Genomic DNA, 72,089 nt, shown 5'->3' with positions numbered 1-72,089 from the left:
CATACATACATACATGTCCTTTAACTCGCAAGAACAGGAAACATACATGTTGATACATACATACATACATACATGTCCTTTAACTGGCAAGAACAGGACACATACATGTTGATACATACATACATACATACATGTCCTTTAACTGGCAAGAACAGGAAACATACATGTTGATACATACATACATACATACATACATGTCCTTTAACTGGCAAGAACAGGAAATATACATACATACATGTCCTTTAACTGGCATGAACAGGAAACATATATGTTGATACATACATACATACATGTCCTTTAACTGGCAAGGACAGGAAACATACATGTTGATACATACATACATACATACATGTCCTTTAACTGGTAAGAACAGGAAACATACATACATACATACATACATGTCCTTTAACTGGCAAGAACAGGAAACATACATGTTGATACATACATACATACATACATGTCCTTTAACTGGCAAGAACAGGAAACATACATGTTGATACATACATACATACATGTCCTTTAACTGGCAAGAACAGCAAACATACATGTTGATACATACATACATACATGTTCTTTAACTGGCAAGAACAGGACACATACATGTTGATACATACATACATACATACATACATGTCCTTTAGCTGGCAAGAACAGGAAACATACATGTTGATACATACATACATACATACATGTCCTTTAACTGGCAAGAACAGGACACATACATGTTGATACATACATACATACATGTCCTTTAACTCGCAAGAACAGGAAACATACATGTTGATACATACATACATACATACATGTCCTTTAACTGGCAAGAACAGGACACATACATGTTGATACATACATACATACATGTCCTTTAACTGGCAAGAACAGGAAACATACATGTTGATACATACATACATACATACATACATGTCCTTTAACTGGCAAGAACAGGAAATATACATACATACATGTCCTTTAACTGCCATGAACAGGAAACATATATGTTGATACATACATACATACATGTCCTTTAACTGGCAAGAACAGGAAACATACATGTTGATACATACATACATACATGTCCTTTAACTGGCAAGAACAGGAAACATACATGTTGATACATACATACATACATACATGTCCTTTAACTGGCAAGAACAGGACACATACATGTTGATACATACATACATACATATACATACATACATGTCCTTTAACTGGCAAGAACAGGAAACATACATGTTGATACTGTCAGGACTTGGACTTTGGCTTGGTTTGTTCTCCCGTGGTGCAAATGAACTGGACTGGTCAAGGCTTGAAGGTGGGTACATGATTTATTTTAAACTATCAAAAAAGGAATAAACAAAAAGCGCGCACAGTGGCGGAGAATAAAACTAGACTTTAAACACAAAACTTGCACATTGGCAGAAACTATGAACAATTAAACAAAACACTAACTGTGGCTTAACAAACAAAAACTTACTTGGCATGGAACCGGCATGAAAAAAAGAGTAGCAAGGGTCATCAGGGTGTGGAGAGTGTGCAGGAGCATAAATGTGGTGATGTCGTCAGGACGAACAACAGAAAATGAATGAACTTAAATACTATGGACATGATTAGTGAAAGCAGGTGCGTGACTCGAAACGTGAAACAGGTGCGTGACGTGACAGGTGAAAACTAATGGTTGCTATGGTGACAAGAGTGCACAATGAGTCCAAACGTGGAACAGGTGCGTGACGTGACAGGTGAAACTAATGGTTGCTATGGTGACAAAACAAAACAAAAGTGCACAAAAAGTCCAAAATTTAAACCTAACATTACTAAAACAAAACATGATCACACAGACATGACAGATACATACATACATACATACATGTCCTTTAACTGGCAAGAACAGGAAACATACATGTTGATACATACATACATACATACATACATGTCCTTTAACTGGCAAGAACAGGAAACATACATACATGTCCTTTAACTGGTAAGAACAGTAAACATACATACATGTCCTTTAACTGGCAAGAACAGCAAACATACATGTTGATACATACATACATACATGTCCTTTAACTGGTAAGAACAGTAAACATACATACATGTCCTTTAACTGGCAAGAACAGGAAACATACATGTTGATACATACATACATACATACATGTCCTTTAACTGGCAAGAACAGGAAACATACATGTTGATACATACATACATACATGTCCTTTAACTGGCAAGAACAGGAAACATACATGTTGATACATACATACATACATACATGTCCTTTAACTGGCAAGAACAGGAAACATACATGTTGATACATACATACATACATACATACATGTCCTTTAACTGGCAAGAACAGGAAACATACATACATGTCCTTTAACTGGTAAGAACAGTAAACATACATACATGTCCTTTAACTGGCAAGAACAGCAAACATACATGTTGATACATACATACATACATGTCCTTTAACTGGTAAGAACAGTAAACATACATACATGTCCTTTAACTGGCAAGAACAGGAAACATACATGTTGATACATACATACATACATACATGTCCTTTAACTGGCAAGAACAGGAAACATACATGTTGATACTGTCAGGACTTGGACTTTGGCTTGGTTTGTTCTCCCGTGGTGCAAATGAACTGGACTGGTCAAGGCTTGAAGGTGGGTACATGATTTATTTTAAACTATCAAAAAAGGAATAAACAAAAAGCGCGCACAGTGGCGGAGAATAAAACTAGACTTTAAACACAAAACTTGCACATTGGCAGAAACTATGAACAATTAAACAAAACACTAACTGTGGCTTAACAAACAAAAACTTACTTGGCATGGAACCGGCATGAAAAAAAGAGTAGCAAGGGTCATCAGGGTGTGGAGAGTGTGCAGGAGCATAAATGTGGTGATGTCGTCAGGACGAACAACAGAAAATGAATGAACTTAAATACTATGGACATGATTAGTGAAAGCAGGTGCGTGACTCGAAACGTGAAACAGGTGCGTGACGTGACAGGTGAAACTAATGGTTGCTATGGTGACAAAACAAAACAAAAGTGCACAAAAAGTCCAAAATTTAAACCTAACATTACTAAAACAAAACATGATCACACAGACATGACAGATAGATACATACATACATGTCCTTTAACTGGCAAGAACAGGAAACATACATGTTGATACATACATACATACATGTCCTTTAACTGGCAAGAACAGGAAACATACATGTTGATACATACATACATACATACATGTCCTTTAACTGGCAAGAACAGGAAACATACATGTTGATACATACATACATACATACATACATGTCCTTTAACTGGCAAGAACAGGAAACATACATACATACATACATGTCCTTTAAAAGTGACTTGAAAACTACCTTGCAAAATATTGTATTTGTAAAATGAGACAACGTTGATAAGTTTAACGTTGGATCCATGTTGTTGTTGGTTGGGAAATGAGCACATTTCAATGTCAAATCAAGGTCACAACATTGATGACATTGAATAAACGTTGTCAACAAGCATGTTGTTCTGCCCTCACTTTATGTATGTAATGATGTTATAACTTTATGTATGTAATAACTTTATGTATGTAATGATGTTATAACTTTATGTATGTAATGATGTTATAACTTTATGTATGTAATGATGTTATCACTTTATGTATGTAATAACTTTATGTATGTAATGATGTTATCACTTTATGTATGTAATAACTTTATGTATGTAATGATGTTATAACTTTATGTATGTAATAACTTTATGTATGTAATGATGTTATAACTTTATGTATGTAATAACTTTATGTATGTAATGATGTTATAACTTTATGTATGTAATAACTTTATGTATGTAATGATGTTATAACTTTATGTATGTAATGATGTTATACAGTGAACTAACAATCAAACACCTTCTAATAAAGTTACAAAACATTTAGGCTCTTTATTGTTGATCTTGTACTTATCTTTAATTTAGTCTTGTACTTATCTTTACTTTAGTCTTGTACTTATCTTTACTTTAGTCTTGTACTTATCTTTACTTTAGTCTTGTACTTATCGTTACTTTAGTCTTGTACTTATCTTTACTTTAGTCTTGTACTTATCTTTACTTTAGTCTTGTACTTATCGTTACTTTAGTCTTGTACTTATCGTTACTTTAGTCTTGTACTTATCGTTACTTTAGTCTTGTACTTATCTTTACTTTAGTCTTGTACTTATCGTTACTTTAGTCTTGTACTGATCGTTACTTAAGTCTTGTACTTATCGTTACTTTAGTCTTGTACTTATCGTTACTTTAGTCTTGTACTTATCGTTACTTTGGTCTTGTACTTATCGTTACTTTAGTCTTGTACTTATCGTTACTTTAGTCTTGTACTTATCTTTACTTTAGTCTTGTACTTATCGTTACTTTAGTCTTGTACTTATCTTTACTTTAGTCTTGTACTTATCGTTACTTTAGTCTTGTACTTATCGTTACTTTAGTCTTGTACTTATCTTTACTTTAGTCTTGTACTCATCGTTACTTTAGTCTTGTACTTATCTTTACTTTAGTCTTGTACTTATATTTACTTTAGTCTTGAACTTATCGTTACTTTAGTCTTGTACTTATCGTTACTTTAGTCTTGTACTTATCTTTAATTTAGTCTTGTACTTATCGTTACTTTAGTCTTGTACTTATCTTTACTTTAGTCTTGTACTTATCTTTACTTTAGTATTGTACTTATCTTCACTTTAGTCTTGTACTTATCGTTACTTTAGTCTTGTACTTATCGTTACTTTAGTCTTGTACTTATCTTTTTACTTTAGTCTTGTACTTATCTTTTTACTTTAGTCTTGTACTTATCTTTACTTTAGTCTTGTACTTATCGTTACTATAGTCTTGTACTTATCGTTAATTTAGTCTTACACTTATCTTTACTTTAGTCTTGTACTTATTGTTAATTTAGTCTTACACTTATCTTTACTTTAGTCTTGTACTCATTACTTTAGTCTTGTACTTATCTTTAATTTAGTCTTGTACTTATCGTTACTTTAGTCTTGTACTTATCGTTACTTTAGTCTTGCACTTATCTTTACTTTAGTCTTGTACTTATCTTTACTTTAGTCTTGTACTTATCTTCACTTTAGTCTTGTACTTATCGTTACTTTAGTCTTGTATTTATCGTTACTTTAGTCTTGTACTTATCGTTACTTTAGTCTTGTACTTATCGTTACTTTAGTCTTGTACTTATCGTTACTTTAGTCTTGTACTTATCTTTACTTTAGTCTTGTACTTATCTTTACTTTAGTCTTGTACTTATCGTTACTTTAGTCTTGTACTTATCGTTACTTTAGTCTTGTACTTATCTTTACTTTAGTCTTGTACTTATCGTTACTTTAGTCTTGTACTTATCGTTACTTTAGTCTTGTACTTATCTTTACTTTAGTCTTGCACTTATCTTTACTTTAGTCTTGTACTTACCTTCACTTTAGTCTTGTACTTATCTTCACTTTAGTCTTGTACTTATCTTTACTTTAGTCTTGTACTTATATTTACTTTAGACTTGCACTTTACTTGTGAAAGTGAAATCCACACAATGACAAATGTATAAGCTATGTGATTCAAACAACATAGTGAAATGTAATATACTATGTAAATATTAGCACTACACAAATATACGATACTATCATCAAACAAATACTTGTGAGTGTTGAAAGTATTTGGATGATGGAAATATATGACTGGCAGCCATTTGAAGTCCTCAAAACATCCATTAAAACAGTTTATTTTCCAAAAAACATCTTACTATCAAATTGAAGCACTTTCCACCTTAATATTGAAGTATATAAAGAAGTTAAAGAGTTCACTTATCTTTTCCAAGGCTTGTAAGAGCTAACACAACTTCTCATTCCTCTCATAAACGGACTTCCTGAAATCGTCAACCCGGAAGTGTGTAAACAAATCAAGTGTAGTCATTTCCTCTGGCCAGCAGGTGTCAGTAAGAGTCTACAATCAAATGGGCGTAACAAAGCTTGTATTTGTCTTGTAGAATATTGTTTGGGAAATGAGCACATTTCAATGTCAAATCAAGGTCACAACATTGATGACATTGATTAAAGGTTGTCAAAAAGCATGTTTCAACATGCTTTTCTCTCTTTTCTTACCGCCTTCCCGTGGGACTTGGCTGGGCGCGTTTTGGATATTTTGGCCATCCGGGACTTGCGCGGCCGGCAGCGGGACTTGTGGGACTTGAACCCGGGTGTGATTTTTGAACATTTTTCTGACTTTTGCCGACTTTTCGCCCCGCCTTCCCGTGCGACTTGGCTGGGCGCGTTTTAAACATTTTGGGCCTCCCGGCCGGCGGCGGGACTTGTGGAACTCGAACCAGGGTAGGTATTTTGGACAAAATTGAGACTTTTGCCGACTTTTCGCACTTTTCTCTCTGCCTTCCTGTGGGACCTGGCTGGGCGTGTTTTGGACATTTTGGGCATCACGGGGCTTGCGCGGCCGGCGTCAGTACTTGTGGGACTCGAACCCAGGTGTGATTTTTGAACATTTTTCTGACTTTTGCCGACTTTTCTCCCCGCCTTCCCGTGCGACTTGGCTGGGCGCGTATTAAACATTTTGGGCCTCCCGGCCAGCGGCGGGACTTGTGGGACTGGAACCAGGGTAGGTATTTTGGACAAAATTGAGACTTTTGCAGACTTTTCGCACTTTTCTCTCTGCCTTCCTGTGGGACCTGGCTGGGCGTGTTTTGGACATTTTGGGCATCCCGGGGCTTGCGCGGCCGGCGTCAGGACTTGTGGAACTCGAACCCAGGTGTGATTTTTGAACATTTTTCTGACTTTTGCCGACTTTTCTCCCCGCCTTCCCGTGTGACTTGGCTGGGCGCGTATTAAACATTTTGGGCATCCCGGCCGGCGGCGGGACTTGTGGGACTGGAACCAGGGTAGGTATTTTGGACAAAATTGAGACTTTTGCAGACTTTTCGCACTTTTCTCTCTGCCTTCCTGTGGGACCTGGCTGGGCGTGTTTTGGACATTTTGGGCATCCCGGGGCTTGCGCGGCCGGCGTCAGGACTTGTGGAACTCGAACCCAGGTGTGATTTTTGAACATTTTTCTGACTTTTGCCGACTTTTCTCTCCGCCTTCCCGTGGGACCTGGCTGGGTGAGTTTTGGACATTTTGGGCATCCCGGCCGGCGGCGGGACTTGTGGGACTCGAACCTGAGTGTGATTTTTTTTTAACATTTTACCAACTTTTCTCACTTTTCTCCCCACCTTCCCGTGTGACTTGGCTGGGCGCGTTTTAAACATTTTGGGCCTCCCGGCCGGCGGCGGGACTTGTGGGACTGGAACCAGGGTAGGTATTTTGGACAAAATTGAGACTTTTGCCGACTTTTCTCACTTTTCTCTCTGCCTTCCTGTGGGACCTGGCTGGGCGTGTTTTGGACATTTTGGGCATCCCGGTGCTTGCGCGGCCGGCGTCAGTACTTGTGGGACTCGAACCCAGGTGTGATTTTTGAACATTTTTCTGACTTTTGCCGACTTTTCTCTCCGCCTTCCCGTGGGACCTGGCTGGGTGAGTTTTGGACATTTTGGGCATCCCGGCCGGCGGCGGGACTTGTGGGACTCGAACCTGAGTGTGATTTTTTTTTAACATTTTACCAACTTTTCTCACTTTTCTCCCCACCTTCCCGTGCGACTTGGCTGGGCGCGTTTTAAACATTTTGGGCCTCCCGGCCGGCGGCGGAACTTGTGGGACTGGAACCAGGGTAGGTATTTTGGACAAAATTGAGACTTTTGCCGACTTTTCGCACGTTTCTCTCTGCCTTCCTGTGGGACCTGGCTGGGCGTGTTTTGGACATTTTGGGCATCCCGGGACTTGCGCGGCCGGCGTCAGGACTTGTGGGACTCGAACCCAGGTGTGATTTTTGAACATTTTTCTGACTTTTGCCGACTTTTCTCCCCGCCTTCCCGTGGGACCTGGCTGGGTGAGTTTTGGACATTTTGGGCATCCCGGCCGGCGGCGGGACTTGTGGGACTCGAACCTGAGTGTGATTTTTTTTTAACATTTTACCAACTTTTCTCACTTTTCTCCCCACCTTCCCGTGTGACTTGGCTGGGCGCGTTTTAAACATTTTGGGCCTCCCGGCCGGCGGCGGGACTTGTGGGACTGGAACCAGGGTAGGTATTTTGGACAAAATTGAGACTTTTGCCGACTTTTCTCTCTGCCTTCCTGTGGGACCTGGCTGGGCGTGTTTTGGACATTTTGGGCATCCCGGTGCTTGCGCGGCCGGCGTCAGTACTTGTGGGACTCGAACCCAGGTGTGATTTTTGAACATTTTTCTGACTTTTGCCGACTTTTCTCTCCGCCTTCCCGTGGGACCTGGCTGGGTGAGTTTTGGACATTTTGGGCATCCCGGCCGGCGGCGGGACTTGTGGGACTCGAACCTGAGTGTGATTTTTTTTTAACATTTTACCAACTTTTCTCACTTTTCTCCCCACCTTCCCGTGCGACTTGGCTGGGCGCGTATTAAACATTTTGGGCATCCCGGCCGGCGGCGGGACTTGTGGGACTGGAACCAGGGTAGGTATTTTGGACAAAATTGAGACTTTTGCCGACTTTTCGCACTTTTCTCTCTGCCTTCCTGTGGGACCTGGCTGGGCGTGTTTTGGACATTTTGGGCATCCCGGTGCTTGCGCGGCCGGCGTCAGTACTTGTGGGACTCGAACCCAGGTGTGATTTTTGAACATTTTTCTGACTTTTGCCGACTTTTCTCTCCGCCTTCCCGTGGGACCTGGCTGGGTGAGTTTTGGACATTTTGGGCATCCCGGCCGGCGGCGGGACTTGTGGGACTCGAACCTGAGTGTGATTTTTTTTTAACATTTTACCAACTTTTCTCACTTTTCTCCCCACCTTCCCGTGCGACTTGGCTGGGCGCGTATTAAACATTTTGGGCATCCCGGCCGGCGGCGGGACTTGTGGGACTGGAACCAGGGTAGGTATTTTGGACAAAATTGAGACTTTTGCCGACTTTTCGCACTTTTCTCTCTGCCTTCCTGTGGGACCTGGCTGGGCGTGTTTTGGACATTTTGGGCATCCCGGGGCTTGCGCGGCCGGCGTCAGGACTTGTGGGACTCGAACCCAGGTGTGATTTTTGAACATTTTTCTGACTTTTGCCGACTTTTCTCTCCGCCTTCCCGTGGGACCTGGCTGGGCGCGTTTTGGACATTTTGGGCATCCGGGACTTGCACGGCCGGCAGCGGGACTTGTGGGACTTGAACCCGGGTGTGATTTTTGAAAATTTTTCTGACTTTTGCCGACTTTTCTCCCCGCCTTCCCGTGCGACTTGGCTGGGCGCGTTTTAAACATTTTGGGCATCCCGGCCGGCGGCGGGACTTGTGGGACTGGAACCAGGGTAGGTATTTTGGACAAAATTGAGACTTTTGCCGACTTTTCTCACTTTTCTCTCTGCCTTCCTGTGGGACCTGGCTGGGCGTGTTTTGGACATTTTGGGCATCCCGGTGCTTGCGCGGCCGGCGTCAGTACTTGTGGGACTCGAACCCAGGTGTGATTTTTGAACATTTTTCTGACTTTTGCCGACTTTTCTCTCCGCCTTCCCGTGGGACCTGGCTGGGTGAGTTTTGGACATTTTGGGCATCCCGGCCGGCGGCGGGACTTGTGGGACTCGAACCTGAGTGTGATTTTTTTTTAACATTTTACCAACTTTTCTCACTTTTCTCCCCACCTTCCCGTGCGACTTGGCTGGGCGCGTTTTAAACATTTTGGGCCTCCCGGCCGGCGGCGGAACTTGTGGGACTGGAACCAGGGTAGGTATTTTGGACAAAATTGAGACTTTTGCCGACTTTTCGCACTTTTCTCTCTGCCTTCCTGTGGGACCTGGCTGGGCGTGTTTTGGACATTTTGGGCATCCCGGGGCTTGCGCGGCCGGCGTCAGGACTTGTGGGACTCGAACCCAGGTGTGATTTTTGAACATTTTTCTGACTTTTGCCGACTTTTCTCTCCGCCTTCCCGTGGGACCTGGCTGGGTGAGTTTTGGACATTTTGGGCATCCCGGCCGGCGGCGGGACTTGTGGGACTCGAACCCGAGTGTGATTTTTTTTTAACATTTTACCAACTTTTCTCACTTTTCTCCCCGCCTTCCCGTGCGACTTGGCTGGGCGCGTATTAAACATTTTGGGCATCCCGGCCGGCGGCGGGACTTGTGGGACTGGAACCAGGGTAGGTATTTTGGACAAAATTGAGACTTTTGCCGACTTTTCGCACTTTTCTCTCTGCCTTCCTGTGGGACCTGGCTGGGCGTGTTTTGGACATTTTGGGCATCCCGGGGCTTGCGCGGCCGGCGTCAGGACTTGTGGGACTCGAACCCAGGTGTGATTTTTGAACATTTTTCTGACTTTTGCCGACTTTTCTCTCCGCCTTCCCGTGGGACCTGGCTGGGCGCGTTTTGGACATTTTGGGCATCCGGGACTTGCACGGCCGGCAGCGGGACTTGTGGGACTTGAACCCGGGTGTGATTTTTGAACATTTTTCTGACTTTTGCCGACTTTTCTCCCCGCCTTCCCGTGCGACTTGGCTGGGCGCGTTTTAAACATTTTGGGCATCCCGGCCGGCGGCGGGACTTGTGGGACTGGAACCAGGGTAGGTATTTTGGACAAAATTGAGACTTTTGCCGACTTTTCGCACTTTTCTCTCTGCCTTCCTGTGGGACCTGGCTGGGCGTGTTTTGGACATTTTGGGCATCCCGGGGCTTGCGCGGCCGGCGTCAGGACTTGTGGGACTCGAACCCAGGTGTGATTTTTGAAAATTTTTCTGACTTTTGCCGACTTTTCTCTCCGCCTTCCCGTGGGACCTGGCTGGGTGAGTTTTGGACATTTTGGGCATCCCGGCCGGCGGCGGGACTTGTGGGACTCGAACCCGAGTGTGATTTTTTTTTAACATTTTACCAACTTTTCTCACTTTTCTCCCCGCCTTCCCGTGCGACTTGGCTGGGCGCGTTTTAAACATTTTGGGCATCCCGGCCGGCGGCGGGACTTGTGGGACTCGAACCCGGGTAGGTATCTTGGACAAAATTAGGAATTTTGCCGACTTTTCTCACTTTTCTCCCCATACTACACTCCATGCTTTATTTGTGTCGCTGAAGGTCAGGACCTAATTCAACAAGTTGTCAACGTGGTGTGCCTGCTGCGATGTACCAGTCCAGAAAGGTACCAGTCCTGTATCGGGTCACGGTACAGTTGAGACCATGACAGACAGCCATTAAAAATAAAACGTTTTTAAAAAGATTAAAAATGTAAGATTTACACATTCAAAAATATAAAGATTTTTTTTTTTTTTTTTTAAAGAAAAAAGTAAAGATTTTACTATAAGATTAGATTAGATTAGATTTATTGGTCCCCTTGGGGAAATTCATTGTCACTGTCGTACATTTAAACACTAGACATTACACATCACACACACAAAAAAATAACAAAAAGACATCATACATGACTAACACACATTTACAGGCTTGTAACAAAGATATCAGGACAATAAGAGGACTTATGATACGATGAATCCAATAACTACAAATCAAACGGATGTTTTCATAGCGTGCCCCAAAGTGTACAAAATACCGTTAAATCAGGGGTGGGCAATTAATTTTTAGCGGGGGCAGCATGAGCAACCCGAGCACTGCTGGAGGGCCACACCCACAATATTTCAATTCAATTTTGCTCAAATTATTTTTGATATACCGTAAGATAAATAATAATAATAATTTCATTTAACCTAACTTATCTTTATACAAAAGCAGATTGCTTTTGATGGTTTTATTTTTAACACTTTCTCACACAACACTTCCTGATGTATAATACAATGCAAAAATGTCCATTTCTGTCACTTTATCCTGCATCCACATTTTCCCCCGTCAGATTTGGACAAGCATCTGTTGTCACACCTGCCAGCTTGTCCCATTTCAGTCCAAACACGCATTTACCTATGTGAATAAGTCATTACCTGTGGTTGTCTCTTTAATTGACTGCATGGCTGCCAGCTCCTCCGTGATTTGAAAGTCTGCAGTTATCCCACGTAAGAAGATGAGCAGCTGGGCGCTGTCACGTACATCGCAGCTCTCATCCAAAGCCAGCGAAAAACAGTCAAAGTCGGCCGTTCTGTTCTTCAGCTGAAGCTCCAAGTTTCCAGCGATGGTCTCAACCCGCCTCGTTACAGTGCGTCGGGAGAGTGACACGTTGTCAAATGCGCCCCTCTTCTCCGGGCATATCAGCGCAACAGAGTCCAATAAGCACTCCTTAATAAACTCTCCGTCAGAAAACGCCTTACTTTTTCTGGCCATTTTGTGAGAAATGACGAAACTTGTCCTGACGGCTGCATCTCTGGGGGTGTGAAATTTGGCAAAAAGTCCTTGTTGGGTTTGCAGTTTTACCATCAATGCATCAGCCTCCCTTGCGCGCTCTTCATCAGACAGATTCCGCTATTTTTCCTGGTGCTTCGTGGCGTAGTGGCGATTCAAATGATATTCTTTAAACACAGCAACCTGTGTACCACAAATTAAGCACACGGCTTTACCTTTCATTTCTGTAAAGAAATACTTGGCAGTCCATGTCTTGTTGGAAACACGCCATTCCTCATCAACTTTTCTCTTTTTAGCGTCTCGGGGGTAACCGGGCATCACTAGTCGCTGTGCACCTTCACTCACAGGTTACACACGGACATACGCCCATAAATAACACTTTTCAAAATAAAAGCAGCACAGTTGTATTGCACACACGACAGATACTTTTTAAAATGTACTTTGTAATTTATGATTGGCCTCACGCGGGCCGGACAGGGACGCACAAAGGGCCAGAGAATGCCCAGGTCTGCGTTAAATAATCAAAATAGATGTTAATAAGATATCGGTGTCGGTCTTGAGAAGTAGAAAGTTATCTGTATCGGTTGGAAAAAAAAAAAAAAAAAAAAAGGTATTATGTGTCCTTAATAGGAAGATATGATGAAGGTGGTGTAGAATGAGGTATTGTACAATATGAAAACATATCTCTAGCCCCTTCCTGCTCCGTCACTGATAGGAATAATAACACATTTCCTTAGTCATTTCCAAAGCGTTAGTGTTACTTTCAAATAAAAGTAACTTCTGTTATTTTTGCACTAAAATATCATTGATTAATCAAATCATTTTATTAAACAATTTCTATCCCATGAATTTGATTGATAGCCCGTTATGTCGCATTTTGTTGCTAGGCAGAATTCACTGGCCATTAATATGTGTAGTTTGACATTGCATACACCGCTTTCAAGTGTACATCCACTTCTTTTAAAGGCTTACATACCGTATTTTCCGCACCATAAGGCGCCCTGGGTTATAAGCCGCGCCTTCAATGAACGGCATATTTCAAAACTTTGTCCACCTATAAGCCGCCCCGTGTTGTAAGCCGCATCTAACTGCGCTAAAGGAATGTCAAAAAAACAGTCAGATAGGTCAGTCAAACTTTAATAATATATTAAAAACCAGCGTGATGTGGGCGCGCATGGAGTCGTATATCAACATGGACGGAGCTGCGTGAAAAAAGCCACCCGGCCTCTTCGCGTAAACTTACCTTAACCACTCGCTCATCTTTTCTTCATCCATCCATCCCTTCGAGTTAGCTTTTATGATGACGCCGGCTGGAAAGGTCTCTTTTGGCAAGGTCTTCCTTTTGAATATCACCATGGGTGGAAGTTTCTGGCCATTAGCATGACAAGCTAGAACCACAGTGAAGGATGACTTCTCATTCCCTGTGGTGCGAATATTCACCGTACGTGCTCCCGTTGTATCCACAGTGCGGTTCACAGGAATATCAAAAGTCAGTGGAACCTCGTCCATGTTGATAATGTTCTCTGGCCGGATCTTTTTTTCAGCTATCTTGTTTTTACAATATGCACGGAAAGTAGCCAGCTTTTCTTGAAAGTCTTTAGGCAGTTGCTGTGAAATAGTAGTCCGTGTGCGGATGGAGAGATTGCGTCTTTTCATGAACCGGAAACCTGTCGCTTAGTAGGAGCCATTTTGTGGTCTTTACAGATGTAAACACACAAAGGAAATGAAACGTAATATCCGCGCGCTTTTTCTTCTTCTACGCGGGCGGGTGGTTGCTTACAGTAGAAGAAGAAGCGCTTCCTGTTCTATGGGGCGGGTGCTTACCTTGGCGGTTGCTTGCGTAGAAGAAGAAGCACTTCCTCTTCTACGGGGAAAAAAGATGGCGGCTGTTTACCGTAGTTGCGAGACCGAAACTTTATGAAAATGAATCTTAATATTAATCCATATATAAAGCGCACCGGGCTATAAGGCGCACTGTCAGCTTTTGAGAAAATTTGTGGTTTTTAGGTGCGCCTTATAGTGCGGAAAATACGGGTAAAAAAAATTTATTTTTTTTAATTAATGAAAAACCGTATTTTTTTATCACTGCAACCGTAACCCGGAATAGGTTGATGAAAACCGTACTAATTACGGGAAAACCGGAGTAGTTGGCAAGTATGCAAAAATGTAACAATGTTTGGGCCCTCCAAAACATTCTGCTCAGGGCCCCAATGTGTCCCTCCATCCTTGTTTAAAAGGCGCTCCTTCATGAAAAGACATTCAACACGAAAAATGAAAGAAAGCCATTTATTGTGACCCGACAGCACAAATAAATAATATTTGTAAAAAATAAAAGAAGTTGACTTCAATCCTTCAGTTTGACCCCAGGGAACAAGCTTTATCAGTATCAGGCTTCACAACATGCTCAGGACTTCAACATTTAACACCATTGATGAATCATCTGCACAAATTGTTTGATATATTGTGATCAATATGATTGTATTCTTCTTTCATTCAAGTGTCTATAGTTTATTTCAGGCAAATTGATGCACTATAAAACTTCTGCGACTAAAAAAACTTTGTTGGGCCACATTGGGCTAAAAGACTTTGGACGGGGGCCGAAAGCCAGTAAAGTTATGTTGTGTGTACATTACATATCACATCTTATCATGGGTCTATAATTCATACTCAGATGTGTGTTTGACTTCTACCTTCTTTACTTTTGGGACTCCTTAAAGCAGCTTCAAGTATTCCTTGAAAGTACTTGAAATAAATGCACAGCATTCACTTATATGACACAATCCAAACAACCTTCCCTAGTCATGGTGCAAGAAAAAAAATGCAACTAACATAAAGGTCAACACAACACAAGTCTAACTTACACCCATTTAAATCCATTAGAGTGCATGATGGGAAAAATGTCAAAGTCTCTCCACACTTATTCATGTTCAAGCAGCTAAAATGCACCAAACATGAATAAGTGTGGAGAGACTTTGACATTTTTCCCATCATGCACTCTAATGGATTTAAATGGGTGTAAGTTAGATTTTTTATTTTTATAGTGAGCAGGTTGTGTTGTGTTAGCTGCATGTTCTTTTCTTGCACCATGACTAGGGAAGGTTGTTTGGATTGTGTCATATAAGTAAATGCTGTGCATGTATTGTAGAATGTTAGAAAAGGTTCGATCAAGTGAACTGACCACAGAGAACAATGTGGAAAAACAATAACCTAAACTTTTGTTGTCTTTAAGTTGAAATAACGTAGTCATTATTTTTGGCCACAATAAGTTCACGGCGCAGTAACTTTAATGATGCGGACACGTTTGTTACCGGATACTTTCTAATACTGCCTTGGAGACTTTGTATGCGTAAGTAATATGCAACGATAATTATTTGACACTTGTTTATATTGACAAATGTGCTGTTTTAAGCAATATTGTTCCAGTATTGCTTATGCGCTTGGCTGTTGTGTAGCTGCTAGCTCCTGGTAGCCTACAGCCTAGCATGTCTACCTTTTGTAAGTGACTTGAATACAATTGAAGAAATGGTGTGCTCATTGGAAGACATTTAAATGTAAACATAAACACGCTGCAGGATCACTTGTATCGGAGATTTTAAACACAAGTCGATATCGTCCGAAACGATATTCGATATCAATATTGGATCGGGACGCCCTGATGATTTATTTCAAGTACTTTCAAGAGGTCATTGACCTGATTTACTCACTTTGTCCACAAGATGGCAGAGAATGTGTAGCATTCAGACAGCGCCTGGTATTTGAGGAGGTGTGATGAGGGTGTGGTGTGATGAAGGTGTGGTGTGATGAGGGTGTGGTGTGATGAAGGTGTGGTGGGTTGTGTTTCATGCTAATAAGCATGGTTATGCAGAGCTGCACTTCGAACAATGTTATAGCCACATGAAAGTGTCTAATTACCTCCTTGGATCACACTTTAGGGTAGTGTTTAAAAAAAAGAGTTTTGAATGTGCAGTTAAAAAGCGAGAAAGAAGAACTAGCAGCATTAAAAAGCGTGTCCTGCTCACGTTTACGTCTGCGAGGGAGCGTCCAGCTGCTGGAACATGTCGTCAATCAGCTGCCACAAGCAGTTGTCCAGCGGGAAGTCGTTGTCCACCAGGTTGACCAGGAAGTAGTTGTCGTGGATGTACTTGATGATCATGCGGGAAGGAGACTCGTCCTCGTACAGTTTGGCCCACTGCTCGATCCACAGGGCGAAGGCTTCGTCCTGAGGGCCAGCAAACACACGCTCGCACGCAGGAAGTCACCCTCAACCTTCTTACGCTCTTTACTTGCCTTCCAGAACATGAAGCTGACCGGGTCCACGATGGTGGGCTGCACAATCTCCCTGCCCGGGAAGATGCCCCACGTCACGGCGTTAGGCTGCATGTCGGGGGCGTTGGTGAGGGTGCGGCCCTTTAACGACAATAGTCACACTTTGGACACGGGCCAGAAAAACACTGTTGGGGGAGGGGACACTTTTTTAGGGGTGGAGACCCTTTTTTTAAGGCTGCATGTCGGGGGCATGGGTGAGGGTGTGGCCCTTTAAGAACAATACCGTATTTTCCGCACTATAAGGCGCACCTAAAAACCACAAATTTTCTCAAAAGCTGACAGTGCGCCTTATAACCCGGTGCGCTTTATATATGGATTAATATTAAGATTCATTTTCATAAAGTTTCGGTCTCGCAACTACGGTAAACAGCCGCCATCTTTTTTCCCCGTAGAAGAGGAAGTGCTTCTTCTTCTACGCAAGCAACCGCCAAGGTAAGCACCCGCCCCCATAGAACAGGAAGCGCTTCTTCTTCTACTGTAAGCAACCACCCGCCCGCGTAGAAGAAGAAGAAGAAGCGCGGATATTACGTTTCATTTCCTTTGTGTGTTTACATCTGTAAAGACCACAAAATGGCTCCTACTAAGCGACAGGTTTCCGGTTCATGAAAAGACGCAATCTCTCCATCCGCACACGGACTACTATTTCACAGCAACTGCCTAAAGACTTTCAAGAAAAGCTGGCTACTTTCCGTGCATATTGTAAAAACAAGATAGCTGAAAAAAAGATCCGGCCAGAGAACATTATCAACATGGACGAGGTTCCACTGACTTTTGATATTCCTGTGAACCGCACTGTGGATACAACGGGAGCACGTACGGTGAATATTCGCACCACAGGGAATGAGAAGTCATCCTTCACTGTGGTTCTAGCTTGCCATGCTAATGGCCAGAAACTTCCACCCATGGTGATATTCAAAAGGAAGACCTTGCCAAAAGAGACCTTTCCAGCCGGCGTCATCATAAAAGCTAACTCGAAGGGATGGATGAAGAAAAGATGAGCGAGTGGTTAAGGTAAGTTTACGCGAAGAGGCCGGGTGGCTTTTTTCACACAGCTCCGTCCATGTTGATATACGACTCCATGCGCGCCCACATCACGCTGGTTTTTAATATATTATTAAAGTTTGACTGACCTATCTGACTGTTTTTTTGACATTCCTTTAGCGCAGTTAGATGCGGCTTACAACACGGGGCGGCTTATAGGTGGACAAAGTTTTGAAATATGCCGTTCATTGAAGGCGCGGCTTATAACCCAGGGCGCCTTATGGTGTGGAAAATACGGTATATTGACACTTTGGGACAGAAAAACACTGTTGGGGGAGGGGACCCTTTTTTTAGGTGAGGGGACCCTTTTTTTAGGCTGCATGTCGGGGGAATTGGTGAGGGTGCGGCCCTTTAACAACAAATATATTCACACTTTGGACACGGGCCAGAAAAACACTGTTGGGGCGGGGACACTTTTTTAGGGGAGGGGACCCTTTTTTTAGGCTGCATGTCAGGGGCATTGGTGAGGGTTCGGCTCTTTAACAACAATATTCACACTTTGGACATCGGCCAGGAAAACACTGTTGGGGGAGGGGACACTTTTTTAGGGGAGGGGACCCTTTTTTTAGGCTGCATGTCGGGGGCATTGGTGAGGGTGTGGCCCTTTAACAACAATATTCACACTTTGGACACGGGCCAGAAAAACACTGTTGGGGGAGGGGACCCTTTTTTTTAGGGGAGGGGACCCTTTTTTTAGGCTGCATGTCAGGGGCATTGGTGAGGGTGTGGCCCTTTAAGAACAATATATTGACACTTTGGGCCAGAAAAACACTGTTGGGGGAGGGCACCCTTTTTTTAGGGGAGGGGACCCTTTTTTTAGGCTGCATGTCGGGGGAATTGGTGAGGGTGTGGCCCTTTAAGAACAATATTCACACTTTGGACACCGGCCAGAAAAACACTGTTGGGGGAGGGGACACTTTTTTAGGGGAGGGGACCCTTTTTTTAGGCTACATGTTGGGGGCGTTGGTGAGGGTGTGGCCCTTTAAGAACAATATATTGACACTTTGGGCCAGAAAAACACTGTTGGGGGAGGGCACCCTTTTTTAGGGGAGGGGACCCTTTTTTTAGGCTGCATGTAGGGGGAATTGGTGAGGGTGTGGCCCTTTAAGAACAATATATTGACACTTTGGGCCAGAAAAACACTGTTGGGGGAGGGGACCCTTTTTTAGGGGGACACACCCTTTTTTTAGGCTGCATGTCGGGGGAATTGGTGAGGGTGCGGCCCTTTAACAACAATATATTGACAGTTTGGGTCAGAAAAACACTGTTGGGGGAGGGCACCCTTTTTTTAGGGGAGGGGACCCTTTTTTTAGGCTGCATGTCGGGGGAATTGGTGAGGGTGTGGCCCTTTAAGAACAATATTCACACTTTGGACACCGGCCAGAAAAACACTGTTGGGGGAGGGGACACTTTTTTAGGGGAGGGGACCCTTTTTTTAGGCTACATGTTGGGGGCGTTGGTGAGGGTGTGGCCCTTTAAGAACAATATATTGACACTTTGGGCCAGAAAAACACTGTTGGGGGAGGGCACCCTTTTTTAGGGGAGGGGACCCTTTTTTTAGGCTGCATGTAGGGGGAATTGGTGAGGGTGTGGCCCTTTAAGAACAATATATTGACACTTTGGGCCAGAAAAACACTGTTGGGGGAGGGGACCCTTTTTTAGGGGGACACACCCTTTTTTTAGGCTGCATGTCAGGGGAATTGGTGAGGGTGTGGCCCTTTAAGAACAATATTCACACTTTGGACACGGGCCAGAAAAACAGTGTTGGGAGAGGGGACCCTTTTTTTAGGGGAGGGGGCCCTTTTTTTAGGCTGCATGTCGGGGGCATTGGTGAGGGTGCAGCCCTTTAACAACAATATTCACACTTTGGACACGGGCCAGAAAAACACTGTTGGGGGAGGGGACACTTTTTTTAGGCTGCATGTCAGGGGCATTGGTGAGGGTGTGGCCCTTTAAGAACAATATATTGACACTTTGGGCCAGAAAAACACTGTTGGGGGAGGGGACCCTTTTTTAGGGGGACACACCCTTTTTTTAGGCTGCATGTCGGGGGAATTGGTGAGGGTGCGGCCCTTTAACAACAATATTCACACTTTGGACACGGGCCAGAAAAACACTGTTGGGGGAGGGGACACTTTTTTAGGGGAGGGGAACCTTTTTTTAGGCTGCATGTCAGGGGCGTTGGTGAGGGTGTGGCCCTTTAAGAACAATATATTGAAACTTTGGGCCAGAAAAACACTGTCGGGGGAGGGGACCCTTTTTTTTAGGGGAGGGGACCCTTTTTTTAGGCTGCATGTCGGGGGAATTGGTGAGGGTGCGGCCCTTTAACAACAATATTCACACTTTGGACACGGGCCAGAAAAACAGTGTTGGGGGAGGGGACACTTTTTTAGGGGAGGGGACCCTTTTTTTAGGCTGCATGTCAGGGGAATTGGTGAGGGTGCGTCCCTTTAAGAACAATATTCACACTTTGGACACGGGCCAGAAAAACACTGTTGGGGGAGGGGACACTTTTTTAGGGGAGGGGACCCTTTTTTTAGGGGAGGGGACCCTTTTTTTAGGGGAGGGGACCCTTTTTTTAGGCTGCATGTCAGGGGCATTGGTGAGGGTGTGGCCCTTTAAGAACAATATATTGACACTTTGGGCCAGAAAAACACTGTCGAGGGAGGGGACCCTTTTTTGAGGGGAGGGGACCCTTTTTTTAGGGGGGGGACCCTTTTTTTAGGCTGCATGTCAGGGGAATTGGTGAGGGTGTGGCCCTTTAAGAACAATATTCACACTTTGGACACGGGCCAGAAAAACAGTGTTGGGAGAGGGGACCCTTTTTTTAGGGGAGGGGGCCCTTTTTTTAGGCTGCATGTCGGGGGAATTGGTGAGGGTGCAGCCCTTTAACAACAATATTCACACTTTGGACACGGGCCAGAAAAACACTGTTGGGGGAGGGGACACTTTTTTTAGGCTGCATGTCAGGGGCATTGGTGAGGGTGTGGCCCTTTAAGAACAATATATTGACACTTTGGGCCAGAAAAACACTGTTGGGGGAGGGGACCCTTTTTTAGGGGGACACACCCTTTTTTTAGGCTGCATGTCGGGGGAATTGGTGAGGGTGCGGCCCTTTAACAACAATATTCACACTTTGGACACGGGCCAGAAAAACACTGTTGGGGGAGGGGACACTTTTTTAGGGGAGGGGAACCTTTTTTTAGGCTGCATGTCAGGGGCGTTGGTGAGGGTGTGGCCCTTTAAGAACAATATATTGAAACTTTGGGCCAGAAAAACACTGTCGGGGGAGGGGACCCTTTTTTTTAGGGGAGGGGACCCTTTTTTTAGGCTGCATGTCGGGGGAATTGGTGAGGGTGCGGCCCTTTAACAACAATATTCACACTTTGGACACGGGCCAGAAAAACAGTGTTGGGGGAGGGGACACTTTTTTAGGGGAGGGGACCCTTTTTTTAGGCTGCATGTCAGGGGAATTGGTGAGGGTGCGTCCCTTTAAGAACAATATTCACACTTTGGACACGGGCCAGAAAAACACTGTTGGGGGAGGGGACACTTTTTTAGGGGAGGGGACCCTTTTTTTAGGGGAGGGGACCCTTTTTTTAGGGGAGGGGACCCTTTTTTTAGGCTGCATGTCAGGGGCATTGGTGAGGGTGTGGCCCTTTAAGAACAATATATTGACACTTTGGGCCAGAAAAACACTGTCGAGGGAGGGGACCCTTTTTTGAGGGGAGGGGACCCTTTTTTTAGGGGGGGGACCCTTTTTTTAGGCTGCATGTCAGGGGAATTGGTGAGGGTGTGGCCCTTTAAGAACAATATTCACACTTTGGACACGGGCCAGAAAAACAGTGTTGGGAGAGGGGACCCTTTTTTTAGGGGAGGGGGCCCTTTTTTTAGGCTGCATGTCGGGGGAATTGGTGAGGGTGCAGCCCTTTAACAACAATATTCACACTTTGGACACGGGCCAGAAAAACACTGTTGGGGGAGGGGACACTTTTTTTAGGCTGCATGTCAGGGGCATTGGTGAGGGTGTGGCCCTTTAAGAACAATATATTGACACTTTGGGCCAGAAAAACACTGTTGGGGGAGGGGACCCTTTTTTAGGGGGACACACCCTTTTTTTAGGCTGCATGTCGGGGGAATTGGTGAGGGTGCGGCCCTTTAACAACAATATTCACACTTTGGACACGGGCCAGAAAAACACTGTTGGGGGAGGGGACACTTTTTTAGGGGAGGGGAACCTTTTTTTAGGCTGCATGTCAGGGGCGTTGGTGAGGGTGTGGCCCTTTAAGAACAATATATTGAAACTTTGGGCCAGAAAAACAGTGTTGGGGGAGGGGACACTTTTTTTAGGGGAGGGGACCCTTTTTTTAGGCTGCATGTCAGGGGCATTGGTGAGGGTGTGGCCCTTTAAGAACAATATATTGACACTTTGGGCCAGAAAAACACTGTTGGGGGAGGGCACCCTTTTTTTAGGGGAGGGGACCCTTTTTTTAGGCTGCATGTCGGGGGAATTGGTGAGGGTGTGGCCCTTTAAGAACAATATTCACACTTTGGACACCGGCCAGAAAAACACTGTTGGGGGAGGGGACACTTTTTTAGGGGAGGGGACCCTTTTTTTAGGCTACATGTTGGGGGCGTTGGTGAGGGTGTGGCCCTTTAAGAACAATATATTGACACTTTGGGCCAGAAAAACACTGTTGGGGGAGGGCACCCTTTTTTAGGGGAGGGGACCCTTTTTTTAGGCTGCATGTAGGGGGAATTGGTGAGGGTGTGGCCCTTTAAGAACAATATATTGACACTTTGGGCCAGAAAAACACTGTTGGGGGAGGGGACCCTTTTTTAGGGGGACACACCCTTTTTTTAGGCTGCATGTCGGGGGAATTGGTGAGGGTGCGGCCCTTTAACAACAATATATTGACAGTTTGGGTCAGAAAAACACTGTTGGGCGAGGGGACCCTTTTTTTAGGCTGCATGTCGGGGGCATTGGTGAGGGTGTGGCCCTTTAACAAGAATATATTGACACTTTGGGCCAGAAAAACACTGTTGGGCGAGGGGACCCTTTTTTTAGGGGAGGGACCCTTTTTTTAGGCTGCATGTCGGGGGCATTGGTGAGGGTGTGGCCCTTTAAGAACAATATATTGACACTTTGGGCCAGAAAAACACTGTTGGGGGAGGGGACCCTTTTTTTAGGGGAGGGGACCCTTTTTTTAGGCTGCATGTCGGGGGAATTGGTGAGGGTGTGGCCCTTTAAGAACAATATATTGACACTTTGGGCCAGAAAAACACTGTTGGGGGAGGGGACCCTTTTTTAGGAGGACACACCCTTTTTTTAGGCTGCATGTCGGGGGAATTGGTGAGGGTGCGGCCCTTTAACAACAATATTCACACTTTGGACACGGGCCAGAAAAACAGTGTTGGGGGAGGGGACACTTTTTTAGGGGAGGGGACCCTTTTTTTAGGCTGCATGTCAGGGGAATTGGTGAGGGTGCGTCCCTTTAAGAACAATATTCACACTTTGGACACGGGCCAGAAAAACACTGTTGGGGGAGGGGACACTTTTTTAGGGGAGGGGACCCTTTTTTTAGGGGAGGGGACCCTTTTTTTAGGCTGCATGTCAGGGGCATTGGTGAGGGTGTGGCCCTTTAAGAACAATATATTGACACTTTGGGCCAGAAAAACACTGTCGAGGGAGGGGACCCTTTTTTGAGGGGAGGGGACCCTTTTTTTAGGGGAGGGGACCCTTTTTTTAGGCTGCATGTCAGGGGAATTGGTGAGGGTGTGGCCCTTTAAGAACAATATTCACACTTTGGACACGGGCCAGAAAAACAGTGTTGGGAGAGGGGACCCTTTTTTTAGGGGAGGGGGCCCTTTTTTTAGGCTGCATGTCGGGGGCATTGGTGAGGGTGCAGCCCTTTAACAACAATATTCACACTTTGGACACGGGCCAGAAAAACACTGTTGGGGGAGGGGACACTTTTTTTAGGCTGCATGTCAGGGGCATTGGTGAGGGTGTGGCCCTTTAAGAACAATATATTGACACTTTGGGCCAGAAAAACACTGTTGGGGGAGGGGACCCTTTTTTAGGGGGACACACCCTTTTTTTAGGCTGCATGTCGGGGGAATTGGTGAGGGTGCGGCCCTTTAACAACAATATTCACACTTTGGACACGGGCCAGAAAAACACTGTTGGGGGAGGGGACACTTTTTTAGGGGAGGGGAACCTTTTTTTAGGCTGCATGTCAGGGGCGTTGGTGAGGGTGTGGCCCTTTAAGAACAATATATTGAAACTTTGGGCCAGAAAAACACTGTCGGGGGAGGGGACCCTTTTTTTTAGGGGAGGGGACCCTTTTTTTAGGCTGCATGTCAGGGGAATTGCTGAGGGTGTGGCCCTTTAACAACAATATTCACACTTTGGACACGGGCCAGAAAAACAGTGTTGGGGGAGGGGAGCCTTCTCAGCACTTTGCCCATTAGGGTGGTCCCCATACCAATCATTTGGTATATCCATACCTTTCTAAATAACTACAACAAATGTCAATATTTGCTTTATTTTAACAGAAAATGTTAGAACAATTTTAGATGGTTAAAAAATATGATATTGGATATCAATATTGCATCGGGACACCCTGACTTAGTATCGTACTTACCGTATTTTTCAGACTAGAAGTTGACATTTTTTTCATAGTTTGGCGACTTATACTCAGGAGCGACTTATGTGTGAAATGATGAACACATTATAATATTATTGATGTCATTCACGTAAGAGACTAGACGTATAAGATTTCATGGGATTTAGCGATTAGGAGTGACAGATTGTATAGCATGTTCTATATGTTATAGTTATTTGAATGACTCTTACCATAATATGTTACGTTAACATACCAGTTGGTTATTTATGCCTCATATAACGTACACTTATTCAGCCTGTTTATTTATTTTAAATTGCCTTTCAAATGTCTATTCTTGCTGTTGGCTTTTATCAAATACATTTCCCCAAAAAATGCGACTTATACTCCAGTGCGACTTATATATGTTTTTTTCTTCTTCTTTATTGTGCATTTTCGGCCGGTGCGACTTATTTTTTTTATTTTTTTATTTTTTGTCCTGTCCAGCTTCTCAGGCAAATCATATAGTTGAGTGCGACTTATACTCCGGTGCGACTTATACTCCGACAAATACGGTACTACGCACCAGCTGTTTCATTACAACGTGCATCTTTGTTGAAGCTTTTGTTGCCAAATTTGGAGGTGTTGAAATCGCCATGTAAAATTGCTAATGCTAATCAATAGCATGTATATGGCAAAGCTAATGTAAATTAGCATCGAGCTAACGCATTTTGAAACAGAGAGCCTTTGCTTTTCTCTCAGACATACATGGAAATGTGCAACATTACCTCAAGGTGGTCTGCTACCAATACACCTGCTTGACGTCACGCGCCACAAAGCTAGCAAAATATGGCTAGGGTGGTCCCCATACCAATATTTTGGTACCAGTACCAAAATGTGTTTCCATAAAATGTCATTATTGTCTTTATTGTAACAAAAAGTCTTAGGTTACATGAAACATATGTTTATTATTGTCATTTAGTCCTTAAATAAAATAGTGAACATACTAGACAACTTGTCTTTTAGTAGTACCGTATTTTCCGCACTATTAGCCGCACCTAAAAACCACAAATTTACTCAAAAGCTGACAGTGCGGCTTTTAACCCGGTGCGCTTTATATATGGATTAATATTACGATTCATTTTCATAAAGTTTCGATCTCGCAACTTCGGTAAACAGCCGCCATCTTTTTTCCCGGTAGAACAGGAAGCGCTTCTTAAAGTTAAAAGTTAAAGTACCAATGATTGTCACACACACACTAGGTGTGGCGAAATTATTCTCTGCATTTGACCCATCACCCTTAATCACCCCCTGGGAGGTGAGGGGAGCAGTGGGCAGCAGCGGTGGCTGCGCCCGGGAATCATTTTGGTGATTTAACCCCCAATTCCAACCCTTGATGCTGAGTGCCAAGCAGGGAGGTAATGGGTCCCATTTTTTATAGTCTTTGGTATGACTCGGCCGGGGGTTGAACTCCCAACCTACCCATCTCAGGACGGACACTCTAACCACTAGGCCACTTCTTCTACGCAAGCAACCGCCAAGGTAAGCACCCGCCCCCATAGAACAGGAAGCGCTTCTTCTTCTACTGTAAGCAACCACCCGCCCGCGTAGAAGAAGAAGAAGCGCGCGGATATCACCGTACGTTTCATTTCCTTTGTGTGTTTACATCTGTAAAGACCACAAAATGGCTCCTACTAAGCGTCAGGGATCCGGTTCATGAAAAGACGCAATCTCTCCATCCACACACGGATTACTATTTCACAGCAACTGATATTCCTGTGAACCGCACTGTGGATACAACGGGAGCACGTACGGTGAATATTCGCACCACAGGGAATGAGAAGTCGTCCTTCACTGTGGTTCTAGCTTGCCATGCTAATGGCCAGAAACTTCCACCCATGGTGATATTCAAAAGGAAGACCTTGCCAAAAGAGACCTTTCCAGCCGGCGTCATCATAAAAGCTAACTCGAAGGGATGGATGAAGAAAAGATGAGCGAGTGGTTAAGATAAGTTTAAGTTTACGCGAAGAGGCCGGGTGGCTTTTTTCACGCAGCTCTGTCCATGTTGATATACGTATGTTTGTGATTGCACATTTGCGTACATTTTGGGAGTGAACAGAGTTGTTAGAACGCTGGTTTTTAATATATTATTAAAGTTTGACTGACCTATCTGACTGTTTTTTTGACATTCCTTTAGCGCAGTTAGATGCGGCTTACAACACGGGGCGGCTTATAGGTGGACAAAGTTTTGAAATATGCCGTTCATTGAAGGCGCGGCTTTTAACCCAGGGCCCCTTATGGTGCGGAAAATACGGTACTCTGTGTGTGTGCGCTGCCCGACATGCTCCTCTGCTCCTAAAACTAACAATGTCATGACGTGACGACGACGCGCCGTCATGCCCGTTAAAAAAAAGGGCCGGTACTTTTTAGAGGCAGTATAGTAGCGAATATGATTGATTAGTAATACTGTACAAGCCTACATGGCAGCGTTTGATCCCCATCCCATCAGAACTTACGTGCACGTTGACAATGTGGTAGTTGACACGGGGCTCGTACTTCTTGAGAACTTTGAGGAGCGCGTCCACATTTTCACTGGAGGTGAAGAACTCCAGATAGGCCTGTGGAGGCGCAGCGAGAAACATGTGTGACGTTCAAAGGCGACGGAGAACATGAAGCGGTCTTACCTTCTGGAAGACGTAACCTCCGGGAGGTCCCCAGCCCACTATGGGGTCGGTGGAGGGCTTGCCGTTGATCCGGGGCTGGGAGTTGATGGTGAGGACGCCTCGTCTGTTCACCTTCTCCAGCTGCTCCTTCAGCAGGTTGGTTTCTTGGGCCAGAGGCTCGTCGTTCCACGGCAAACACATGACCTGGGGAAGAAGAGGGAGGGAAGGCGTCAGGTGGTGTTTAAGGCTGAAACGACGCGTCGACGTCATCGGCTACGTAAATACGTCGACACCGTTTTTGTGCGTTGGCGCGTCGTATATTTACGTCACACTACTGTCATGGCGGAGCGCAAAGCAGACGATGCGAGCGAGGGGAAAAAGCACGCCAAAAGTCGTCAAAAGTGTGGGAGTATTTCAATAAACGGCCTAATAATGTTGTTGTATGCACACTGTGTCGAGCGGAAATGGCCTATCATAGCAGCACAACGGCTATGAAGGAACATTTGAAAAGAAAACACCCGACAGTGTTCTTGCCATCACCATCAACTAGTCAATCGTCCGCGTGCGTATACGTTGTCATCATTACACAAAAACATGAATGTGTCATTTGTATCTGCGTTGTGAATTCATAAACTAAAGCACCGTTTCGCTCTGAGAGGCGCGTTTGGCGTGCCTGTTCAGTGTTTACAAAGACGCGCTCCTCTTTAACGCTGTGGAGAGGCGGGGCCGGCGCAATCGTGCCCAGGTGCGCGATCCGCGCACCTGGGCACGATCATCCAATCTCCTCTCGCTGAAGAAAAGGGGAGCAGCAGAGAGAGAGGGAAGAGAGACTGGAAGGAGCCAGAGTGAAGCTGACGTGGAGCGAGAGAGGAGGAGAGACAGAGACAGGGGACGACGAGCGAGCGAGGAAGAGGAGCTGAAAAGCGAGGAAAGAAAGAGAAAAGAGTTGGAAGAGAAAAGACTTTGTGTAAAATGAAAAGATTGTAAACCCGGCAAAGCCGTCTGGCGTTCAGTCTGTCGGTCCTGAAAGAACCCCACGGCACAAGACGTGTCACAAACGCTAACGTTAATTAGTTGTGCAAATACCTTTTACAACATTAACAGTTACATATACTATGTACAAACCAACAATTAACTTTCACTTTAATCATACTATCATTGTTGTGTTATTAAGCAAAATAAGCAATACTTTTACTTTTGTTGAAATGTTTACACTGTACACTTTTTTTGTATTGGATGTTTATCTTTATTTTTGCACATTTTAGCAAATAAGCAATACTTTTACTTTTGTTGAAATGTTTACACTGTTACAGAATATTTCCGTTTTGTACTTTTTTGTATTGGATGTTTATCTTTATTTTTTCACATTTTAAAGCAAAATAAGCAATACTTTTAATTTTGAAATGCTTATACTATTGCAGAATATTAAGATTTGCACTGGATGTTTACTTTTATATTTGCACATTAAAAAGCAAATAAGCTACTTTTAATTTTGTTAAATGTTAAAAGTTTTAAATGTTTACATTGTTACAGAATATTTTGTCATGTTGTTGTCAATGTTGACTGAGTGGCCATACTTTTTTTTTTGGTAAATAAAAGCCATGCCTTTTGAAAAAACTGGCCTACATTTATTTTTTCCTCTTCATTTTAAATTAAAAAAATAATCGGTAAAAGGAAAAATAATCTATAGATTAATCGAAAAAAATAATCTATAGATTAACCGATTAATCGAAAAAAATAATCTATAGATTAATCGATAGAAAAATAATCGTTAGCTGCAGCCCTAGTGGTGTTCCTTCCAATATGGCGACTGTGTGCTTGCCTTGTGTCCTTTGAGGTTGGGCTGGCCTGTGAGGTAGCTGGTGAAGACCTCGTACACGCTTTGCTCGTTCTTCAGCTCCTCGCCCCACATCTGCAGCAGGGCGTCTTTGGACGACTTGCTCTTCAAGTAGAACAAGTAGTAGTCGTTTAACTCCCCAAAGGCCGGGGACGAGGAGTTCCCCCTGGTGACACAATGTTAGAATCATTATTTATAAGTTATCACACAACTCTTATACTTAAAGGCCGTTTCTCTAGTTACTATCTATTGTGCTCAAGCTGTAATTCTTCTGCTTGGTATGTATTACATAAAACTACTGCTTATAAAAGTGTGCCGTATTGGCACCAATTTCATTGATTCCAATGGGCGACTTTGGTTGGAGTTTTTGCATTTTGTAGCACTTCACCATCTGCCGTTAGGGAACTCGTCCCAGTCCTGGGTTCTGTAGATGTAGCTCTTGGGTCTGGATGCCCAGAAGATGGGTCGCACATCCTCCACCTTCCTCTTGGGGTGTGCGCTCACCGCCCAGGGAAGAGGCCGCCTGACAGGAACAAGAAGCTCTTATTGAGGAAAAAAACATTAGGGCAAAAATAACAATCACCATTATTTTTGATTGACATTGCAATCTCCATTAATCACACCATTATTCACTCATTTGAAAACGCAAGTATTTATTGTGCCACCAAAAGTCAACTTTAACTATAGTATAAACAACCTAGATATTAGAGATGCGCGGTTTGCGGACACAACCGCGGAGTCCGCGGATTATCCGCGGATCGGGCGGATGAAATAAAAAAAAATACGATTTTATCCGCTCGCGGGTCGGGTCGGGTGGATTAATTAGATATATATATATTTTTATTTTTATTTTTTTTGCGGGTGGCAGTTAAACCAATTGGTAAATATATATACATAGTTAAATGTTGTTACCCACATACGAAAAACGAGCAGGCACCTGCAGCATATGCCACAACAGAAGAAAAAAAAAAGAAAAGAGATGGACACTTTTACGGAGCGGAGAAGGGACGCCTCGCCGGGGTCCAGGACCGAGGCCCCTTCCCCCGAGAGGGCCCCACCGGGAGCCGTAGCTGAGGCGATCCGCGAGAAGGGCCCGACGCACGTCCAGGGTCACCACCGCGCCCACCGCACCGACACCCCGCCGCGGCCGGCGTCACGCGCAGCAGGTAAGCAGCTTACCTGCCCGCCACCCCCGTGGCCGGGGGCTCGTAACAGGGGTCACTCCGTGCGCTCCGCCCGCGCAGCTTACCTGCCCGCCACCCCTGTTGCCGGGGGTGCGTAACAGGGGTCACTCTGCGCTCACGAAAGGGGTGGGGCTCACCCTGGTTGATATAGACAGCAGCTAGGACGGTGGCCATGGAAGTCGGAACCCGCTAAGGAGTGTGTAACAACCCACCTGCCGAATCAACTAGCCCTGAAAATGGATGGCGCTGGAGCGTCGGGCCCATATACCCGGCCGTCGCCGGCAGCGAGACGCGCTTGGAGGTGCGCTCAGCGCGGCTCCCATATGATTGCGCACTGGTGTGCGTCTGGGTCGTGACAGCGTGGCACGCGAAAGTCTGTGCTGCGTTGGATCAGTCTCCTTTCTTTAACAGGCAAAAGCTTTATAACCTCATTGAGGTTATAAAGCTTGCGCACCAAACACGAAGCAAGGCCATGGTGCAGGAGAACAAAGGACTTCTTTCATTCAGTGGCCTAGTGGTTAGAGTGTCCGTCCTGAGATCGGTAGGTTGGGAGTTCAAATCCCGGCCGAGTCATACCAAAGACTATAAAAATGGGACCCATTACCTCCCTGCTTGGCACTCAGCATCAAGGGTTGGAATTGGGGGTTAAATCACCAAAATGATTCCCGGGCGCAGCCACCGCTGCTGCCCACTGCTCCCCTCACCTCCCAGGGGGTGATCAAGGGTGATGGGTCAAATGCAGAGAATAATTTCGCCACACCTAGTGTGTGTGTGACAATCATTGGTACTTTAACTTTAACTTTTTAACTTTAACTTTAAGGTTTGTGATAAACCATCAAACTCATTCGTTAAAAGGACTCTATAGTAATATAAAGCGAATTTTTCTGGACATTATCATGCAAGAAAAGTTTATTTTTGGGACCGCGATCACCGCGTAATGATTTTTAAAGGTTGCATGACAAACATTTAACTGTCCCATGTGATCAGCCAGTGCGATTGGAAGTCCATGCTCAATTATTGCCTCCGTAAATAAAACTTCGGCATTTATCACATCCAAAGAATCTGTTTGGGCGACGAAAAACGTTGAAAGTTTTCCACTTGTATCGCTAGCAACGGCATTAGACTTGTGTTTTTTTGTCCCAACGTGGTCTTTTACATCGCTAATTCCTCCGTGTCCGATCGAAAAATCTTGTCTGCACAAGGTGCAATTCGCGTAGTTTTCACCCTTTTTGGAACGGATAATTATTCCCGGATAGGCTTTTGAATATTCTTCACGGAATGACTGCAGTTTTCTTTTCGGTTTAAGACTCGATTTTTCTCCGGCTGATTCCATGATCGTTCGCTCGTTTGGAAACAATGGCAACTGGTGCCTCGTGCTTTTTTAATTAATGAAAAACCCGGAATAGGTTGATGAAAACCGTACGAATTACGGGAAAACCGGAGTAGTTGGCAGGCTCACTAATGCCTTGCATCATCTATATTAGATCGGGCGGATGGCGGGCGGGTGCAGTTCTGATCAAACGTTACATCGGGTGGATGGCGGATGGTTGACGACTTTCTGACGCGGTTGCGGATGAAATAAATTGCCTATCCGCGCATCTCTACTAGATATGCATTTTTAAGGAATAAACCACAACACGTCAAATTAAAAATGTAGAACTGAAATGCTGACAGAATGTAGTGTTAATTTACAAACCCCGTTTCCGTATGAGTTGGGGAATTGTGTTAGATGTAAATATAAACGGAATACAATGATTTGCAAATCCTTTTCAAGCCATATTCAATTGAATATGCTACAAAGACAACATATTTGATGTTCAAACTCAAACTTTATTTTTTTTTTGCAAATAATAATTAACTTTGAATTTCATGGCTGCAACACGTGCCAAAGTAGTTGGGAAAGGGCATGTTCACCACTGTGTTACATCACCTTTTCTTTTAACAACACTCAGTAAACGATTGGGAACTGAGGAAACTAATTGTTGAAGCTTTGAAAGTGGAATTTTTTCCCATCCTTGTTTTATGTAGAGCTTCAGTCGTTCAACAGTCCGGGGTCTCCGCTGTCGTATTTTACGCTTCATAATGCGCCACACATTTTCCATGGGAGACAGGTCTGGACTGCAGGCGGGCCAGGAAAGTACTCGCACTCTTTTTTTACGAAGCCACGCTGTTGTAACGCGTGCTGAATGTGGCTTGGCATTGTCTTGCTGAAATAAGCAGGGGCGTCCATGAAAAAGACGGCGCTTACATGGCAGCATATGTTGTTCCAAAACCTGTATGTACCTTTCAGCATTAATGGTGCCTTCACAGATGTGTAAGTTACCCATGCCTTGGGCACTAATGCACCCCCATACCATCACACATGCTGGCTTTTGAACTTTGCGTCGATAACAGTCTGGATGGTTCGCTTCCCCTTTGGTCCGGATGACACGATGTCGAATATTTCCAAAAACAATTTGAAACGTGGACTCGTCAGACCACAGAACACTTTTCCACTTTGCATGAGTCCATCTTAGATGATCTCGGGCCCAGAGAAGCCGGCGGCGTTTCTGGGTGTTGTTGATAAATGGCTTTGGCTTTGTATAGTAGAGCTTTAACTTGCACTTACAGATGTAGCGACCAACTGTATTTAGTGACAGTGGTTTTCTGAAGTGTCCCTGAGCCCATGTGGTGATATCCTTTAGAGATTGATGTCAGTTTTTGATACAGTGCCGTCTGAGGGATGGAAGGTCACGGTCATTCAATGTTGGTTTCCGGCCATGCCGCTTACGTGGAGTGATTTCTCCACATTCTCTGAACCTTTTGATGATATTATGGAGCGTAGATGTTGAAATCCCTACATTTCCTGCAATGTCACTTTGAGAAACGTTGTTCTTAAACTGTTTGACTATTTGCTCACGCAGTTGTGGACAAAGGGGTGTACCTCGCCCCATCCTTTCTTGTGAATGACTGAGCATTTTTTGGGAAGCTGTTTTTATACCCAATCATGGCACCCACCTGTTCCCAATTAGCCTGCACACCTGTGGGATGTTCCAAATAAGTCTTTGATGAGCATTCCTCAACTTTATCAGTATTTATTGCCACCTTTCCCAACTTCTTTGTCACGTATTGCTGCCATCAAATTCTAAAGTTAATGATTATTTGCAAAAATATTTAAATGTTTATGAGTTTGAACATCAAATATGTTGTCTTTGTAGCATATTCAACTGAATATGGCTTGAAAAGGATTTGCAAATCATTGTATTCCGTTTATATTTACATATAACACAATTTCCCAACACATATGGAAACAGGGTTAGTAATAATAGTTTGAATGTTGGAATGGTTTGAATGTTGAAGAGTTTGAATTTCCAGGAAAAACAATTTGGTTTGGAACTTGGGAAAGTGTTAGTTAGAATGTCCAGGATGAGTGGAATGTGTTGATGTTGGAATGCTTTGAATAGCTTGAAAAATGTGGGAATTGTGCAACTTGGAAACATGACTCATTAATTTCCAATGGGAATTTCCTGGAAATTTTAGTAAGAGCAGGATTTTTCTTCAAATGACTAAGCGTGAATGTCCTGAATGAGCTGAATTGGTTGGTGTTGCAATTGTTGAAATCCGCCAAGAAATGTTGAATTAGTAACACTTTTTGAATTGAAAAATGGCATTATGGAATTTCGGGAAAACCGGGAAATTTTCAAGTTCTTAAACTGTTTTTTTGTCCTGACTAAGAGGAATGTTTTGACGGTGGAACGGTTGGAATTGGTTAACAAATGTGAAAGGAGTAATCGCACTAAAAAAGCTTGAAAATAAGGTTATAAAAAAACAGGAATTCCTGGAAATTTGTTGAAAGTGGAATAATGGTTCTTTGAATTTCCAGGATGAGTTGAATGTGTTGAAGGTTGAATGGTTTGAATCGGTTGAAAAATGTGGAAGTTGGATCATTCATTTTGAATGGGGAAAATGTCCCTAAAAACTGGCAATTCTTGGAAATCCAGAATTTTTTAGAATAATTGTTGAAAAGGGAGCACACAATTCCTGAACAGGCTGAATGTTTTGAAGTTGGAACCGTTTGAATCGGATTAAAACTATGGGACTTGTGGAACTTTGAAAAATGTCCCATTCATTTCAATGGCAATTTCAAGGAAATTTTGGAGTTTCGGAAAAAGCGAAAACATTTTTGAAATTGGTAAAAAATGTGAATGTTCTGAATGGTTGGCATTGGAATTTTTTTTTAATCGGTCGAGAAATGTTGAAGTAGTAACATTCTTAACTGAGAAATGGTATTATGGAATTTCTGGAAAGACGGGAATTTTTCCAGTTGAAAAAACAACTTAGTTTTTTCTCCTGATTAAAGTTCAAGTAGCAATGATTGTCACACACACACTAGGTGTGGCGAAATTATTCTCTGCATTTGACCCATCACCCTTGATCACCCCCTGGGAGGTGAGGGGAGCAGTGAGCAGCAGCGGTAGCCGCGCCCGGGAATTATTTTTGGTGATTTAACCCCCAATTCCAACCCTTGATGCTGAGTGCCAAGCAGGGAGGTAATGGCTCCCATTTTTATAGTCTTTGGTATGACTCGGCCGGGGGGTTTGAACTCACAACCTACCCATCTCAGGGCGGACACTCTAACCACTAGGCCACTGAGTAGAATGTTTGAAGAAGAATGTTTTGACGGTGAAACGGTCGAAATGCGTTGAAAAATGTGGGGGGAGTAGTTGAGTGATTATGGGTCGAGCATACTAGCGCTGTGTCAAATATAAAGTAGTAACCATGGTGACAAATATAAAGTAGTAACCATGGTGACAAATATAAAGTAGTAACCATGGTGACAAATATAAAGTAGTAACCATGGTGACAAATATAAAGTACCGTATTTTCCGCACCATAAGCCGCCCTGGGTTATAAGCCGCGCCTTCAATGAACGGCATATTTCAAAACTTTGTCCACCTATAAGCCGCCCCGTGTTATAAGCCGCATCTAACTGCGCTAAAGGAATGTCAAAAAAACAGTCAGATAGGTCAGTCAAACTTTAATAATATATTAAAAACCAGCGTGATGTGGGCGCGCATGGAGTCGTATATCAACATGGACGGAGCTGCGTGAAAAAAGCCACCCGGCCTCTTCGCGTAAACTTCCCTTAACCACTCGCTCACCTTTTCTTCATCCATCCATCCCTTCGAGTTAGCTTTTATGATGACGCCGGCTGGAAAGGTCTCTTTTGGCAAGGTCTTCCTTTTGAATATCACCATGGGTGGAAGTTTCTGGCCATTAGCATGGCAAGCTAGAACCACAGTGAAGGATGACTTCTCATTCCCTGTGGTGCGAATATTCACCGTACGTGCTCCCGTTGTATCCACAGTGCGGTTCACAGGAATATCAAAAGTCAGTGGAACCTCGTCCATGTTGATAATGTTCTCTGGCCGGATCTTTTTTTCAGCTATCTTGTTTTTACAATATGCACGGAAAGTAGCCAGCTTTTCTTGAAAGTCTTTAGGCAGTTGCTGTGAAATAGTAGTCCGTGTGCGGATGGAGAGATTGCGTCTTTTCATGAACCGGATCCCTGTCGCTTAGTAGGAGCCATTTTGTGGTCTTTACAGATGTAAACACACAAAGGAAATGAAACGTAATATCCGCGCGCTTCTTCTTCTACGCGGGCGGGTGGTTGCTTACAGTAGAAGAAGAAGCGCTTCCTGTTCTATGGGGGCGGGTGCTTACCTTGGCGGTTGCTTGCGTAGAAGAAGCGCTTCCTCTTCTACGGGGAAAAAAGATGGCGGCTGTTTACCGTAGTTGCGAGACCGAAACTTTATGAAAATGAATCTTAATATTAATCCATATATAAAGCGCACCGGGTTATAAGCCGCACTGTCAGCTTTTGAGTAAATTTGTGGTTTTTAGGTGCGGCTAATAGTGCGGAAAATACGGTAGTAACCATGGTGTCAAATATAAAGTACGGTAGTAACCATGGTGACAAATATAAAGTAGTAACCATGGTGACAAATATAAAGTAGTAACCATGGTGACATCCGCGTTCTTCGCTCCTCATCTGTTCCACCGTCCGTCCATGCACATTGCGCGGCCGATTAATCGTGACTTTGGATGATGATATTTTCATGATGGTGAGAAGCCATAATGGAAATGTAAAAAGTGCACCCACCTGGGGTCTTCTATCCACAGTCCCAGCTGCCTGAGGACTTCCATGGTGGCCACCTCCCTGTTGAGGGTGTAGAAGTGCAGACCGGGCACCTTGCCGCTCTGCAGCAGCACTCGGCACATCTCCACCGCCTGTTGGATGCCGTAGTTACGGATGGCCGCGTCGTTGTCCTTGATGGGCTCGATGACTTTGGTGATCTCCTCCGGCACCTCCAGCTTGGACAACTTGACCAGCTGACGCAGGGACTGGTAGCCCTGCGCAGGAACGACAACTCGGTGGAAACAAATACAGACCCCTGACTTTGTATTACTACTCGCTAGCTACGGAGGCCTGGTGAGTCATTTCAAAACAAAGAGCGTAGTCATGGTTACGTGGAACATGATTGCCAGGAGATTCAATCACAGATTCACCTGGAAGGTGAAGTGATACTTTGGAAAAAAAACAACAACATTTTTTTAATGAAATATATATATATATATATATATATATATATATATATATATATATATATATATATATATACATATATATATATATATATATATATTCATACTATTATATATATATATATATATATATATATTCAAAATCAATGTATATCGCAATAGACACATAATCAATATGAATAAAAAAATACTTGTCATTAGGGCTGGGCAATAAAACGATATCAATATATATCGCAATAGACACGTAATCGATATCAATAGAAATACCTGTCATCAAGGCTGTGTGATAAAACAATGTCAATATATATCGCAATAGACACGTAATCGATATCAATTAAAAATACTTGTATTTAGGGCTGGGCAATAAAATTATATTATATATATCGCAATAGACACGTAATCGATATCAATAGAAAATACTTGTATTTAAGGCTGGGCGATAAAACAAAATCAATGTATATCGCAATAGACACAATCAATATCAATAAAAAAATACTTGTCATTAGGGCTGGGCAATAAAACGATATCAATATATATCGCAATAGACACGTAATCAATATCAATTAAAAATACTTGTCATTAGGGCTGGGCGATAAAACGATATCAATATATATCGCAATAGACACGTACCGGTAATCTATATCAATAAAAAATACTTGTACTTAGGGCTGGGCGATAAAACGATATCAATATATATCGCAATAGACACGTAATCGATATCAATAAAAAATACTTGTCATTAGGGCTGTGTGATAAAACAATGTCAATATATATCGCAATAGACACATAATCGATATCAATTAAAAATACTTGTATTTAGGGCTGGGCAATAAAATTATATTTATATATATCGCAATAGACACGTAATCAATATCAATAAAAGTACCTGTCATCAAGGCTGTGTGATAAAACAATGTCAATATATATCGCAATAGACACGTAATCGATATCAATAAAAAATACTTGTATTTAGGGCTGGGCGATAAAACGATATCAATGTATATCGCAATAGACACATAATCAATATCAATAAAAAAATACTTGTCATTAGGGCTGGGCGATAAAACGATATCAATATATATCGCAATAGACACGTAATCGATATCAATAAAAAATACTTGTACTTAGGGTTGGGCGATAAAACGATATCAATATATATCGCAATAGACACGTAATCAATATCAATTAAAAATACTTGTCATTAGGGCTGGGCGATAAAACGATATCAATATATATCGCAATAGACACGTAATCAATATCAATTAAAAATACTTGTCATTAGGGCTGGGCAATAAAACGATATCAATATATATCGCAATAGACACGTAATCAATATCAATTAAAAATACTTGTCATTAGGGCTGGGCGATAAAACGATATCAATATATATCGCAATAGATACGTAATCGATATCAACAAAAAATACTTGTACTTAGGGCTGGGCGATAAAACGATATCAATATATATCGCAATAGACACGTAATCAATATCAATAAAAAATACTTGTCATTAGGGCTGTGTGATAAAACAATGTCAATATATATCGCAATAGACACGTAATCGATATCAATTAAAAACACTTGTACTTAGGGCTGGGCGATAAAATGATATCAATATATATCGCAATAGACACGTAATCGCTATCAATAAAAAATACTTCTCATTAGGGCTGGGCAATAAAACGATATCAATATAGATCGCAATAGACACGTAATCGATATCAATAAAAAATACTTGTCATTAGGGCTGGGCGATAAAACGATATTTATATATATCGCAATAGACACGTAATCGATATCAATAAAAAAATACTTGTCATTAGGGCTGGGCGATAAAACGATATCAATATATATCGCAATAGACACGTAATCGATATCAATAAAAAATACTTGTACTTAGGGCTGGGCGATAAAACGATAATATATATCGCAATAGACACGTAATCGATATCAATAAAAAATACTTGTCATTAGGGCTGGGCGATAAAACGATATCAATATATATCGCAATAGACACGTAATCAATATCAATAAAAATACCTGTCATCAAGGCTGTGTGATAAAACAATGTCAATATATATCGCAATAGACACGTAATCGATATCAATTAAAAATACTTGAATTTAGGGCTGGGCAATAAAATTATATTTATATATATCGCAATAGACACGTAATCGATATCAATAAAAAATACTTGTATTTAGGGCTGGGCGATAAAACAAAATCAATGTATATCGCAATAGACACGTAATCAATATCAATAAAAAAATACTTGTCATTAGGGCTGGGCAATAAAACGATATCAATATATATCGCAATAGACACATAATCAATATCAATAAAAAAATACTTGTCATTAGGGCTGGGCGATAAAACTATATTAATATATATCGCAATAGACACGTAATCGATATCAATTAAAAATAATTGTATTTAGGGCTGGACGATAAAACAAAATCAATGTATATCGCAATAGACACGTAATCAATATCAATAAAAAAAATACTTGTCATTAGGGCTGGGCGATAAAACGATATCAATATATATCGCAATAGACACGTAATCAATATCAATTAAAAATACTTGTCATTAGGGATGGGCGATAAAACAATATCAATATATATCGCAATAGACACGTAATCGATATCACTAAAAAATACTTGTACTTAGGGCTGGGCAATAAAACGATATCAATATATATCGCAATAGACACGTAATCGATATCAATAAAAAATACTTGTACTTAGGGCTGGGCGATAAAACGATATCAATATTTATCGCAATAGACACGTAATCAATATCAATAAAAAATACTTGTCATTAGGGCTGGGCGATAAAACGATATTTATATATATCGCAATAGACACGTAATCAATATCAATAAAAATACCTGTCATCAAGGCTGTGTGATAAAACAATGTCAATATATATCGCAATAGACACGTTATCGATATCAATTAAAAATACTTGTATTTAGGGCTGTGCAATAAAATTATATTTATATATATCGCAATAGACATGTAATAGATATCAATAAAAAATACTTGTATTTAGGGCTGGGCGATGAAACAAAATTAATGTATATCGCAATATACACGTAATCGATATCAATAAAAAATACTTGTACTTAGGGCTGGGCGATAAAACGATATCAATATATATCGCAATAGACACGTAATCAATATCAATTAAAAATACTTGTCATTAGGGCTGGGCAATAAAACGATATCAATATATATCACAAGACACGTAATCGATATCAACAAAAAATACTTGTACTTAGGGCTGGGCGATAAAACGATATCAATATATATCGCAATAGACACGTAATCAATATCAATAAAAAAATACTTGTCATTAAGGCTGTGTGATAAAACAATGTCAATATATATATCGCAATAGACACGTAACCGATATCAATAAAAAATATTTATCCTTAAGGCTGGGAGATAAAGTGATGTCACAATATATCGCAATAGACACGTAATCGATATCAATAAAAATACTTGTATTTAGGGCTAGGTGATAAAACAATATCAATATATATCGCAATAGACACGTAATCGATATCAATAAAAAATACTTGTATTTAGGGCTCGATAATAGTTTTTACTTGTTTTTCAGAAGAAAGCGGACGTACACGGACAGTGGGCGTGACACGCTAACAGCCAATCAGGTAACAGTATCAACTAGAGATGTCCAATAATATCGGTCGATAAATGCTTTAAAATGTAATATCGGAAATTATCGGTATCGTTTTTTTATTATCGGTATCGGGTTTTTTGTTTGTTTGTTTTTGTTGTTGTTTTTCTATTAAATCAACATAAAAAACACAAGATACACTTACAATTAGTGCACCAACCCAAAAAACCTCCCCTCATTCACACAAAAGGGTTGTTTCTTTCTGGTTCCTACATTATATATCAATATATATCAATACAGTCTGCAAGGGATACAGTCCGTAAGCACACATGATTGTGCGTGCTGCTGCTCCACTAATAGTACTAACCTTTAACACTTCATTTGACTCATTTTCATTCATTACTAGTTTCTATGTAACTGTTTTTATATTGTTTTACTTTCTTTTTTATTCAAGAAAATGTTTTTAATTTATTTATCCTATTTTTTAAAAAGGACCTTATCTTCACCATACCTGCTTGTCCAAATTAGGCATAATAATGTGTTAATTCCACGACTGTATATATCGGTATCGGTTGATATCGGTAATTAGAGAGTGGGACAATATCGGAATATCCGATATCGGCAAAAAGCCATTATCGGACATCCCTAGTATCGACTATCAAGTTTGGTTGATTCTTTGCATAGAGTGAGAAGAGAAAGTCAAAATTAAGAAATTGTGGATAAAAGAGGAAAAGTCACCTGGACATGTTTTTGGATTTTTTCCCCCCAAAGGGACCGTAGTCAGACCAATGTGGTGTGTACATGATGCAAGGCAAGACCGCTAATACCACACCACCGTAGCTCACCCTTTAGAGCACAGCTAAACCTGCAGAAAATAGTTCTTCTCAAGTTTCTATGTTTACATTTTCACACTTTGCACTATTTTCTTACACTTTATCAAGCATTTCTTACATCTTAAAGTGTTCAATGTGATTTTATTGTTTGTTTCTTTCTGCTTTGATAGCGGAGGGATTATAATCAGAGGACGTGATATTTCAAATAGAATCCTGCTCGCCATGTTCCACAGGCCCTACAAATGATCACTAATTATGGAGCGATACTAAAGACTGATACAGTTTTCAGTGAAATACATCTCAAGTTAGCAAGAAAGGCGAGGTCTCCTATCGGAGCGGTGCCATACCTGGATGGGGAAGATCCCGGGAAGAATGGGACACGTGATCCCCAGCGCCCGACAGTCGTCGAGGAATTTCAGATAGGTTTCGGCCCGGAAGAAAAGTTGCGTGATGACAAAGTTGGCTCCTGCGTCCACCTTCTCCTTCAGGTGTTGCAGATCCTCCTGGTAGCTCCCCGCCTCGGGGTGTCCAGTGGGGTAGCCTGGACCACACACACACTTTGAAATCCACAACTTCACCATTGCACTCCTCGGTGACCACACCTGCCACACAAATGTCAAAGTAGTCGTCAAACTGGGAGCGGATGTGTTTGACCAGGTCTATGGCGTAGTTGAAGCATCCTTCCTCCTCCTCCCAGTCCGTGCCCACGGGGTCTGGTGGTGGATGACAAGCGCTCAATAACCACCCCGGCGGATGTGCGGCCATCACAGTACCTCCTCTCAGCGCCATGATGTTTTTCAGGCCCAGGTGCTTGGCCTTGGCCAGGTAGCCCGAGATGGTCTGGCTGGTCTGGTTGCAGCAGGTGAGGTGCAGGATGCTCTCCAGGCCGCAGTAGTTGACCGCCGTGCTGGCGATCATCATGGAGGACGTTTCCTTGTCCGAACCCGGGTCTCCCGCTGGATGCCAGGTAATGTCGATGAACAGCGGCCCCCCGGAGCCCATACGGTCAAACCTGGAGAGACAGAAACCGGGCTTAGACTTTTAGGACCAAACTCACGGGCGCAGGCGATGAGTTCTAGTAAACTGTGGAGGGAATAGGGTTGTACGGTATACCAATACTAGTATAGTATCATAAACCATACTGTACTCTGTTTGAAAAGTACCGCTTCCCAATGGGCATGATGGCGCGTCTCCACGTGGTGGGCAGCGCGCACACACAGAGTACTTACAAGCAGACACAGTGTGTAGACTAAGGCTGAAACGACGCGTCGACGTAGTCGACGTCATCGGTTACGTAAATACGTCGACGCCGTTTTTGTGCGTCGGCGCGTCGCATATTTACGTCACACTACTTTACTGTCATGGCGGAGCGCAAAGCAGACGATGCGAGCGAGGGGAAAAAAGCACGCCAAAAGTCGTCAAAAGTGTGGGAGTATTTCAATAAACGGCCTAATAATGTTGTTGTATGCACACTGTGTCGAGCGGAAATGGCCTATCATAGCAGCACAACGGCTATGAAGGAACATTTGAAAAGAAAACCCCCGACAGCGTTCTTGCCATCACCATCAACTAGTCAATCGTCCGCGTGCGTATACGTTGTCATCATTACACAAAAACATGAATGTGTCATTTGTATCTGCGTTGTAAATTCATAAACTAAAGCACCGTTTCGCTCGGAGAGGCGCGTTTGGCGTGCCTGTTCAGTGTTTACAAAGACGCGCTCCTCTTTAACGCTGTGGAGAGGCGGCGGCGGCGAGCGAGCGGCGAGGCGGGGCGCGCCGGGAGCGACGCCGCAATCGTGCCCAGGTGCGCGATCCGCGCAGTTGGAAGAGAAAAGACTTTGTGTAAAATTAAAAGATTGTAAACCTGGCAAAGCCGTCTGGCGTTCAGTCTGTCGGTCCTGAAAGAACCCCACGGCACAAGACGTGTCACAAACGCTAACGTTAATTAGTTGTGCAAATACCTTTTACAACATTAACAGTTACATATACTATGTACAAACCAACAATTAACTTTCACTTTAATCATACTATCATTGTTGTGTTATTAAGCAAAATAAGCAATACTTTTACTTTTGTTGAAATGTTTACACTGTACACTTTTTTGTATTGGATGTTTAGCTTTATTTTTGCACATTTTAGCAAATAAGCAATACTTTTACTTTTGTTGAAATGTTTACACTTGTTACAGAATATTTCCGTTTTGCACTTTTTTGTATTGGATGTTTATCTTTATTTTTGCACATTTTAAAGCAAAATAAGCAATACTTTTACTTTTGAAATGCTTATACTATTGCAGAATATTAAGATTTGCACTGGATGTTTACTTTTATATTTTCACATTAAAAAGCAAATAAGCTACTTTTAATTTTGTTAAATGTTAAAAGTTTTAAATGTTTACATTGTTACAGAATATTTTGTCATGTTGTTGTCAATGTTGACTGAGTGGCCATACTTTTTTTTTTGTAAATAAAAGCCATGCCTTTTGAAAAAACTGGCCTACATTTATTTTTTCCTCTTCATTTTAAATAAATAAAAAAAAAATCGGTAAAAGGAAAAATAATCTATAGATTAATCGAAAAAAATAATCTATAGATTAACCGATTAATCGAAAAAAATAATCTATAGATTAATCGATAGAAAAATAATCGTTAGCTGCAGCCCTAGTGTAGACAGAAAAGGGAGAATGGATGCATTTTGGTGTAAAAAGTCAAGATAAAGGTGAAGTTATAACACTGAAACACCCTCAGGAAGAGCTGCTTTAAGACATGGCTAACATCCATCCACAGTGTTTTAGCTACTTCTAAATCACTAATCCTGGCCTCCATGGCGACAAATAAAGTAAGTTTCTTACAAGTAACATTATCACTGGAAGACGAGGAATAGCTAAACATGCTTCACTGTAGGAGGATACAATAGCTCACCACCGTCACAATGTAAACAAATGCCATGGGTGGATCTACACCTGACATCCACTGTAATGATACCAAGTACAAGAGCGTATTTAGTTGATACTACTACGAGTACATTGATATGTTTTATTGTCACAAAATCTTTTTTCCTTTTTTTAAAATTCACATTATGTTTATAAAGTCAGTAAATATGTCCCTGGACACATGAGGACTTTGAATATGACCAATGCATGATCCTGTAACTACTTGGTATCACATCCATACCTAAATGTGTGGTATCATCCAAAACTAATGTCAAGTATCAAAGAAGAGAAGAATAAGTGATTATTACATTTTAACAGAAGTGTAGATAGAACATGTTAAAAGAGAAAATAAGAAGATATTAACATTAAATGAACAAGTAGATGAGTAATCCATTTTTACAGTTTGTCCCTCATAAAGTGTACAAAATAATAAGTGTATAAATGACACAATATGTTACTGCATAGACTAATTAGGAGTCTTTGTTTGTTTACTTACTACTAAAAGACAAGTTGTCTATTTTATTTAAGGACTAAATGACAATAATAAACATATGTTTCATGTACACTAAGATGTTTTGTTACAATAAAGACAATAATGACATTTTTTGTGGTCCCCTTTATTTAGAAAAGTATGGAAATACATTTTGGTACTGGTACCAGTAACAAAATATTGGTATGGAGACAACCCTAGTAGGGAACATTGACACAGTGTACTTATGATATGTGCTGATATATTTATATGTACAGTGGGTACACATTTGTACCGATACGGTACTTGGGAATCAATACCGGTACTCAACGGTACCTAATAAATGTTAACTGTTGGATACAACATTTAAAAATGAGCTGATTATGATATGATTTCTTGTTTTGTTATTACATTTGAGTTGCACTTACATTAGATGGCAGTACTGTAAAATATATCTATGCTATGTTGTCTAACTAGAAAGTAGCTTTTCCCAGGAAGCTGAATGTGTTACGTTGCGCCCTATAAAGTGTCGTTCAGAACAACACAACAGATGACATGTGTTGTGTGTGTGTATTATTATTATTATTCCGCCATCCTAGTCACTGCCGTTGTGTCCTTGGGCAAGACACTTTACCCACCTGCTCCCAGTGCCACCCACACTGCTTTTAAATGTAACTTTGATATTGGCTTTCACTATGTAAAGCGCTTTGAGTCACTAGAGAAAAGCGCTATATGAATATAATTCACTTCACTTCACTATTATTATTGTTGTTTGTACATTGTTGTTACATGGATGATGTCGTTCACAACAACAAGTAGATGTGATGTGTTTTGTGCGTATGATTGTTTGTACATTGATGTTACATCCATGATGTCGTTCACAACAACACAAGCAGATGAGATGTGTTGTGTGTGTGTGATTGTTTGTACATTGTTGTGACATGGATGGTATCGTTCACAACAACACAAGCAGATGAGATGTGTTGTGTGTGTATGATTGTTTGTACATTGTTGTTACATCCATGATGTCGTTCACAACAACACAAGTAGATGAGATGTGTTGTGTGTGTATGATTGTTTATACATTGATCTTACATCAATGATGTCGTTCACAACAACACAAGTAGATGACATGTGTTGTGTGTGTGTATGATTGTTTGTACATTGTTGTTTCATGGATGATGTCGTTCACAACAACACAAGCAGATGAGATGTGTTGTGTGTGTATGATTGTTTATACATTGTCGTTACATCCATGATGTCGTTCACAACAACGCAAGTAGATGAGATGTGTTGTGTGTGTGTGATTGTTTGTACATTGTTGTGACATGGATGATGTCGTTCACAACAACACAACAGATGAGATGTGTTGTGTGTGTATGATTGTTTGTACATTGTTGTTTCATGGATGATGTCGTTCACAACAACACAAGCAGATGAGATGTGTTGTGTGTGTATGATTGTTTATACATTGTCGTTACATCCATGATGTCGTTCACAACAACACAAGTAGATGACATGTGTTGTGTGTGTATGATTGTTTGTACATTGTTGTTACATGGATGATGTCGTTCACAACAACACAAGCAGATGACATGTGTTGTGTATGATTGTTTGTACATTGTTGTTACATCCATGATGTCGTTCACAACAACACAAGCAGATGAGATGTGTTGTGTGTGTATGATTGTTTATACATTGTCGTTACATCCATGATGTCGTTCACAACAACACAAGTAGATGAGATGTGTTGTGTGTGTATTATTGTTTATACATTGATCTTACATCAATGATGTCGTTCACAACAACACAAGCAGATGAGATGTGTTGTGTGTGTATGATTGTTTGTACATTGTTGTGACATGGATGATGTCGTTCACAACAACACAACAGATGACATGTGTTGTGTGTGTATGATTGTTTGTACATTGTTGTTACATCCATGATGTCGTTCACAACAACACAAGTAGATGACATGTGTTGTGTGTGTATGATTGTTTATACATTGATCTTACATCCATGATGTCGTTCACAACAACACAAGCAGATGAGATGTGTTGTGTGTGTATGATTGTTTGTACATTGTTGTGACATGGATGATGTCGTTCACAACAACACAACAGATGACATGTGTTGTGTGTGTATGATTGTTTGTACATTGTTGTGACATGGATGATGTCGTTCACAACAACACAAGCAGATGAGATGTGTTGTGTGTGTATGATTGTTTGTACATTGTTGTTACATCCATGATGTCGTTCACAACAACACAAGTAGATGAGATGTGTTGTGTGTGTATGATTGTTTGTACATTGTTGTTACATCCATGATGTCGTTCACAACAACAAGTAGATGTGATGTGTTTTGTGCGTATGATTGTTTGTTCATTGATGTTACATCCATGATGTCGTTCACAACAACACAACAGATGAGATGTGTTGTGTGTGTATGATTGTTTGTACATTGTTGTTACATTCATGATGTCGTTCACAACAACACAAGTAGATGAGATGTGTTGTGTGTGTTTGATTGTTTATACATTGATCTTACATCAATGATGTCGTTCACAACAACACAAGCAGATGAGATGTGTTGTGTGTGTATGATTGTTTGTACATTGTTGTTACATGGATGATGTCGTTCACAACAACACAACAGATGACGTGTGTTGTGTGTGTATGATTGTTTGTACATTGTTGTTACATGGATGATGTCGTTCACAACAACACAACAGATGACGTGTGTTGTGTGTGTATGATTGTTTGTACATTGTTGTTACATGGATGATGTCGTTCACAACAACACAAGCAGATGAGATGTGTTGTGTGTGTATGATTGTTTATACATTGTTGTTACATCCATGATGTTGTTCACAACAACACAAGTAGATGAGATGTGTTGTGTGTGTATGATTGTTTATACATTGTCGTTACATCCATGATGTTGTTCACAACAACACAAGTAGATGAGATGTGTTGTGTGTGTATGATTGTTTATACATTGTCGTTACATCCATGATGTCGTTCACAACAACACAAGTAGATGACATGTGTTGTGTGTGTATGATTGTTTGTACATTGTTGTGACATGGATGATGTCGTTCACAACAACACAAGCAGATGACATGTGTTGTGTGTGTATGATTGTTTGTACATTGTTGTGACATGGATGATGTCGTTCACAACAACACAACAGATGACGTGTTGTGTGTGTATGATTGTTTGTACATTGTTGTGACATGGATGATGTCGTTCACAACAACACAACAGATGACATGTGTTGTGTGTGTATGATTGTTTATACATTGTTGTGACATGGATGATGTCGTTCACAACAACACAACAGATGACATGTGTTGTGGGTGTACGGATTGTTCTTGCTAGTTTAGTGTCTGTGTCACGTGACGGTGTCCACATTGTTTATCAGGACGGGGCGGTTGAGTGTGTCGCAGATAAATGAGTGCTACCAGACACATTGTATTCCCAAAGGAATGTTCCTTCTTCTCACAAAGACAACATTTAAGTCCATTTCCCTGATTTTATGTTGCCTTTCTCAGCTGATTCTGTTTTATTTGCCAATAATGCGACTCTGTCAGCAGTTACATTAACACGGAAATCACATGCTTTACTTTCTTCTAGAGTTGAGTGGTTATTGAATATGCGTACGAGCGCTGTGTCAAATATAAAGTAGTAACCATGGTGACATCACAAACTTCTCGTAGACAAGCTGTTTTTCCCTCATCAAAGCTCTGGAATTGGCATGCATGTTGCACGGCCCATTAATCGTTTTTTCCCGATGATTATATCTTTTCATAATGGTGAGGCGCCATAATCAAAACGGAGATTAAAATGCAATTAATTGTGCATCCTTAACTTCGAAGACCTCCTCAATCCCACCAGCACGTCTTCCTATGAGGAAGCAGTGCCTGGGGAATCTGTGGTGGGCTCTCCTATTTCTGGGGCTGAGGTTGCCGAGGTAGTTAAAAAGCTCCTCGGTGGCAAGGCCCCGGGGGTGGATGAGATCCGCCCGGAGTTCCTTAAGGCTCTGGATGCTGTGGGGCTGTCTTGGTTGACAAGACTCTGCAGCATCGCGTGGACATCGGGGGCGGTACCTCTGGATTGGCAGACCGGGGTGGTGGTTCCTCTCTTTAAGAAGGGGAACTGGAGGGTGTGTTCTAACTATCGTGGGATCACACTCCTCAGCCTTCCCGGTAAGGTCTATTCAGGTGTACTGGAGAGGAGGCTACGCCGGATAGTCGAACCTCGGATTCAGGAGGAACAGTGTGGTTTTCGTCCTGGTCGTGGAACTGTGGACCAGCTCTATACTCTCGGCAGGGTCCTTGAGGGTGCATGGGAGTTTGCCCAACCAGTCTACATGTGCTTTGTGGACTTGGAGAAGGCATTCGACCGTGTCCCTCGGAAAGTGCTCAGAGAGTATGGGGTTTCGGACTGTCTGATTGTGGCGGTCCGCTCCCTGTATACCGTAATCAGTGTCAGAGCTTGGTCCGCATTGCCGGCAGTAAGTCGGACACGTTTCCAGTGAGGGTTGGACTCCGCCAAGGCTGCCCTTTGTCACCGATTCTATTCATAACCTTTATGGACAGAATTTCTAGGCGCAGTCAGGGCGTTGAGGGGATCTGGTTTGGTGGCTGCAGGATTAGGTCTCTGCTATTTGCAGATGATGTGGTCCTGATGGCTTCCTTCGGCCAAGACCTTCAGCTCTCACTGGATCGGTTCGCAGCCGAGTGTGAAGCGACTGGGATGAGAATCAGCACCTCCAAGTCCGAGTCCATGGTTCTCTCCCGGAAAAGGGTGGAGTGCCATCTCCGGGTTGGGGAGGAGATCTTGCCCCAAGTGGAGGAGTTCAAGTACCTCGGAGTCTTGTTCACGAGTGGGGGAAGAGTGGATCGTGAGATCGACAGGCGGATCGGTGCGGCGTCTTCAGTAATGCGGACGCTGTATCGATCCGTTGTGGTGAAGAAGGAGCTGAGCCGGAAGGCAAAGCTCTCAATTTACCGGTCCATCTACGTTCCCATCCTCACCTATGGTCATGAGCTTTGGGTTATGACCGAAAGGACAAGATCACAGGTACAGGCGGCCGAAATGAGTTTCCTCCGCCGGGTGGCGGGGCTCTCCCTTAGAGATAGGGTGAGAAGCTCTGCCATCCGGGGGGAGCTCAAAGTAAAGCCGCTGCTCCTCCACATGGAGAGGAGCCAGATGAGGTGGTTCGAGCATCTGGTCAGGATGCCACCCGAACGCCTCCCTAGGAAGGTGTTTCGGGCACGTCCGACCGGTAGGAGGCCACGGGGAAGACCCAGGACACGTTGGGAAGACTATGTCTCCCGGCTGGCCTGGGAACGCCTCGGGATCCCCCGGGAGGAGCTGGACCAAGTGGCTGGGGAGAGGAAAGTCTGGGCTTCCCTGCTTAAGCTGCTGCCCCCGCGACCCGACCTCGGATAAGCGGAAGAAGATGGATGGATGGATGGATCCTTAACGTCACATGCACCAAAGATATGGAAATATGGCACCATTTGATGTTATATGAATGGACACCCGGTATGAACCAAGTCTGTGCTTATAAAAGTACGCAGTGGGACTTTGGTTTTTGTAAGTAGTATGAAAACCGAAGCAATTTCTCCCACTCAACCTGAAAGCCAAACTATTTTGATTGTTGTGTTTATGGAAAAGAAAGAAGAGTACCTGGATATGAGATTGACAGCGCCGGAGGCCGTTCTCGGAGGGAAGAATTCCAGGGAGAACCAGTGGTCCCCGGACTCCATTCTCCTCCTCATCTTGTCCCGCAGCCGGTCCGAACGGTCGGCGTCCAGCACCGGCGTGGAACAGCGAGAACTTTCCTTAGAGCTCTCGCCGCCGCTGGTGCCCGCCCCGCTGGAATCACTCTTGCACGACTCCCAGCTGCCATCGGCTCGCTGAACCTGGTTGACCATGACGGAAAATTGATCTAAAGAAAATACAGAAGGAGAATTAGTTACAGGCGGGCGATACCCAGTAAAAACATGGTCGGTATGGCAGATACTGGACGATAAAACACTATAACAAGATAGATATTGATATCAATAAAAACTGTGTTCGATAATACGTTTTTTTTCTTCTTTGTCGGAAGAAACCGGAAGTTGCATGAACAAAGCACTAGGAAGTGATCACGGAGGAGTGACACGATAACAGCCAATCAGGTGACAGTATCAGCTATCGAGTTTGGTTGATTCTTTGCATGGAGTGACAAGAGGAAGTCAACATGAAGACATTGTGGATAAAAGAGGAAGAGACAGTATTTTGAATTTTTAACAAAAGGACCGTGGTCAGACCAATGTGGTGTGCACATGATGCAAGGCATGACCGCTAATACCACACCCCCTTAGCTCACCCTTTAGAGCACAGCTGTAACTTCCTCCCACTAAACCTGCAGAAAATAGTTCTTCTATGTTTACATTTTCACACTTTGCACTATTTTCTTACACTTTATCAAGCATTTCTTACATAGTCCTTACTTTTGCACCCAGATTATTGTTAATGTGATTTTACAATTTCTTTACGATGGTCCTTAATTTTGATAGGTCATAAAAATATCAATAATAATTTATATTGATCAATATCACTTATGGTGATACAGGTTTCAGCCAAATGGCCCAGCCCTAATACATATTTGTATTATTTTACCATATTTTGTATTAGTCACCCCATGCAGTCCGAAAATATAAATGAGTATTAGTTAAACAATTAATCAAAGCAGTAAAATATATATTGAAGTAGTAAAAAGTCATGTAACAAGTAAATGAAAGTAATTGAGAAAATAATGCAACTGGAAATGATACCATATGGTAATGCACCTACACCTACTTTAAGACCTATGTTGATACAGTACACCTACTTTGAGACAAGACCTATATTGATACAGTACACCTACTTTGAGACAAGACCTATAGTGATACAGTACATCTACTTTGAGACAAGACCTATATTGATACAGTACACCTACTTTGAGACCAGACCTATATTGATACAGTACATCTACTTTGAGACAAGACCTATATTGATACAGTACACCTACTTTGAGACAAGACCTATATTGATACAGTACACCTACTTTGAGACAAGACCTATATTGATACAGTACATCTACTTTGAGACAAGACCTATATTGATACAGTACATCTACTTTGAGACAAAACCTATATTGATACAGTACATCTACTTTGAGACAAGACCTATATTGATACAGTACATCTACTTTGAGACAAGACCTATATTGATACAGTACATCTACTTTGAGACAAAACCTATATAGATACAGTACATCTACTTTGAGACAAGACCTATATTGATACAGTCCATCTACTTTGAGACAAGACCTATATTGATACAGTACACCTACTTTGAGACAAGACCTATATTGATACAGTACATCTACTTTGAGACAAGAGTTATATTGATACAGTACATCTACTTTGAGACAAGACCTATATTGATACAGTACATCTACTTTGAGACAAGACCTATATTGATACAGTACATCTACTTTGAGACAAGACCTATATTGATACAGTACATCTACTTTGAGACAAAACCTATATTGATACAGTACATCTACTTTGAGACAAGACCTATATTGATACAGTACATCTACTTTGAGACAAGACCTATATTGATACAGTACACCTACTTTGAGACAAGACCTATATTGATACAGTACATCTACTTTGAGACAAGACCTATATTGATACAGTACATCTACTTTGAGACAAGACCTATATTGATACAGTACATCTACTTTGAGACAAGACCTATATTGATACAGTACACCTACTTTGAGACAAGACCTATATTGATACAGTACATCTACTTTGAGACAAGACCTATATTGATACAGTACACCTACTTTGAGACAAGAGCTATAGTGATACAGTACACCTACTTTGAGACAATAGCTATAGCCATGCATGGTTGGTTATGATTTAAAGTCATATCAAACAATTGCGACAACGACTTTTTATTGTCTACTGAGTTTCACTTTTTTTTAAAGATGTTTGCTGGTGGTGTGCCTCCGCATTTTTTCGATGAAAAAAAAAATGCGCCTTGGCTCAAAAAAGGTTGAAAAACACTGCTGTTAGGCCATCAGGATGGAAGGTAGTATCAAACCACCTTAGTGTCGATAACACCGAGAAGTGTATCGATCCGCCCACCTCCATCATCAACTAGTTTTCGACTTGGCGATCAAAAGTTCACGCGGAGATTAAAACATAATGGTCAATATTTTAGCGCAACTTGACAACATGCGAAAGTTGACTTTAATGCTCATTCTAAGGGGAAAAAAAGACTAAATTGCTGGTCCACGCGCCGTACAACGGAAGCCATTATTATTGTTATAATTATAATTATTACCTCGTACAGCAAACCATCATGGCCATGAACGTCAAGTCCCCAGCGGGAGGTCATGCCGTTTTTAAAGCAGCTTTTTGCAGTTGGACATGAAAGTGTGAGCCGTTAATGTCGTGTGAGCGGCAGAATGATGCAAGTTACCGCAAGTGAGCTAGCTGCTACCACCAGCTAGCTCACTCTTGCGTCCAGCAGGCGGACTTGGCGAGCGAACACGAGCACAAGCAAAGCAGCCACACGTCAACTCAGAGTCGCACGAAACACAAACATTTACTTCTCACACTTTTTCCAGTCGGCAGTCTTTGTGTTGCCGGGGTCCCAGATACTTGTGGGGGGCACAGGAGGCGACAGCGTGCGCGGACTGCAATGTGGCCAAACGTCCTCTGGGTGTCGCTGTGCCGCCTGGAGACATATGCTGCGTTCACCGTTACCCGCGCACAGTCGGAATTTACGCTTTTCACTGTCGAATAATGAGTGAAAGTAGACACAATAAGAGCTGCTACAGCAGTGTTTTTCAACCTTTTCTGAGCCAAGGCGCATTTTTTGCGTTAAAACAATGCTGATGTACACCACTCAGTGCTGAACTCAGTGCTGAACTCTGTGGAATTTGCACCTGGCTCGCTGACAACAAGCCATACTTGCCAACCTTGAGACCTCCGATTTCGGGAGGTTGGGGGTGGGAGTGGTCGGGTGGGACGGGGGCGTGGTTGGGGGCGTGGCTGTATAGTATATTTACAGCTAGAATTCACCAAGTCAAGTATTTCATATATATATATATATATATATATATATATATATATATATATATATATATATATATATATATATATATATACATACATAAGAAATACTTGACGTTCAGTGAATTCTAGCTATATATATATATATATATATATATATATATATATATATATATATATATATATATATATATATATATATAAGAAATACTTGACGTTCAGTGAATTCTAGCTATATATATATATATATTTCTATATATATATATATATATATATATATATATATATATATATATATATATATATATATATATATATATATATATATATATATATATATGTCTTAATAAGGTTATCCAAAAAATAGGTTATCCAAAAAATAGTGCTCGATACCGTAGTAGAGCGCAATATATGTATGTGTGGGAAAAAAATCACAAGACTACTTCATCTCTACAGGCCTGTTTCATGAGGGGTTCCCTCAATCATCAGGAGATTTTAATGGGAGCATTCGCATACCATGGTTTATATAGGGCACAGAGTGGGTGGGTACAGGCTGGCGTAGGGGCGTGGTGATTGGCTCATGTGTTACCTAGGAGGTGTTTCCGTCTGTGGCGGCATGCTGATACAATTTCGCTGCGCTTGTTGAGGGATGACAGGTCTGGACCGTATATAATAAACAGTTTCTCTTTCAAGCATAGGTTGCATCTTTTATTACCACTATTGTAAGGTGTGCTGGATGCAAGAATTTGCCATGTTATTGAATATTCAACATTATTGTCTTTGAGGTCCCAAATGTGTTTGCTGAGTTCTGTGGTATTCCGCAGGTTTTGGTTCCTGAAAGAAGCCTTGTGATTGTTCCATCTGGTTTTAAACTCTCCCTCGGTTAATCCTACATATGTGTCGGATGTGTTAATGTCCTTGCGTGTTACCTTAGATTGGTAAACAACTGATGTTTGTAAGCACCCCCCGTTGAGAGGGCAATCAGGTTTCTTGCGGCAGTTGCAGCCTTTGTTGGTTTTGGGGTCGCTCTGTCCGGGGGTCGACGGCTCATTTGCAATTGTTTTGTTGTGGTTTGAGATAATTTGTCGTATATTGTTCATACAGCTGTAGCTCAATTTAATGTTGTTAAATTGAGCTCAATTTAATGTTGTTAAAGCATTAGACACCTTTTTACCTCCACACTGCCTACCGCTGTTGTCTGCATATTGTGATCACCACAAACTTTCGTCATCGTTCCCGACATCTACAAAGCAATCAGCTACCTGTGTCATGTCTGTGTGATCATGTTTTTGTTTTGGTCATGTTCGTTTTGGTTTTTGGACTTTTTGTGCACTTTTGTTTTGTCACCATAGCAACCATTAGTTTTCACCTGTCACGTCACGCACCTGTTTCACGTTTTGAGTCACGCACCTGCTTTCACTAATCATGTCCATAGTATTTAAGTTCATTCTTTTCAGTTTGTCGTTCTAACGACATCTCCACATTTATGCTTCTGTACACTCTTCATCCTCTAAGATCCTGCTTCATGTCCCATGCCAAAGTAAGTTTTTGTTCCATGTTTATAGTCTTTTTGTTTTTCATAGTTTGTTCTCCGCCATTGTGCGCGCCTTTTGTTTACTTCCTTGTTTTGTATTTATAGTCTTTAAATAAAAAATGTATCTTCATTCCCGTCTCGCCCGAGCCAACTTTCCGTTGCATCCCGGAAAAGCTAACACCCAAGACCAAGTCATGACAACCTGCTGCCACCTATTGATATGGAAGAGTATTACACGGTTACTCTGCCGAGCTCTAGACAGCAACGACACTCAACAACAACACATTATTTGCAGACTATAATTACTGCTTTGCAAAAAAATTTTTTAACCCAAATAGGTGAAACTACATAATCTCCCACGGCACACCAGACTGTATCTCAGACTGTATCTCACGGACACAGTGGTTGAAAAACACTGTGCTACAGAGTGGATGTTCAAAATAGTTTAATCGGTAACATATTTGTCAGAGTATGGGGTATCGGACTGTCTGATTGTGGCAGTCCGCTCCCTGTATGATCAGTGTCAGAGCTTGGTCCGCATTGCCGGTAGTAAGTCGGACACGTTTCCAGTGAGGGTTGGACTCCGCCAAGGCTGCCCTTTGTCACCCATTCTGTTCTGAACTTTTATGGACAGAATTTCTAGGCACAGTCAAGGCGTTGAGGGGATCCGGTTTGGTGGCTGCAGGATTAGGTCTCTGCTTTTTGCAGATGATGTGGTCCTGATGGCTTCATCTGGCCAGGATCTTCAGCTCTCACTGGATCGGTTCGCAGCCGAGTGTGAAGCGACTGGGATGAGAATCAGCACCTCCGAGTCCATGGTTCTCGCCCGGAAAAGGGTGGAGTACCATCTCTGGGTTGGGGAGGAGACCTTGTCCTAAGTGGAGGAGTTCAAGTACCTGGGAGTCTTGTTCACGAGTGAGGGAAGAGTGGATCGTGAGATGGACAGGTGGATCGGTGCAGTGTCTTCAGTAATGCGGACGCTGTATTGATCTGTTGTGGTGAAGAAGGAGCTGAGCCGGAAGGCAAAGCTCTCAATTTTTCGGTCGATCTACATTCCCATCCTCACCTATGGTCATGAGCTTTGGGTTATGACCGAAAGGACAAGATCACGGGTACAAGCGGCCCAAATGAGTTTCCTCCACCGGGTGGTGGGTCTCTCCCTTAGAGATAGGGTGAGAAGCTCTGTCATCCGGGAGGAACTCAAAGTAAAGCCACTGCTCCTCCGCATGGAGAGGAGCCAGATGAGGTGGTTCGGGCATCTGGTCTGGATGCCACCTGAATGCCTCCCAAGGGAGGTGTTTGGGGCACGTCCGACCGGCAGGAGGCCACGGGGGAGACCCAGGACACGTTGGGAAGACTATGTCTCCCGGCTGGCCTGGGAACGCCTCGGGATCCAAAATGGATCTGTAAATGTAAATCCAAAATGTACAAAATGCGTTATTTTCTGGCGCATTTAAAAATCAATAAACCCGCATCAGCAATTAAAACATATCTTATGTGGTACTGTCAAAATTAAACTTGCAAAAAACATATTAAACGTGAAAAAAATAAAGAAATAAAATATATGAACTCACCCATGTAGAACCTATTTGAGCGTCCAGGGTTGGCCGACATGGTCTCACAATAGTTTCTCTTTAAGTATCCTTCTTGAAAATAACCTTGCAAATGTATGTGTTGTCTTGTCTAATCATGAAAGATGCAGACAAGGCGTGTTGGCTGACTTCTTAAAGTTTACTCCACAGGGTGCTCATCAATAACATCCAGTTGCCGGTGTTGTGCCAAAATGTGATTGCCTGCCAAAAAGGGATTTCCTTGGCGGGAGTGCACATTGCTCACTAAACCTGCATTTCTTCTTTCTTTCTGTCTGACCACACAGTGTTACTAGACAGGTGTGAGACTTTATCTTCCTGTTACTGTGACACTACCTGTTTGACATTATTGAAGACTTTATCTTCCTGTTACTGTAACACTACCTGTTTGACATTATTGAAGACTTTATCTTCCTGTTACTGTAACACTACCTGTTTGACATTATTGACATACTTGCCAACCTTGAGACCTCCGATTTCGGGAGGTGGGGGGTGGGGGCGTGGTCAGGGGCGGGACGGGGCGTGGTTGGGGGCGTGGTTAAGAGGGGAGGAGTATATTGACAGCTAGAATTCACCAAGTCAAGTATTTCATACATATTATATATATATATATATATACATATATATATATATATATATATATATATATATATATATATATATATATATATATATATATATATATATATATATAACGTGTGAACTCGTTGGGAGTTTCCTCCTCTCCCAGCTCGCTAGCCTCAATCTGAACCTTGGTATTTACCCTGATGACGGACTGGCAGTGTGTCGCGCCTCGCCAAGGAGCAGCGAGAATACCAAGAAGCGCATATGCCAAATTTTCAAAGAGAACGGCCTACGGATCACGATTGAAGCCAACAAGCAAACCGTCAACTTCCTTGACGTCACTTTCAACCTGAGAAATAACAGCTACCAACCATTCACGAAACCCAACACAACACTCCAATACGTGCACCATGACAGCAACCACCCACCCACCACCACAAAAAGAATACCTACCGGAATTAATAAAAGGCTATTGATGCTGTCATCTAGCAAAGCTGAATTTGACCAAGCAACCCCCCCGTACCAAAAAGCCCTTGATGAAAGCGGATACAATTTCACCCTCACCTATGAACCCACGCCAGGAAACCAGCCAAAAAAGAACAGAAAACGAAACGACATCATCTGGTACAACCCCCCATACAGCAAAAACGTCTCAACTAACATTGGACACAAATTCCTCAATCTGATTGACAAACACTTTCCCAAAGACAACACCTTAAGAAAAGTATTCAACAAGAACAACATTAAATTGAGCTACAGCTGTATGAACAATATACGACAAATCATCTCAAACCACAACAAAACAATTGCAAATGAGCCGTCGGCCCCCGGACAGAGCGACCCCAAAACCAACAAAGGCTGTAACTGTCAAAAGAAACCTGATTGCCCTCTCAACGGGGGGTGCTTACAAACATCAGTTGTCTACCAATCTAAGGTAATACGCAAGGACATTAACACATCCGACACATATGTAGGATTAACCGAGGGAGAATTCAAAACCAGATGGAACAATCACAAGGCTTCTTTCAGGAACCAAAACCTGCGGAATACCACAGAACTCAGCAAACACATTTGGGACCTCAAAGACAATAATGTTGAATATTCAATAACATGGCAAATTCTTGCATCCAGCACACCTTACAATAGTGGTAATAAAAGATGCAACCTATGCTTGAAAGAGAAACTGTTTATTATTTACCGTCCAGACCTGTCATCCCTCAACAAGCGCAGCGAAATTGTAACAGCATGCCGCCACAGACGGAAACACCTCCTAGGTAACACATGAGCCAATCACCACGCCCCTACGCCAGCCTGTACCCACCCACTCTGTGCCCTATATAAACCATGGTATGTGAATGCTCCCATTAAAATCTCCTGATGATTGAGGGAACCCCCCCTCATGAAACAGGCCTGTAGAGATGAAATAGTCTTGTGATTTTTTCCCCACACATACATATATATATATATATATATATATATATATATATATATATATATATATATATATATATATATATATATATATATATATGTATATATATATATATATATCCTGAAAATATGCAAACAAAACTGTGTTTAGATAATTGATACTTCAAACTTGCATAAATAAATATTAAGGGATATAACATAACTTGGCTTTTGAGAGTTTCAAAATGTAATGAATAAAATGCTAAAGTTGTTGATAAACAAGCAATTATTTTAATAATTAAATATGGTCATTTTAAATAAATTATTATGATCATTTAAAATCAATTATTTCAAATATGTTTATTTTAATGTATAATTCTATGGCTGGATGTAATAAGGAGTCACGAAAAAATACAAATAAAAATATGATTAATTGTGAAATTACCACCTCCAAAGTTATGGTACTCCCGTATACTAAAGTAATGTCCGATCATTACCTTATAAAATTCGAAGTTCTGACTCATTGTCAACAAACTAATAATAATAATAACTGCTATAGCAGCCGCAACATTAATGCCGCCACAACGATGACTCTTGCTGACCTACTGCCTTCGGTAATGGCACCATTCCCAAATTATGTCGGCTCTATTGATAACCTCACTAACAACTTTGACAATGCCCTGCGCAAAACCATTGATAGCATAGCACCGCTAAAACAAAAAAGGGCCCCTAAAAGGCGCACCCCATGGTTTACAGAGGAAACCAGAGCTCATAAACTATCATGTAGAAAGTTGGAACGCAAATGGCGCGCGACCAAGCTTGAGGTTTTCCATCAAGCATGGAGTGATAGTTTAATATCGTATAAACGCATGCTTACCTTAGCTAAAGCTAAATATTACTCAAATCTCATCCGCCTCAACAAAAACGACCCAAAATTTTTGTTTAGTACAGTAGCATCGCTAACCCAACAAGGGACTCCTCCCAATAGCTCCACCCACTCGGCAGATGACTTTATGAATTTCTTTAATAAGAAAATTGAACTCATTAGAAAGGAGATTAAAGACAACGCATCCCAGCTACAACTGGGTTCTATGAACACAGATACAACTGTATCTACGACGGATACTGCAATACAAAATAGTCTCTCTCTTTTTGATGAAATAACATTAGAGGAACTATTACAGCGTGTAAGTGGGATAAAACAAACAACATGTTTACTTGACCCACTTCCTGGGAAACTTATCAAGGAGCTTTTTGTATTATTAGGTCCATCAGTGCTAAATATTATAAACTTATCACTTTCCTCTGGCACTGTTTCACTAGCATTCAAGAAAGCGGTTATTCATCCTCTGCTCAAAAGACCTAACCTTGATCCTGACCTCATGGTAAACTACCGACCGGTGTCCCACCTTCCCTTTATTTCGAAAATCCTCGAAAAAATTGTCGCACAGCAGCTAAATGAACACTTAGTGTCTAACAATCTCTGTGAACCTTTTCAATCCGGTTTCAGGGCAAATCACTCTACGGAGACAGCCCTCGCAAAAATGACTAATGATCTACTGCTGACGATGGATTCTGATGCGTCATCTATGTTGCTGCTTCTTGATCTTAGCGCTGCTTTCGATACCGTCGATCATAATATTTTATTAGAGCGTATCAAAACACGTATTGGTATGTCAGACTTAGCCTTGTCGTGGTTTAACTCTTATCTTACTGACAGGATGCAATGCGTCTCCCATAATAATGTGACCTCTGACTATGTTAAGGTAACGTGCGGAGTTCCTCAGGGTTCGGTTCTTGGCCCTGCACTCTTTAGTATTTACATGCTGCCGCTAGGCGACATCATACGCAAATACGGTGTTAGCTTTCATTGTTATGCTGATGACAGCCAACTCTACATGCCCCTAAAGCTGACCAACACGTCGGATTGTAGTCAGCTGGAGGCGTGTCTTAATGAAATTAAACATTGGATGTCCGCTAACTTCTTGCAACTCAACGCCAAGAAAACGGAAATGCTGATTATCGGTCCTGCTAAACACCGACATTTATTTAATAATACCACCTTAACATTTGACAACCAAACAATTACACAATGCGAATCAGTAAAGAATCTGGGTATTATCTTCGACCCAACTCTCTCCTTTGAGTCACACATTAAGAGTGTTACTAAAACGGCCTTCTTTCATCTCCGTAATATCGCTAAAATTCGTTCTATTTTATCCACTAGCGACGCTGAGATCATTATTCATGCGTTCGTTACGTCTCGTCTCGACTACTGTAACGTATTATTTTCGGGTCTCCCTATGTCTAGCATTAAAAAATTACAGTTGGTACAAAATGCGGCTGCTAGACTTTTGACAAGAACAAGAAAGTTTGATCATATTACGCCTATACTGTATATACCTTTATATACATATATACCTATATATATATATACCTATACTGGCTCACCTGCACTGGCTTCCTGTGCACTTAAGAAGTGACTTTAAGGTTCTACTACTTACGTATAAAATACTACACGGTCTAGCTCCGTCCTATCTTGTCGATTGTATTGTACCATATGTCCCGGCAAGAAATCTGCGTTCAAAGAACTCCGGCTTATTAGTGATTCCCAGAGCCCAAAAAAAGTCTGCGGGCTATAGAGCGTTTTCTATTGGGGCTCCAGTACTATGGAATGCCCTCCCGGTAACAATTAGAGATGCTACCTCAGTAGAAGCATTTAAGTCCCATCTTAAAACTCATTTGTATACTCTAGCCTTTAAATAGCCCCCCTGTTGGACCAGTTGATCTGCCGTTTCTTTTCTTTTCTCCTCTGCTCCCCTTTTCCTTGAGGGGGGGGGGCACAGGTCCGGTGGCCATGGATGAAGTGCTGGCTGTCCAGAGTCGGGACCCGGGGTGGACCGCTCGCCTGTGCATCGGCTGGGAACATCTCTACGCTGCTGACCCGTCTCCGCTCGGGATGGTGTCCTGCTGGCCCCACTATGGACTGGACTCTTACTATTATGTTGGATCCACTATGGACTGGACTCTCACAATATTATGTCAGACCCACTCGACATCCATTGCTTTCGGTCTCCCCTAGAGGGGGGGGGTTACCCACATATGCGGTCCTCTCCAAGGTTTCTCATAGTCATTCACATCGACGTCCCACTGGGGTGAGTTTTTCCTTGCCCGTATGTGGGCTTTGTACCGAGGATGTCGTTGTGGCTTGTGCAGCCCTTTGAGACACTTGTGATTTAGGGCTATATAAATAAAGATTGATTGATTGATTGATTGATGTTTTTAGCAAAATATAGTAAACAAAATTTAATTAATAAATATATTTATTTTTAGGTAAAATAAACATAATAATACAATTTATCTCTAGTCTGGATGATTTAGTTCTTGTCACCCTGTTGTCCTCACTCAGGTCCGCATGGAGCTGGAGGGGGCGTGGCTTCCAGCTCCGGCTGAAAATCGGGAGATTTTCGGGATAATATTTGTCCCTGGAGGTTTTCGGGAGAGGTGCTGAATTTTGGGAGTCTACCGGAAAATTCGGGAGGGTTGGCAAGTATGATTATTGAAGACTTTATCATGTCTGGAAAATGCCTTTGCTGTGGTATTAATGAGATTTAAAGGAGTGTTGTTAGTCACATGTTGATGTGATAAAACCTCTTTCTTGTTTGGAACATACATACAATTATATAATTGTTGCGTTTTTCCTTCTGGGCCATGAACGCAGCACGATGACACCAGAAGCAAGATGGCGTGTTGCGTTTTTCCTTGTGGGCCGTGAACGCAGCACGATGACATCGGAAGCAAGATGGCGTGTTGCGTTTTTCCTTGTGGGCCGTGAACGCAGCACGGTGACATCGGAAGCAAGATGGCGTGTTGCGTTTTTCCTTGTGGGCCGTGAACGCAGCACGATGACATCGGAAGCAAGATGGCGTGTTGCGTTTTTCCTTGTGGGCCATGAACGCAGCACGATGACATCGGAAGCAAGATGGCGTGTTGCGTTTTTCCTTGTGGGCCGTGAACGCAGCACGATGACATCGGAAGCAAGATGGCGTGTTGCGGGAACTGTTTGGGCTGCAGGCGTTGCAGTGAAGAAGAAAGCCGCACGCCAGAGGAGCTGGTAAGATGCTGTTGCTGGCCTTTAGTTCTGCTCCTGTACGGGAGGAGTCTGGGGTGCATTTGTTTGCCATTAAATGCACTTAAAAGTGCAGTTTGGGACAGCTAGCGGACAGCCGCGTTAGTGTATTGTTGTTAGCCTTTGTAAGTTCTTTCTTTCTTTTTTTTAATATCTTCTTATTATATCAACATTGTAAGTTCTTATTAGCATGTGCTTCTTTCTTTCTTTATATCTTATGTATGTATGTATGTATGTGTGTGTATATATATGTTTATATGTGTGTATAAATCTGTATATATATATATATATATATATATATATATATATATATATATATATATATATATATATATACATGTGTATGTTTGTGTATATATGTATGTGTATATGTATATACAGGTAAAAGCCAGTAAATTAGAATATTTTGAAAAACTTGATTTATTTCAGTAATTGCATTCAAAAGGTGTAACTTGTACATTATATTTATTCATTGCACACAGACTGATGCATTCAAATGTTTATTTCATTTAATTTTGATGATTTGAAGTGGCAACAAATGAAAATCCAAAATTCCGTGTGTCACAAAATTAGAATATTACTTAAGGCTAATACAAAAAAGGGATTTTTAGAAATGTTGGCCAACTGAAAAGTATGAAAATGAAAAATATGAGCATGTACAATACTCAATACTTGGTTGGAGCTCCTTTTGCCTCAATTACTGCGTTAATGCGGCGTGGCATGGAGTCGATGAGTTTCTGGCACTGCTCAGGTGTTATGAGAGCCCAGGTTGCTCTGATAGTGGCCTTCAACTCTTCTGCGTTTTTGGGTCTGGCATTCTGCATCTTCCTTTTCACAATACCCCACAGATTTTCTATGGGGCTAAGGTCAGGGGAGTTGGCGGGCCAATTTAGAACAGAAATACCATGGTCCGTAAACCAGGCACGGGTAGATTTTGCGCTGTGTGCAGGCGCCAAGTCCTGTTGGAACTTGAAATCTCCATCTCCATAGAGCAGGTCAGCAGCAGGAAGCATGAAGTGCTCTAAAACTTGCTGGTAGACGGCTGCGTTGACCCTGGATCTCAGGAAACAGAGTGGACCGACACCAGCAGATGGCACCCCAAACCATCACTGATGGTGGAAACTTTACACTAGACTTCAGGCAGCGTGGATCCTGTGCCTCTCCTGTCTTCCTCCAGACTCTGGGACCTCGATTTCCAAAGGAAATGCAAAATTTGCTTTCGTCAGAAAACATGACTTTGGACCACTCAGCAGCAGTCCAGCTCTTTTTTTCCTTAGCCCAGGTGAGACGCTTTTCGCACTGTTTCTTGGTCAACAGTGGCTTGACACGAGGTATGCGGCAGTTGAAACCCATGTCTTTCAAGCGTCTCTTGGTGGTGGATCTTGAAGCACTGACTCCAGCAGCTGTCCACTCCTTCTGAATCTCCCCCACATTTTTTAATGGGTTTTTTTTCACAATCTTGACCAGGGCGCGGTGATCCCTATCGCTTGTACACTTTTTCTGACCACAGTTTTTCCTTCCCTTTGCCTCTCCATTAATGTGTTTGGACACAGAGCTCTGAGAACAGCCAGCCTCTTCAGCAATAACCTTTTGTGTCTTTCCCTCCTTGTGCAATGTGTCGATGGTTGCCTTTTGGACAGCTGTCAAATCTGAAGTCTTCCCCATGTTTGTGTAGGCTTCAGAACTGGACTGAGAGACCATTTAAAGCCCTTTGCAGGTGTTTTGAGTTAATCAGCTGATTAGTTTGTGGCACCAGGTGTCTTCAAAATTTAACCCTTACACAATATTCTAATTTTGTGACACACGGAATTTTGGATTTTCATTTGTTGCCACTTCAAATCATCAAAATTAAATGAAATAAACATTTGAATGCATCAGTCTGTGTGCAATGAATAAATATAATGTACAAGTTACACCTTTTGAATGCAATTACTGAAATAAATCAAGTTTTTCAAAATATTCTAATTTACTGGCTTTTACCTGTATATGCATATGTATGGGTATATGCATCTGTGTGGATATATACATATATATAGATACATATCTTCTTTTTTATCTTTTTTACTGTTTATATTACTAAATTATTGTGTATGCACCTTAGGGCAGTGGTCCCCAACCACCGGTCCGAGGACCGGTACCGGTCCGTGACGCATTTGCTACCGGGCCGCAAGGAAACATTATATAATTTATAAACAAATGCATTTTCTCCAACTTAACTTTTGCCTGTCCCACTAGACCGGGGGTCAGCAACCCGCGGCTCTTTAGTGCCGCCCTAGTGGCTCCCTGCAGCATTTTTTTAAAAAAGGATTGAAAACGGAAAAAGCTGGGGTAAAGATAAAATTTTTTGTTTTAGTATGTTTTTTGTTTGAGGACAAACATGACACAAACCTTCCCAATTGTTAGAAAGCCCACTGTTTATTATTTTTGTGTTTATGCTTGTATTTGGTGAACATCGTTTTGTCCTACTAATTTTGGCAGTTCTTGAACTCACCATAGTGTGTGGACTGTGACGCAACAGTTTGTTTACATGTCAAATCTTCCATTCCTTCTTTGTCTCATTTTGTCCACCAAAAGTTTCATGCTGTGCATGAATGCACAAAAGTGCGCTTTGTTGATGTTATTGACTTGTTGGATTGCTAATCAGGCATATTTGGTCAATGCTAACATGCTATTTAGGCTAGCTGTATGCAACGTTCCCTCTAAGGTGCGTGCCTGTGCAATTGCGCACTGCTCAAGCGTCCTCTGCGCACGGCATATCTATGCCACGCACAAAATCAAATGAAAAAATAAGCGCATAACAATTTTCGACACGACAGAGAAAACCGTTTTCGTCATCATTGTTCAAATATTGTAACGTCTGTCGAGACGCTTTGAGGACATGAATTCCATCCATCGCTTTACTGAGCAAAACTCTTTATTGTCGACCATAAACACATCACCAAAACATTAGTAAAAAAAATGATATCTAGCAAAAGTGGTCATTTTCAGCAGTACAAACCAGACCAAAAGCAACTTTGTTGTATCAACAGCAGCCGCTCGCTCTTTCTCACTTGCGCCAACACATGCACATATGGCACTTAGCCAGTGATGCGTTTACAGCCACACAAAAAGTCGGACAACTCCAACACCACACATAAAGTGTCATTCCAGGTCGTTACACTATGATTTACTATCAAATGTGTGCTTATTCTAGTGTCATTTATTAGGAATCTTAATTTATAAATATTAATCATGAAATGCTGTTAGTATATTAAATAAATACTAATAAAAATATATTTTTTACAAACAGGAAGTTGCAGGAATGTACACATGATCCCCTGCTTACATCTCATTGTGCAACATGTGAATGTTTTAATGGGAACTAAATGCAATGTCTGAAAGGGGTACAAATTATTTTCAGAGCAGGGCCTCCACCCAGACATACAATACAAGTACACAGTTCATGAAAAACAATATTTAGCTCGCTAAAGATGATAATAAATCCAATAAAAGAAGACAGCCTGCTGTTTCCTTTAACTTGGACACACACATCTATACCTTAAGCCAGGGGTGCTCACACTTTTTCTGCAGGCGAGCTACTTTTCAATTGATCAAGTCGTGGGGATCTACCTCATTCATATATATCATTTATATTTGCTTATTTATGAAATATGTGTTTTTGTTAACAAGTTAAAGGTGTTTAATGATAATGCAAGCATGTTTAACACATATAGTTAATATTGTTAAAAAATTAAAGGTGTTTAATGATAATACAAGTATGTTTAATACATATAGTTAATATTGTTAACAAGTTAAAGGTGTTTAATGATAATGCAAGCATGTTTAACACATATAGTTAATATTGTTAACAAGTTAAAGGTGTTTAAAGATAATACAAGTATGTTTAATACATATAGTTAATATTGTTAATAAGTTAAAGGTGTTTAAAGATAATACAAGCATGTTTAACACATATAGTTAATATTGTTAACAAGTTAAAGGTGTTTAAAGATAATACAAGTATGTTTAATACATATAGTTAATATTGTTAATAAGTTAAAGGTGTTTAAAGATAATACAAGCATGTTTAACACATAGTTAATATTGTTAACAAGTTAAAGGTGTTTAAAGATAATACAAGCATGTTTAACACATATAGTTAATATTGTTAACAAGTTAAAAGTGTTTAAAGATAATACAAGCATGTTTAACACATATAGTTAATCTTGTTAACAAGTTAAAGGTGTTTAAAGATAATACAAGTATGTTTAATACATATAGTTAATATTGTTAATAAGTTAAAGGTGTTTAAAGATAATACAAGCATGTTTAACACATATAGTTAATATTGTTAACAAGTTAAAGGTGTTTAAAGATAATACAAGCATGTTTAACACATATAGTTAATATTGTTAACAAGTTAAAAGTGTTTAAAGATAATACAAGCATGTTTAACACATATAGTTAATATTGTTAACAAGTTAAAGGTGTTTAAAGATAATACAAGTATGTTTAATACATATAGTTAATATTGTTAACAAGTTAAAGGTGTTTAAAGATAATGCAAGCATGTTTAACACATATAGTTAATATTGTTAACAACTTATAGGTGTTTAAAGATAATACAAGCATGTTTAACACATATAGATTCCTTTCTTTCATGAAGACAAGAATATAAGTTGGTGTATTACCTGATTCTGATGACTTGCATTGATAGGAATCAGACAGTGGTGATGATAATGTCCGCATTTTTGAATGGAGGAGAAAAAAAGTCCTCCTTTCTGTCCAATACCACATGAAAGTGGTTGGTTTTTGGCATCTTATTTGTCCAGCTTCCGTACTCCTTTGTATACACTTTACAAGAAATACATTGTCGGCAAATTCTGTAGCTTGCTAGCTTGTGCACGCCAGCTTTCTGAGACTCTTATTTTGTTAGCGCAACTGTGCAACTGTGCAGTCGGTCTTTGGAGTTTTGACGACAGGTACGGCGCCAGAGTCTGTTGAAATAAAGTGTTTCTCGCCTTCCAGTCGGTAATTTTAATGAGCTGGCAGCAGCCAGCGTCATCTCAGAAGACCCTCGGGTGCCGTGAATGTCAATCAAGTGACGAAAGTGACGTCATAGTGAAGATTTATGATCGCTCATTTTTAGGATTATTTTTTTAATGCCTGGCTGGTGATTGACTGACACACCCTCCGAGATCGACCGGTAGCTCGCGATCGACGTAATGAGCACCCCTGCCTTAAGCCATCAAAAGCCAGTCATTTCCAGGACTTATCTCACCCTCTGAGTAGCCTCTGATTTACTAATGGTTTCTAAAGTTGTAAAAATGTGTAGAATAAATATTACATTTCAACATTTCTGTCAACGAAGATTTGCTTCAGCCTATAGTCATTTTGATAGTAGGCTATTATAGCAAATATAGACACTTACATCATGTGTTGCCTTCATTATAAGACTGACATACGGCTTTTCATTTTTTGCGGCTCTAGACAGATTTGTTTTTTGTATTTTTGGTCCAATTTGGCTCTTTCAACCTTTTGGGTTGCCGACCTCTGCACTAGACACACCGATAAGCTTGTTTATAGATGTACAATAAAACTCCTGATAGGAAGTTGCTATTTTGTTATATTTGTTATAGCTTTGTGACATGATGCAATGCACTTCAATGAATATATCAATTGTAAATGTGATGGATTCCGTAAGGCTGATTTTCATCTCCATTTCATTGCAAAGAAACAAGCCCAGGGCTCCCACTAATTCAGCGTTATAGTTAAGGCTGAAACGACGCGTCGACGTCATCGGTTACGTAAATACGTCGACGTCGTTTTTGTGCGTCGACGCGTCGCATATTTACGTCACACTACTGTCATGGCGGAGCGCAAAGCAGACGATGCGAGCGAGGAGAAAAAAGCACGCCAAAAGTCGTCAAAAGTGTGGGAGTATTTCAATAAACGGCCTAATAATGTTGTTGTATCCACACTGTGTCGAGCGGAAATGGCCTATCATAGCAGCACAACGGCTATGAACGAACATTTGAAAAGAAAACACCCAATCGTCCGCGTGAGTATACGTTGTCATCATTACACAAAAACATGGATGTGTCATTTGTATCTGCGTTGTAAATTCATAAACTAAAACACTGTTTCGCTCTGAGAGGCGCGTTTGGCGTGCCTGTTCAGTGTTTACAAAGTCGCGCTCCTCTTTAACGCTGTGGAGAGGCGGGGCCGGCATGCGATCGGCGAGGCGAGGCAGGGCGCGCCTGGAGCGACGCTGCAATCGTGCCCAGGTGCGCGATCCGCGCACCTGGGCACGATCATCCAATCTCCTCTCGCTGAAGAAAAGCGGAGCAGCAGAGAGAGAGGGATGAGAGACTGGAAGGAGCCAAAGTGAAGCTGACGTGGAGCGAGAGAGGAGGAGTATGGCGTCACATTAGTGCCAAAAATCCGAGCGCATAAAAACTGTTATCGCGCGCTGATTCTCCACTTCGTGCGCGCGTGGTGCCTTTCTGCGCGCGCGACGCCTTTCTGCGCGCTCTCTGTGTACTCCTGGCATCTCTCCTCGCGCTGTCATGTTTCTTTTTGGCACTTTGGGGGCGGGTATGCTTAGAAATCTTTCTGATTGGTCAGGCGAAAAATGCTGAAAAATGCTCAGAGCCAATCAGAAGTATAGCAGGGCGGGTCATCGTCAATATGTATCAAGATTTATGGAGGAAGAAGTGGATAAAAAAATGTCGCGCGCTGATGAAGGTTATTTCATAGCACATAAACACAATACAGGGTAATACAAAATGTGACCCAAATAAATAATAAGACAACAAACACCATAATCACATCTTTCAGCCACAACTGGTCCACCAGCAATAACATTATTTTATATTTTCACTTCTTCTTGAACATTTGTTTTCTAATTTATGGAATTTCTTTTAATTCAGCCATAAAATTAATGAAATAATCTTTGAATTTTGTTTTTAAAATGTTAAAAATAGCTTTTAATAATGTATTCTGAAACAGTTTAAAATAATCAGAGAACTGACTAACACTGACCCTACACAACTATGTTGCACAATTAAGTCTTTTTTTTTTTAAAGCGAAAGAGGTAATTTCAACAGGTACAGCATCCTATGTCATATCTACATGTAATAAGATTTGTAACAAGGCAAACCGTTTGTAAATTGGTCGAAAATCGAGCAAGTTATGGTAATTTAAGTAGTACATATACCATTGACATCAATGTAATGATTGAGGCTAGATGTCCGAGGTAAGATGGCTACAACGTTGCTACGCTGGAGAATGATTGGTCATATGAAAAATACTCACAGCCAATCAGAAAGGAGGGGCCGTCTAAGCATACCCGCCCCCAAAGTGCCAAAAAGAAACATGACAGCGCCAGGAGAGATGCCAGGAGTACACAGAGAGCGCGCAGAAAGGCGTCGCGCGCGCGCAAAAAGGCACCACGCGCAAAAAGGCACCACGCGCAAAAAGGCACCACGCGCGCACAGAAAGGCATTGCGTGCGCGCAAAAGGCACCACGCGCGCGCAAAATGGTGTCGCGCGTGCGCACGAAGTGGAGAATTAGCACGCGATAACAGTTTTTATGTGCTCGGATTTTTGGCATTAATGTGACGCCATAGAGGAGAGCCAGAGACAGAGGACGACGAGCGAGCGAGGAAGAGGAGCTGAAAAGCGAGGAAAGAAAGAGAAAAGAGTTGGAAGAGAAAAGACTTTGTGTAAAATTAAAAGATTGTAAACCTGGCAAAGCCGTCTGGCGTTCAGTCTGTCGGTCCTGAAAGAACCCCACGGCACAAGATGTGTCACAAACGCTAACGTTAATTAGTTGTGCAAATACCTTTTACAACATTAACAGTTACATATACTATGTACAAACCAACAATTAACTTTCACTTTAATCATACTATCATTGTTGTGTTATTAAGCAAAATAAGCAATACTTTTACTTTTGTTGAAATGTTTACACTGTACACTTTTTTGTATTGGATGTTTAGCTTTATTTTTGCACATTTTAGCAAATAAGCAATACTTTTACTTTTGTTGAAATGTTTACACTGTACACTTTTTTGTATTGGATGTTTATCTTTATTTTTGCACATTTTAAAGCAAAATAAGCAATACTTTTACTTTTGAAATGCTTATACTATTGCAGAATATTAAGATTTGCACTGGATGTTTACTTTTATATTTGCACATTAAAAAGCAAATAAGATACTTTTAATTTTGTTAAATGTTAAAAGTTTTAAATGTTTACATTGTTACAGAATATTTTGTCATGTTGTTGTCAATGTTGACTGAGTGGCCATACCTTTTTTTTGTAAATAAAAGCCATGCCTTTTGAAAAAACTGGCCTACATTTATTTTTTCCTCTTCATTTTAAATAAAAAAAATAATCGGTAAAAGGAAAAATAATCTATAGATTAATCGAAAAAAATTATCTATAGATTAACCGATTAATCGAAAAAATAATCTATAGATTAATCTATAGAAAAATAATCGTTAGCTGCAGCCCTAGTTATAGTGAGTTGTATTTTTCATGCACTTATTTTTGCTGTATTTATCTGACACAGGTGGAAAGCCGGTCCCTGAAAATAATGCCGACATTAAAGCGGTCTGTGGTGCAAAAAAGGTTGGGGACCACAGACGCTGCCTTAGGGGATCTGCTCCAATTTCGTTGTTCTTTGAACCTGTTCACTGTAATAATGACAATGAAACTCTATTCTATTCTATCTTCTTATTAATATCAATATTGCAAGTTCTTATTAGCATATGCTTCTTTCTTTATATCTTCTTATTAATATCAACATTGTAAGTTCTTATTAGCATATGCTTCTTTCTTTATATTTTCTCATTAATAGCAGCATTGTGTTCGCAGACAATTCTTGGAGACATCCAAGATGAAGAAGATGAGATTCTGCCAAGGAAGGACTATGAGGTGAGATCATCATGCTGACTTTGGTCTAGGGACGGCTACCGTCCACACCGATACGGTACCGAATTCTCGGTACCTGTGTCTATACCGGTACTCAACGGTTCCAATTCCCAGTACTTTTGTGTGTGTTCATCAATATTAATTGAGTTGATAATGGACCTTAGTTTTTATTGCAACATTTAACAAGGAGTGATAACTGTTGTCCAGATCTTGTCTGATTGTCACATTTCTGAGTCTCATTTGTGAGTATGACATTATGTTGCAATTAAAGGCAGTAGGGCAGCGTTTCTCAAAATGTGGGGCGCGCCCCACTGGT

The 72,089-nt window shown here is 41.7% G+C and overlaps 2 protein-coding genes across 5 annotated transcripts in view; one reads left to right on the top strand and one right to left on the bottom strand.

Annotated features, from left to right (window-relative positions):
- Positions 1–15,397: 15,397 nt before the first annotated feature.
- Positions 15,398–53,294, bottom strand: mthfr (methylenetetrahydrofolate reductase (NAD(P)H)). 3 transcript variants are annotated; one of them, XM_061973271.2, is made up of 12 exons: positions 53,162–53,294; positions 50,194–50,455; positions 41,865–42,103; positions 41,694–41,804; positions 41,439–41,632; positions 36,175–36,425; positions 29,237–29,371; positions 28,834–29,014; positions 27,033–27,215; positions 26,865–26,966; positions 16,664–16,783; positions 15,398–16,595 (listed from the first exon to the last, which is right to left on the bottom strand). In XM_061973271.2, exons 2-12 carry the CDS (start codon positions 50,439–50,441, stop codon positions 16,398–16,400), a joined length of 1,962 nt encoding a protein of 653 aa, XP_061829255.2. In that variant the 5' UTR covers positions 50,442–50,455; positions 53,162–53,294; the 3' UTR covers positions 15,398–16,397. The 3 variants fall into 3 exon arrangements, with proteins under 3 accessions (XP_061829255.2, XP_061829262.2, XP_061829270.2); XM_061973278.2 differs by having other exon boundaries at positions 53,169–53,294; XM_061973286.2 differs by lacking the exon at positions 53,162–53,294 and adding an exon at positions 52,894–52,997.
- Positions 53,295–62,762: 9,468 nt separating this feature from the next.
- clcn6 (chloride channel 6) overlaps positions 62,763–72,089 on the top strand; it is an 83,607-nt gene continuing 74,280 nt past the window's right edge. For both annotated transcript variants that reach the window (XM_072914792.1, XM_061973262.2), the window contains exons 1-2: positions 62,763–62,838; positions 71,717–71,776. In XM_072914792.1, the coding sequence (XP_072770893.1) occupies positions 62,767–62,838; positions 71,717–71,776 (132 nt within the window). In that variant the 5' untranslated portion in view covers positions 62,763–62,766. The remainder of the gene's footprint in view (positions 62,839–71,716; positions 71,777–72,089) is intronic.

The sequence above is a fragment of the Nerophis lumbriciformis genome, linkage group LG01, assembly GCF_033978685.3.
Source record: "Nerophis lumbriciformis linkage group LG01, RoL_Nlum_v2.1, whole genome shotgun sequence".
In the NCBI taxonomy this organism is placed as follows: domain Eukaryota; kingdom Metazoa; phylum Chordata; class Actinopteri; order Syngnathiformes; family Syngnathidae; genus Nerophis; species Nerophis lumbriciformis.
This window is presented reverse-complemented; position numbering and strand designations above follow the sequence as displayed.

Bases quoted from the DNA above. Each gene is read 5' to 3' on its own strand.
- mthfr (XM_061973271.2), bottom strand. From the start codon at position 50,441: ATGGTCAACCAGGTTCAGCGAGCCGATGGCAGCTGGGAGTCGTGCAAG. The intron at 29,015-29,236 runs GTGAAGTGCTAC...TTGTGTCACCAG, and splicing joins GAGTTCCCTAACGGCAGATG to GGGGAACTCCTCGTCCCCGG. The intron at 16,784-26,864 runs GTAAGTTCTGAT...TTGTCGTTAAAG, and splicing joins ACCACATTGTCAACGTGCAC to GGCCGCACCCTCACCAACGC.